Raw genomic sequence first — 72,089 nt, 5'->3', positions numbered from 1 at the left:
GCTCTCAACACTCAATTGAAGGGGACAAATAAGCAGGCTGGTAGCAGGGCCTGAGTGAGGGAAGATATCAGTGTCTTAAGGGCCTAACTAGCTCCTACTACTTCAGTTGACTGCCTGTTCTTCTCAAGTGGATTCAGGGAAGCAGCAGGAAACAGGAAGCTCCCTGAGAAGCTGGTGTTAATCAGTCCAGACTCCTGGGAGTGCTAAAGAGGTACATTAAAGGCTCCTCCTCCTCTCTCTTCCTGCAGCTCCTGCTGCTTTCTGTTATTCCCTCTTACCTTTTCTCCTGCCTGCCTGTTATGTCTCTTGTGCCCTCCTTCCTCCAGCACAGCACTCCACCATCTCTGTGCATCTAGAGTAGAGAGAATACATATGCACCAGCAACAGACACAATTTTCTTCACTCTGGGTCCTAGTGGTGCCTCCTCACAGTCTGGCGCCTGAGGAGGCCACCTGAGTTTGCCCCATGGTAAGGCCAGCCCTGAGCAGTGGCTATAGGGTGTAACACAGATCCAAAGTTACATGGCAAAACTTTTCCTTGCCTACATTTCTACCAATACTAAGAATATATTCGTTCCTAACTTTGCATTATATCACACTCTTCATTATTGGCTTGGTTATTTTTCAGGAACCAATCCCTGTATGGCATGCTCTGTCCATGTGCTGTTCATATTTCAAGTTTATCGTGTTCATTGTCCCTACTACCAGGGAGTTCCCCCTTATCTCAGCTAGTACAGACATTCTGTCTCTAACCTACTGATTCATGTACCTTCCCAAACATGCCCACTAAAACATGAGGCAAGTCACTTATGGCAAGTTACTTATGCCCAGGCCTATATAGCTAACTTTCTAAATCTAAGAAATAAGAAATCTGCACCAATGTGTACAGAGAAGAACATATGATCATCGTGTGCTCTTTGCTTCCTGTTGTCTTGGAAAGGGTCATCAAAAGACTAGCCAGCCACGGGAGGAAAGCATTACCACTCAAGGCCAGATTCTGCTACCCTTCCTTACACTGACCAGTACATTATTCTATTGTCAAATTCCACTGAAATCAATGGGATTACTCATTTAGTAAAGTACTAAGCACATATAGTAAGAAAGACAGAATCTAGTCTTATGAAAGTTGTGATCAGTTAACAAAGGCTTTGTCTTCAGTGACCCAAAGTTGAGGGAAAGGGGTGCATTTTAATAGTGAGATAACTAATTCTAGTTTTAGAAGCAAAGTCTTAGGAGCAGCATATATTAGGCTATCATGAAGCCATCTCAGTAGCCCTAGGGCACCCATTACCATAGTATTTATGGATAAAAAGTGAAAAATTGGTGGTTTTCCTCCTACTCCCAATGAAAAATCTCAGAAAATGACATTTATTACAATGCTATAGTGTAAAAGGGGATTGCCCTTATTGAAAATTATTGCAATTGAAATAGATCACAAATTTTAGGGAGAAAACATCATTTTAAAATGACAACTTAAATTTTAAAGGTCTTTCTGTTGAAGCACCAAGTCTGGTAACCTTAAAAGCCAGGAAGTTTTAAGTTACATTGCTGAACTTTAGGTGTCTGTTACCCATATGTTCATCCAGCACCGTGATACATCCCTAATTGAATTCATAGACTTAAGGTCAGAAGGTACCATTATGGTCATCTAGTCTAACCTCCTGCACAATGCAGACTACAGAATCTCACCCACCCACTCCTGTAACAAATGCCTAACCTGTGTCTGAGTTATTGAAGTCCTCAAATCGTGGTTTAAAGACCTCAAGGTGCAGAGAATCCTCCAGCAAGTGACCTGTGCCCCATGCTGCAGAGGAAGGCGAAAAACCTCCAGGGCCTCTGCCAGTCTTCCCTGGAGGAAAATTCCTTCCTGACCCCAAATATGACAATCAGTTAAACTCTGAGCATGTGGACAAGACTCACTAGCCAGCACCCAGGAAAGAATTCTCTGTAGTAACTCAGATCCCACCCCATCTAACATCCCATCACGGACCATTGTTTAATAGGGCCAAATCCTGGTCACCTGTGCAAAGCTAAAGCGAAAAGGTGGTGGTCATGAGTATAAGAATTCTCCTACCAACCTAAATGTAGGGCATAAGGGCTGGTCTACACTACGGGGGAAAATCGATCTTAGATACTTTGACTTCAGCTACGTGAATAATGTAGCTGAAGTCAAAGTATCTAAGATCGAATTACTCACCGTTCTCACGGCACGAGATCGATGTCCGCGGCTCCCCCTGTCAATTCCACAACTCCATTCGGGTTGGTGGAGTTACGGAATCGATATAAGCGCATTCGGGGATCAATATATCGCATCTAGATGAGACGCGATATAGCGATCCACGAGCAATCGATTGCTACCCGCCGATACGGCGGGTAGTGAAGACGTACCCTAAGACATCATACACTTGGATGTTAGTACTAATAGCTTGTGAGGAAGAATGACCACTATGGGCCTCTTTATCCTTGTCCCATAGACTTGGCTATGCATAGGTTCTGCTGCAGCACACCCACAACACTCACTCTGTAGTCCTTCACAGGGCCATTCTGTCACAGAGGGAGTTTTTATGTGTCCCTCATGCAGAGGAAGCATTGTGCTTCTGTTGCATTTTGGGCCTTGCCTGCCCCCAAGGGAGGAATGAGACCATACTCTACAGATATAGTCTAATGCTGTTTATAATGTTTCCATATCATATTGTTATTTGCTATGAATTGCTTGTATTCATATATTATTAATCCAAATGAATTACATTGTTATCCACCTCATCTGAAACTTCTTAAGTTTAGATAGCTTCCAGCTCTTTAAAATGAAGGCAGTTAATGTGCATATAAGCTTCTGCCTTTGCCTTTAGTCCATTAATTAATTTGTAAATTTGCATGTAATAAAGATAAAATTGGCGGGGCTGTTATTTCTCGAAAATAATGTTAATTATCTCTCTTTTGAAATACTGCTATTATGTTTAAACAAGATAAAATATAACTTTGTCTTACAAATTCCTAATATTATAGGTTTATATCAGTTCTCCTGAGCTGATGGGCTTCTGTAATGCCTGTATACATTTAACTCGGGTCCTTTTCTTTCACCAGAACTGGTCAGTCAGAAATCATACTTCTTATATTTGGTTTAATTGGTTTTGGTTTCTACATTATAATAAATTTAATCACATTATAGTCACTTGACCCGCAGGGGCTCAACTCTAATTTGCTTCTACTGCCTGGTTATTGGTTAACAAGATCTAGACATGAACCATTCCTGGCAGAGTTCCCTACACATTAGTTTAAGAAGCCATCATTTGTTATATCCATCACCTCTATCTTCATTCAGTCACACCTCCAAGGTTTCCTAATTATACAGGAGGTAGAAATTCCCCATATCAAATTCCCCTTATCCATGTGTGCCATCTTTATCCCATCATATATTGCACATCACTCTCCTGTCGCTCATTTCTCCTAGGGGGAAGGGAGATCAGTAACATACTGTACTCAGTATAGTTTGCTTGCTATGTACTGTACATCACCCTAGTTATAAACCTGTTCAATCACTATCTGATATTTATTTACATAAACTCACAAAACTTACACTCAAATAATGTTAAGATGTATAGCAAATAGGCAAATTAAAAAATCAGAGGTGTTTCTGATATGTCTTTTTATTTTTAAATACTGCTGTTCTTCACTATTGCAAAAGAAGATAAATGTAAGATCGATCAGGAGTTCTAGTCCTACTTCTGCCACAGCCATCTTGTGTGATCTAGAGCAAGCTCTTTAATGGTGACTTAAAAAGGAAAGAAATTTGTCTCCCCCAACTTGCATTTAGATCCTTTTTTCTGCTGGAAAACATACTGTACTCCAAGATTGGTCACTCGAGCTCCCAGGATCCTTCCAGGAGATGACTAGCAAAAACAGTTAAGAGATTAAACAAAAGTATTACTAAAGTTAAAAAGCAAATTCATTCAAAACCGAAAAACTCTACATATGAAAAAAACACAGAGGTGGTAATGTGGAAGGCTAGTTGACATAGATATGTTTGAGCAGGATGGAAATGTAGGAATGAGGAGGTCAGCATTCAAGAATATAAATATCAGCAATACCAAAATATTGATTCAGAATGGTGAATGAACAATTTAAGATGAGTGATTTTTCATATGAAGTGATAAAACCTGACTTCTGAATTCTTCACATATTCTATGTGCTTCTCTTCCTCTCACACTGGAAAACACATTTTCTAATGTTAACTGTACTATTGTTTGTTTGTTTTTAGATGTCTCTGCCTTGCTAATTATATACAGTACTAGGCTTTTGTAGATTTCATTCCTACTCCTCAGCTACTTACGATTATCTTTCCTCCGCCACTGAGCACAATTTTTTTTTCCAGGTTTCATTAAATATAATTCCAGACAAACAGTGGTGGTGCTCATCAGCTAGTATTTGTATATGAAATGCTGTATTCTGACCATCATGTATAATTATGAAACTAATTCTGTCTCCTTTCAGTAGATTAAGCATCATAAACGCAGCTACACTAATATATAAAGCAAAGCAAATCTTCACAACAAAATATAGTGCTCCAAATCACTGAATCGCCCCCTGCATGTAGAAGAGCCAGAGCTGCAAGGAAACATGTAATAACGGAAACATGGAATGATTTTAGGACATCCTTCCTCCCTAAAGTCCTTGACAGCCTTGTCTGTGGGTTTAATGGGGAATAACTGAAGCAGAAGGGGCTAAAGGCAGCGAATGGTCATTCTTCATATTATTCTCTTGTGTGCAAACCTGTTGCATGGCAATCTCTTCTTGGGGGATTTGGAAGTGACTGTGGGGATCCCATGACCACACAGTTCATAAGGGAGGAATGCTAAAAGGGAAGGAAGTCAATGGAATATTCTTTCTCTATCCCCTCATCTGTGCCACTCATGGTGTGTGGAAGTTTTCTCTCTAATGTAGAGCACTTCCCTTGTCTTTAACATAGCCTTTTGAGGTGATAGATCTGCTTTGTTCCCTTGTGAGGGAATTCCACTAAATCATTTCTACCCCAGAAAGGATAATTAGTGAGCAGTTCATGAGTTGAAATTCAGGATTTTCAAATGGTCTGTTCCATTTTTTTAATCTATGCAGGGGAGTTAGATGCAACAGAATTCCAACATGAAAAGTTTTATTAAGGTGGAGGTAAAGTTGCAGGCAAACATTGCTGTCTTGCAGGGGACGCTCTAGCTTTTTTGCTGCCCCAAGCACGGCAGGCAGGCTGCCTTCGGCGGCTTGCCTGCGGGAGGTCCACCGGTCCCACAGCTTCGGCATACCCGCCTCCGAATTGCCACCGAATCCGTGGGACTGGTGGGCCTCCCACAGGCAAGCTGCCGAAAGCAGCCTGCCTGCCGCCCTCGCAGGGACCGGCAGTCCGCCCCCCATGGCTTGCCGCCCCAGGCAGATGCTTGGAGCGCTGGTGCCTGGAGCTGCCGCTGCTGTCTTGCCATCGCCATGCTCTTTCTGAATGTGAGTTTCAAATCCCAAACTCAGCAGTTGAGAAACAGTGAAATGCAGAGTTCAGGTGATACTTGTTACACATAAAGACCTTAACTCAATCCAGTTTGGAGCAAATGCAATACAATGATAGCTTCTCTTTGACTTTATATTGTTTGGGACATTTTTGGTTTTTGCATCTGTTTGTAATTTGGTGCAAACCCAGCACTATTTTATGTACAGTTTCCTCTCACTGACAGGTGTAGCTGGATTGGGAGTATTTTAGCAATTTTAATACCCTGCCAAGTTTTAAAAGCTTCATAGTTTCTTTGTGTCCTCATTACTTTCCCATTAAATTATATAATAAAGGCTAAATTTGGTGTTGCAAGTCATGCACCTCAATCTTTACTTCCATTTGTGGCTACACTCTAGGGTGAACAGACAGCAAGTGTGAAAAATCGGGAGGAGGGTGGAGGGTAATAGGTGCCTATATAAGAAAAAGACCCAAAAATCTGGACATCTGGTCATCCTACTACACTCATGCAGACAATGAAGTCATCATCTAATTTAGTTCTTTAAAGAAGCTCTGGCAATCTAACACTCATATATTCCTTTCTTTTTTGTTGTTGTTGGTGGTGGTGATGTTGGACTGAATAACTGAAAGGGAATCCTTGAGGATATCATGGTCTGTTTAAAGTCACAAGACCCAAAATTGCAAACCATCATTTATGCCTCAGTCACTAGACATGCAGGTAGTCCCATTGAGTTTAACATTTTCAGAATCAGGCATAAAACTGTTTCTGAAACACACTTCTGATTTTAACCCTGATTTTTAAAAATTGCATTAAGTGCAGTAAAATTGTGTTGCTCTTCTTTGAGCTTTATCGACCATCATTGTATATTATAGTTTTCAGAAAGTGCTAGAAAAAGTGAAGACAGAACTGACCTCTTCTAGCATTTCTGTAACCATGGGGCTCACACAAGCAGCTTAGCATCTGCCGGCACATCTTTAGCAAGTTGGCAGCGCCAGTGCCCTTTGCAGGTTGCAATCAAACCTGCCTTCTACAGCAGCCTCTTTCTGGCTGATTAACTTTAATGTAATTTTAATTAAAAACCACAGTGTCAAAGGGTTTAGCTGCTCGAGAAATGAGCACAGATTGTGGCACAGTGGCAGCAGTCACTTGGAAAATGGAAATGCATCCTGACAATATTGTGTAGGGGCCAGATAAACAAAGCTGCAGCTACTGTACCTTGCAAAAAGCTGAGAGAGACCATCATAGAAAGGAGTCTTATTTACAAATAAAGTATTCAGCTGTTCTATGACCGCCTGTAAGCATTTTGAAATACTTTTCATCATTGTTTTAGATATCTAAAAGAGAAATAATTGTCAAGAATTGATGTCAACCTTTTCCTTCCCAATTGTATTATTTGTTCAGTGAGATTAAATATATACATGTAAATTATATTTAGCAGCCATTTTTTGTACACAAAGTATTTGCCTCACAGTCTAAACTAATAGAACTTTTCTCCTTAGGCTATAAAGAAAAAAAATCTAAGATGAAGTTTTTCTCAAGTCTGAAAGTAGGTCTCATTTTAGGGAGTGTTTTGCTTTTATTTGCTTCTTGTCCCTTGAAGCAAATCACAGACATATTTCACTACTTTAAGTTCTTCAGATCTTGATGTACATTTTGAGAATGGGAAAAAAAAGTCCTTTCTTTAGCAGCAGGCTGCATGAGATAGAGAATTTCTTCCCACTGATCCCAAGCATAGATATGTTCATAGTGATTTTACGCTGAAGTATCTGTGAAGCATGTTTATTTCCTAGATGTGCTATGCTCTTTGAGTAAACAAAAATGTTCTAGAGTTATTACATATCTCCATCTTGGGAGAAGGTTCCCTGTTCTTAAATCTGTCCTCTGAAAATTTCTCTCCTGCACAGACATAATGAGGGCCTGATGCAAAGTCCATTGAGTCAATGGAAAGATGGAAAGATTCCCACTGACTTACATGGGCTTTAGATCAGGCCCTGAGTGACTATGTTGTGCAAGGGAGCAAACAGGTAAACATTCTGGTAACATTAACAGGAATTGCTTTCAGTGAGATGTCTTTTATTTTCCTTACATGCTACTGATTCTCCAGGAGAATTCCACCTAGTGACGTCAATTCTGTAGACAGAATTTCCTCTGTCCCTTTTTAGGTTTGTGGGATGTTTCATAACAGATGGAGCCTATATAGGTGGGATAGGTTCCATCTGAACAGAAGGGTCACAAATGCACTGACTGAGAGGATAGACAGAGCTATGGGGGAGAGTTTAAAGGAGTGGACAGGGGGATGGGAACTCGATCTATCAAAGAGGAAGAATCAGCTAAAATAAGCGGATGGATATGCATCACACCTACAGAAAAAGAATAATGTTAAGGAAAAAACTCATGAGATAAAGCTAGAGCCACAAACAATTGGAAGGTCACCTGCTTGGATGTTTTTAAAGTGCCAGTTAAAAAGTATGACAAAGAAAATAGGAAAAGGGAATGAACATTATATAATAATATACACAGAGGAGAACTTTAACCTCATGGACTTCACATGATGAATGCAAATATTTGAGTGTATTTAGATGGATTCAAAGTGCTTAGCAATGTGGGATGTAGGAAGGGGGAAGCTCAGTGAAGCTGACCCTCCAAGAGATAAAGAGGATAAATTTAATGACAGATGAGCTGTAATAAAGGTGTCATGAATTCTTTGCCTCTGTGTTTACAAATGAAGATTGTTAGAAACAGACATACATCTTCAGGGAGGAAAAGAGAAGGAAGAAAATCAAAATCCTGTCAAAACAATGGATCTAAAATTGAGACCATCTCAGGACCGACAAATTTGAAGGCCAGACAGAATCTGTCCATTGCTCAGCTATGAAGTGTTAAAAGACAGAAATCTTAACAGATAATTAAAAACTTAATGTAATCTAAGTGCATAGGAAACATCCAGCTAACCACAAACCTGGACACTGGACTTCATCAATGGAAGTATGCTGAATAAGAGAACTTGTGGGGTCTTGAATACATTGGCTAAAGATCAAGACAAGAACAGGGTTTTTAAGCCTGGCTCTATCGCATCTTGGTCTATCTGCTAAAGCTAGTAAGTGTTAGAAACTGGTTTAGCTTGAGCTGGCTCCCTACCCCTTCATTCTGAGCTCAACTAAAATTTAAAAAAATAAATCTGCTTGCATTTCCCTATGTTTAAGACATTCTGTTATGGTCATGACAGGTATGATGATATCCTCTTAACTCAGGGATAGGCAACCTATGGCATGGATGCCGAAGGCGGCACGCAAGCTGATTTTCAGTGGCACTCACACTGCCCAGATCCTAGCCACCGGTCCAGGGGACTCTGCATTTTAATTTAATTTTAAATGAAGCTTCTTAAACATTTTAAAAGCCTTATTTACTTTACATACAACAATAGTTTAGTTATATATTATAGACTTATAGAAGGAGACCTTCTAAAAACGTTAAAATGTATTACTGGCACGCAAAACCTTAAATTAGAGTGAATAAATGAAGACTCGGCACACCACTTCTGAAAGGTTGCTGACCCCTGTCTTAACTAATAGATGTTAGTTGTTGATGACTGATGATAAATAGTTTTGTTGAACACTACATTTCCCGCCCAAAAAACAGCAACAAACTCTATGTTCCAAATTTACAAGCATAGCTATGCATTACACCAGGTATTGCTATTTTTTAAATAAATATAGCCTTTTGTTTTCATAGGTAAATGCATTTGTTTTCCTCAAAAGCACATATAACTCTTAAATAGAGATGAGCCTGAATCAAAGTCCTTGATCTGAAGACACCAACTTTTTGAGGCTTTACAATTCAAACCCAGAGCCATATGTGAATTTTATGGTTGGCCTTAATACTTATTATGGGACACACTGAAACTCGAAATCTGAGCAATGTCTAGCCTTAAAGAGTAGTTAGATGTCCCCCTTTATTTATAACACAGTTCTTTGTATGCAGAGAACATGGCACTCATGATTATTAGTATTATCTCAGAACTCCTTTGGGCACTAGAACCACTCAGCTTTGCTTCTCAGTTCTCTCTGAGCTTTTTGAACAAGGTTTAAGGCTATTCCATATAGAAACATGCAAATAGTGCTTTTATGATCACCAAGGGATGATGTTTTCCTGAAGCCTTTATGTTTTCCGGATAAATTTGAGCATCTGCCTCAAGCCCATTCAAATCATATATGCAATTCACCTCCATAACAAAGTTTCACTATAAATCTAGAGGAAAATGCCCAAGGGTCTATGCCACGCAATTGAGAATACATAGCATTTCATCAGGCCTTAGATTTTTAGCATAATGGTATAAGTATCTAATTGCATACAATAAAACATTGCACTAATATGTCACCAATAAGAGACATTTAAGGACTTATAAAAATCAGCTACATAAAAGTGAAATAAAGTATGACATTTAAAATTTATTTAAGAGAACTACCATTTTTAAATGTGCCCTATATTGCTGAAATTTCTAGATATTCAATAGGTGGATAGCTTAAAGTATATCACTACTCCTTTCTGTCTATCTCTGATGCCTAAACGGATATCATGCAAGTGCAGACAGAAAGACTATTAATATAGATTGACACCAATGGACCAGTGTTGATTAAGCACATAATAAACTGCATATTGTGTTAAATTCCTTATTTTTGTCTGAATTAATACAGATACTTAGCATTTAATTTTGCATTTCTAAAGTAATGTACAAACTGATTGTCCCTTACAATATCCCTGTGGCCTAGGAGAAATTAATTCTCCCCATTTTGCTGTTTGAGTAATTGAAGCAAAGGGATTTTAAGTGAAGTTAGGGGAATGGTTATTTGAACACCCGGAAAGTTATTTAATACCATATTAATTACATGGAGTGGGCTACCCACAGCAAAACCAATTTATGTTGGCAGTCCAGTTCTGCATAAAGGTTGCTTTAAACATATGTGGTAGGATATAAAGTAGTACAAATCTTTTGAGAAGAGTTTTTTAAAAACACAACAATTGTTGTATTTGCCCCTGGGGTTTGGCACAAGTCTCACACTGTACTATTTTTAATACATATGTAGAGTGTATAATTATATAAGCAAAATAATCCATGATGTGAAAACATGACACAACATCTTTCTGTGAAGGAATATTTGCAATTTTGTTCCTAATGTTCTGCAGCCCAAACATTTAGCTTTGGTGCATTGTTGTTGCATAGATGGACACTAAAAGGATTTGTGCCCTCTCAGTGGTGCCAAGTTCAAGCACAGTAGCTACTAAAAATAGTAAAGCTTAGCTGAAACAGCTGGCTTCTTGAAAGCTTCTACATTGATTGGGACTTCTATGGAATCCCAAAATTCTGTACTGTGGTTTTAGTTGTCAAGTGTAATAAAACCACACAAAGTTAGTGAAGAAGATAAATCAGAGATTGTTTTTGTTATTTTCGTTTCCTTTCAGAGGTGTATTGAGAAACAATTTCTGTTTTGGGGTAGGCAAAACAAATATATGGTCAGGGGTCCTTCTCTAAACTTAGGAGATTGTCTGCCTTGTCTGTATTATTATATATTTGTGTGTATGCATTTTATAAAGCTATTGTGCTCAGATTTGCTTAGATCCATTATCCAGTGTCCATTTTGTCTCATTACAATGACAGTAACAAAAACTGGTAGAAAATCTGGAAGAAGCGTATACTCTATACAATTTCATCAGACCTTCTAAATTAAATTCCACCCAATGTAGCAAGAGAGCCCTCAGGCATAATTCTACATAACTACTAATTTGCAGCATTAAATATTCAGTATTTTTCATTCTAAAAGCATAATGTTACAATTTTAATAAATTTTCATGCTATGTCATATTTAGGTCTTCAATTTTACCTCAGCCTAATTTAACCTTGTTTTTTCCAGGCTGTCAACACCAAGCTTTTCGTACTCGTCAGTCTTTCTTGTATATGAAAGGGCAAGTAGATTGATGGAATTTTTCTGGGTACTGATTTCTTTATATATTAAACTTTTACTCAAGAGCCTTTTCAACATAAACCTGCTATGTGAAAAAAAGGAGTAAATGGGTAAATTGGCTCAGGCAGCTGCTATAGCCCCATGTACCCAGGAACCATTAGTCCTTCTACCAAGGGCCACTAGCTGTTTACCTGGTTTTACATTTTATGATCTATGTTGACAGACATTCCTCTCAAGTCTGTGAAATAAAGGTTAGAGATTTATATCAGAGTCAAACACAGATACATAGAAATACAATAAAAATACAATTACATGTTACAATTTGTACTCTTATTTATGAATCAGATTCTGCCCTTATGTAGGAGCATATCTCCTATGAACATCAGTCAGATTGTAAGTACAGAATTTGGACCTAAATTTCTATCTGATATATTTATCTCTGAAGGTACAGTACAAGTGGGATTTTTAGGGGCAGTGTAGTACTATCTGAAATATGCATTTATTACTGTTATCTTTAAAATGAAGGACTAACACACAGAGATATAAACTCAAATGTACTTATTATGTAAGGGCTTGTCTACATGACCCGTTGGATTGACGGGCAGTAATGGATCCAGTGGGGATTGATTTATCGCATCTAGTCTAGACGCAATAAATCGACCACCGAGCACTCTCCCATCAACTCCGGTACTCCACCAGAGCAAGAGGCGCAGACAGAGTCAACGGGAGAGCATCAGCTGTCAACTTACCTCAGTGAAGACACCATGGTAAGTAGATTTAAGTTTGTCGACTTCAAACAAAGTTGCATAACTTAGATCGAGTCCCCCCCCCCCCCCCCGTGTAGACCAGGCCTTAGACTGGAGTATACACTGTGCAGATCGAATGTTCAGAGATTTTGTCTGCAAGCCTCTGACATGATGTGCATGCATTGCTGATGATTCTCAGAGGGTTATAACTGTTCCAAATCTGGGTGGATTTGGTGTGAATCTAGGGTTTATCCCTCTGACAAATTTCAATTTCCAAATCCAAAGCTTGTAGGCAAAATAATTATTTTTTAAAAAGTTGGATTTTTTTAATGTTCGCAAAGCTACCTATTTTTCACTAGTATTGTTCTCGTAAACAGGCAGAGTGTACCAGTCAATATTGCCTGTCGTTTGGAAATGGACCCACTGCATTAGATAAATTGAATTTTCTAATCTCCTAATAAATTTGTTTGACTTTGGCATATATTTTTGAAATTTTTAAGTGATTTGGAATCTGACCCTGCAAGCCAAGATACCTTGATAGTATCAAGATAGTAAAGTTAAGTACATGTTTGCAGGATTGGGGCCTAAATTGAGTTTGGTTGGATCGTGTGATAGGTGAGAAAGGCTATTATAACAATAGGCAACTGACTGGATCCTTTTCTGTTCGTTCCCAGACTTTTAAAATGTTTGGATTTGTAATGGAGCAGGATACTTTTAAAGACAATAATTTTTGAGGTGTCTGCTGGTCTCTGTTGAAACAAACTTTCAGCTCTTAAATACTTTCTTGTTTGGGTAGTTCTGTGTTTCTCCCCGCTCTGTAATCACTAAATGTATAAATTGGGTTGATACATAAGATGCACAGCAGGGAGCCATGTTCCATTGAGTCTTCAGAGGCCCACCAATGCAGGGCTTGCATTGTGCAGACTTTCACAAGGCCATGGAAGATGTGTGTGGGTGTTATATCTTGGAGGGATATGAGTGTAGTATGTCTAGAAGGAGAATGGAATGGGGAACAGTTTCTATCCACACTGAAAATTTTAAGTCCAGAGGCCTGCTCATTGCTCCACTTCTATGCTGGTGCAACTCTTGTATTTCACAGAGAGGGGAATGTTGCTCAGCATATGGAGCTTGTTAGTCTGTTCTTTTTGAAAGGGGCCACGGTATTGCCGCCTTATTCCTTGGCATCAGTTGGCAGTGGAAAGAAGGTATCTTGGCTTGCAGTCTTACTTGAAGGACATGATCTTTAAAAGTGTAATATGCTCCTACCCCCAAAACTGTCAACATTAAATATTAGTCCAGATGTTAGGGGAGGTCTTGAACCAATAATCTTCTACTCCACAAGAAAGAGGTCTATCAACTATCTGCCTTGTCCCATACTAGGAAAAAGCCAAATATAATATATATGTATTCTAAGAAAAGAAAATGCATTGAAATCTAGTTATGGTTGAAAACATGTATCAGTGACTTACTGGTACAAAACATTATAGGGATGTTACAATTATCTCCAAACTAAGAATATTAAACCTAGGAAATTCAGAGTTATTCTTGGAGTGATTTCTTATATGGATTCCACTTTCGGTGCACATGTGGCCTTCGTGGATGAGATCAGATTCTTTTTGGTCTGCAATGTCCATTTGCGCTGTGCCTGTGCCATAGATGTCCTTGCATCCCTTCATCCCTCCCCACTCCTTGGTGGCATAACAGGCAGAGCAGGCCCACCCAACCATCCTTCAATTCCTTCTTCTCGCCAATGTCTGCAAGACAGAACCTCTGCAGTGTCTACTTACTGTGTGTGCACAGTGCAATCTCTTCTATAATAGTTAATTAGTAATAGATAGTTAGTAATAGTATAATTAGTGAGGTTAGTATAGTTAGTCCACTGGCAAACAAACTAACTACCTTTTTAATAGGTTGGGAATATTCCCGCTACAGCACCGAATCTCCTTTGGCTGAATCTATGTCCCCAAGATTTAAAACTTGCTCTTTTTCTGAGTCTGGTAGTCTGCTCAATGATGATCACTCCAGGTGCGTCTTTTGCTTTGATGAGTGAGGGGCACATTCGTGACAGATGCTTGATCTGTTGCTCTGTCTCCAAGAGGACATAGAAAGCTCTTTTTTCTGGAGTGCTCAAAGGGCTTCTTCAGAGCCCAAGACAAAAGATCTTGCCAAGCCTGAACTATCATTTTTGGTTATTGCTCCAGTGAGCAGTGGTCCTATTCCAAGCTCGTTCTTCACTGAAGAGATTGAACCCTTTGACTACTGAGTCAGGCAGAGCGCTCAAGGCTTCTTCCACTCAGTCATCAGAAGGGGGTAGGAAAAAGCATTGTTCCCAGGATGAGCTTATGCATAAGCCACCCTCTCCAGTGTTTAGTAAAATGAGACAAAAGATTCATAATGCCTCTGTATCAGCTTATTTGCCTCAGCTGAGAGGTAGGCTATGGCCCAGATTTGGTCCTTGTGGTGCCTCAGACTGGTCACTGGCCAGTGGTATCGCTTGAAACTAAGTCTGTACTTCCCCTGGTACTGACTTCTTGGTGCTGATGTCAGCACTGGTGCACTTGGTGCAGATAACCTTGGTGCCTATGACTGCGATATTGACATCCATGGTGCAGACATTTGTGGCACCAAGTTTCTTGGTACTCAAGAAGTTCTCAGTACTGAGTGATCTCACAGTGACCGCACAACCAGAGTCACTCTAGCTGTCTTCATCTGTTGCTAGAGGTGCTTCTGCCTCAGTACCAATGAGTTCTTTGCTCAAGTGTATATGGGATTTGACAGTGCCCTAGCTCAGTGGTTCTCAAAGTGGGTTGTGACCCCGTTTTAATGGGGTTGCCAGGGCTGGCGTTAGACTTGCTTGGGCCCAGGGCTAAAGCCAAAGCTTGAGCTTCAGCCCTTGGTAGCGAAGCTCAGGTTACAGGCTCCCCACCTGAGCTGAAGCCCTCGGGCTTTGTCTTTGACTCTCCCCCTGTTCCCCACACCCAGGCTTTGCCTTTGGTCCCCTCTCCTGGGGTTGTGTAGTAATTTTTGTTGTCAGAAGGGGATCGCAGTGTAATGAAGTTTAAGAACCACTGCCCTGGCTCAATAGACAGGGTAGTTCCCATGTTGAATGAAGTATATATATTTTTTCCCTTCTGTGCTGAATATTGTCAAATTTTACCAAAGGAGAATCTACAACTATACTAAGAACAATGTCTCATCTTTGGATAATTTTATATCGCCATTTCATGACACCGATGGCTTATAGGACAAATGGCATGGTCAGAACAGGGCAACATGTTTTCTTGGTTGAACGCTCTAGACAGATTTCAGTTCCCAACTTGCTGAATTATGCTAAGCCAGCCATTTGAGTTTTCTAGTGAAAGACCAAATGTGTCTCTAAATTTTCACCCCAGAAGTCAAAATTAGCAACAGCAAACATTTTGGAAAATTTCTTAAAACATAGGGCAAAAAACACCAATAATACTGCTGGAGTTGAAAAACTGAAAAATGAAATTCCTTTGGAAGCACATTGTTCCTACTGATGGGACCAATGCAGTTGTCAACAAAGATGAAGAAAAGTGAGTAAAACTGCATGCCAGAACACATGATGTGGGTAGTGTTTTATCAAGCTGAGCATGCCATTTGGCTCAAGATGCAGCAACTGGTACAAGTGACTCAAAACCTTATGGAAATTTCTGAGGGCAACTTTATTCTAAACATCTTTGTCTGGTTTCATAAAGACACACACATGGAAAAGAGTAGGTCATCCATTAACTAGTACAGGATGAATGCCAAAGAAAAGGCTCATCAGCATCATGGAAGATAAATCTTAAAGCCCTCCCATCTAAATGTTCAGCTAACTTACATGCGCAAAGAAAAGTCAAATGAATGTTCTTGTAGTGAAGTGGAGTGGTCTCCTGCTGAGTCAGAGGGGGAGGGACAACTCTGTGAACCCTGGTGGGCGGAGCCAGTCTGTGCTTGCCCTTCCCACTGGAAGTCAGGGGCAGAACAGAAAGTATAAAGGGTGGGGCATAGAGTTCAGTTGGGCTACAGCCGCCGAAGGAGAGAGATGCCTCCAGACTGCTCCCAAACTGGGAGACTACAGTGGACTCCCACCAAGCTGAGGACTGGCTAGAGCTGCTGGAGCCAACTGCTGACAAAGGCATCAAGGAGTTCCTGGGCTACTGGCCTACTACCCAGATGAACCAGAAGACCACCTATGGATCCAGGTACAACCCAAATGGAAGGTATGAAGTGGCCCAGGGCAACTGACCCTAGTCTGGCTGTGTCGATGCTGGAGACCTGGTCCGTGTGTTGCGGCTGTATTCTCCACTGACCCACTGGTGGAATATTTCGCCACTGCTAGGACCCTGGGCTGGGACATGGTGAAGTTGGGAGGGCCCACATCTCCCTACCCCGGGGTGGCAGTCCCCCCTCTGTAGGCCAAGGAGCCTGCGTTTGGCTGCCATCCACCAGAGCTAGGATGCCCAACCCTCTTGCTGCTCGGCCCTGAATATAGGCCTGAGCCGTAGGCCCTCTACTGCCCCACCCTGACCAAGGGCTTGGCTTAATAACTGTTTGTTTGCTGCTCGGCTCTGAATTCCAGGCCACATACTCTTTACTTCTCCACCCTGACTGTGGGCTTGGACCCATAACTGTCTGTTCCACTGCCCTGAATGCAGGGTAGAACCCCCAGCCAACTACCCTCTGCCCGGACTGTCGACCAGAGCCACAGGCTGTGTGTTGCTCAGCTAATTCCCTAACTGTGGGCGATGCCCAGTGGCATAGTGAGGCAGAGTGGCCTCCTACTGACCCAGAGGGGGAGGGACCACCTCTAACTCACTACTCTTCTCTTTTGTGGGAACATATGACCAACCTTCACATAATCTAAAGTGCTAGCTGCCAATGTATTTGTTGTGTTTGGCTTGCAGTTACTGCACACACTGTGAGGGAAGGAATAAACTTTTAATTTCTGTCCGAATTTTGTTTTTGGTTGCAAAAACTCTTACACTGGAGGAAAATCCTCTGTGATCATTATATATAATCAGTGACAAATTTTCCCTTTGTCAAGAGAAAACTCTTTCTACATTTATTTATGCTAAAATGTTGCTGTAAACTGATGAGACATGCTCAAGAGAATGGATTTCATTTGGCCTCTAGGGTGCCAAAGTTTTTAACTTCAGAAAAGTTTCCAGTTGTCTTGTACGTTTGGCTGATGCTATAGCTGATTTGCCCCTTGCTTTTTTATTTCCTTTTCCTGATGGCTGAGTATATGCCAACTGAGCTTTCACATTCCACCAACCCAACATACTAGTTGACTATCTGACAAGTTAATGATTTTTTCTTTTGGACCTCATCATGTTAGGCACTGTATAGACATTAGGTTCCAGTTTTTAAATAATCTCATATCAGCAGCTCCAATGGACCTCACTGATAATAGGATTCAGGGTCACTCAGTTAACACTTTTTAGGTTTTCCTTGTCACATTTTATGATATTCCTACTAAGATGTTGTATCTTTTCTTATTCTGCGCTAGCAGTAGAGCTTGTTTCTTATTTTTTAGACCATACTGAATAAGTGTGGTGCTGTATGCTTTTTGGGATCCTCAGCACTTTATCATGCCCAGGTTATTTAGGCCACTTTTGATTTTGGTTCACTTTTTTAGTTGAGCAGTTTAATTCTGCCTTCAATTTTCAACTGCTGGCCTCCAGAATTTGAAGAGGTGCTCCACATTTACCTGTTGATTGAGTGGTGTTTTTCTTTCCTTCAAAACAGTCCCACATTTGTCATGGCAGATCTCCAAAGAGGGCAGTGAACAGATTAAAAGTAACAGGATTTAGCAAAATAAATCCATTCATATTCTACTGATTGGGGAAGACTGGATGGATTTGTTTTGAAGCCAATATAGTTAGTATAAATTACAGCCAGTCTGCCCCATGATAACTTGTGCATGTGACCCTGCACTGTGGTCAAGAAGGAGCCTAAGGTCTATGGCACAGCTCAGGTAGAGAAAGGAGAAATCTCTTGATTCCCAGGCCTGTGGGGTAGCCAGAAGTCCATCTTTCCCCTAACACAAAATAAACGTTTTTGTAAATTCAATGTTCATTTTCACTTTTATTTTTTTCTGTCCTTCCTGTGAAGTAGCATGGGATTGGTGGCCAGAATGGAACCAGGAAGTACTGGAAATCTCAAAGGAAAGCCTTTTCCCATAAGATTTCTTAGCACAATTTCCATACCAAAGAGCTTGAAAAATTCATGTAATCTCTGGAGAAGCACTGAAACTAAAGCAGTTTAGGTCTCTAAAAGGTTCCCACGTTTATTCATCACTGACAGTGGCTCATTTTAGTGGCCAGTTTCTGACAATAACACTCAACTTTGTTCAAGTGCTCTCACTGTTTCATAATAAGGGCTCAGCATATCATCGATTGGATCCTCTGAGTGTAAGGTCATCAGGACAGAGTGCTGTCTTTGTATGCTACTGATCCAGGAAGACCTGAGCAGCACCCTCAACTCCTGAAGGTGCATAGTACCTAGAAGAATCAGGCCTTTTGTTTGTAAAGTGCCATGCAAACCCATGGCACTGCAAAATTAACAATACTAGCTTTATATAGAAGCATAGATGGTTCCTTAAGGAGATTCTTGAATGAACTGTGACGAGTTTTCTATAGATAACAGAATAATGAAATTAATGAAAAGAGTTGGGCCAGATTGTGTGTCATTTTACACCCAGTGCAATCCCAAAGTGCCGCTGAAGATCCAGACCGCTGCCAGGTGAGTAAAAAAAATTTAAAAATTTAAAAGGCGCCTAAGGTGCAGGGTCTTCTTAGGCGTGGGCATGGGACCCGATTCTGGGGAATCGGCCTAAAGCCGGCCCTGGTTGGGATTGTCACTCAAATGCTACAGACCAGTAAGAGGAGATCACCTCACTTAAAAACTACTTCCTTACAAAATCAGACATAAAAATACAAAAGTGTTGAAGCACACTATTACTGAAAAATTGCTTACTTTCTCATTTTTACCATATAATCATAACATTAATCGACTGGAATATAAATATTGTACTTAAATTTCACTTGTGAGCCTTATCTAAGCCCGAGTTCCACCATCCAGGGCTGAAGCATGTAACTTAGCTTTGCTGGGCTCCCTATGACATGGGGCCCCTGGCAGTTGCCCTGCTTGCCACACCCTAATGCCAACCATGCACTTGCGACCCCCCCCCCAAACCCATCCCGCAACCCAGCTGGGGTTGCAACCCCCATGTTGAGAAACACTGATCTAGATGAGTTGATGTACCCCCTGGGAAACTTCCGCAGGCGTACCCCCAGGGGTATGTGTACCTCTGATTGAGGACCACTTTCCTAAAGCATACGATCAGAAGCTGACTCTGGTATCCATCCAGGTGACTTCTAGACACATCATAAGTATAGCATATTCAGTGAAATAGGGAAGATTGCTGTTCTCTTTTTTCCTTCCATATGTTCTGCTACCTGATCTATAATTTTAGGATCACCTTCCAAGAAATCTAACATTGTGGCCTCCCAGATGGATAGTAAAGGCTTTGCTGACAGTGGCCAACTGTTAAAATTGCTGGTCATAGCAGTAACTGATGCTGTTTTACGGATAAATCAGCACACTACTGTTTTGAACTCAAGTCCACACAATAAGGGACGCCTGCTGAAGCTAGATGTGTGGAGGGAAGGAAAGTATATTTTTAAGATGTTCAACCCAGATAATTAATCATGCATATAAAGAAAATCCAGGTTTTTTTAAAGACATCCTAGATTATTGTAGGTAGACCAGAATTAAAACCCTTTCCTTGACTGTTTAATTCTTACAGGCTAAACCTTACCAACTTTACTGCTACCATCCTTGTCAAAGGCTAGGTAGGTATGTTCACCTACAGGGAAAGGACAGTAAGCTGTGCTATTGCTCCAATTGATTCTTGTCACTCAGAAAAATACAAGGATCGGGGAGAGGAAAGGAATAAAATGAAAGTGATAGATTTTTCCAACCTCTCACCAATTCATGCACCTAAAAGCAGATTAAAGGTATTTTCTTTCAGCTATCAAATATATTATGTGGTAGCATTGTATTTAGGCAAACAGAGCAAAAGAACAGGACAAATTTGCATATAAATTTCCATCAGAATTATGGATATTTATACCCATGTTGTCTGTGTCTACAGGCTAAAGAATGCACCATTATAGACAAGGCTGAGCATGTCACTGCACTTGACTTGTTTTGGTTTTGTACTCTGCATATAATATTTTGAGAGCCATTTTTTTTCAAGCATAGAGTAATAGGCTTTAACTTTGCTAAGCTTTTCTGCCAGGCCCCCAGTGCCCTGCTGTTCTATTATATTGAACTTGTAAGCAGGACACTCTGCCAGGCTCACCCAGATTACTGCTGCAATAAGGGCCCTGCTGAGTGACTAGTGTCATGATAAGTGCTAGGGAGGGAGCTCACCATCTTGGCATACTGTTCTCATCTTATTAAATTCAGCTTTGTGGAAGCAGGGAGTCTGCCGCTCAGCCTCACTGGCTCTGGCTCAGTCCAACTGCTACTGTCAGACAATATGAAAATAGGAACCACCACAGCTAATGGCAGGTGCTGCACCACAGCTGAGAAAAAAGAGGGATTTTATGTTTTTGTTTTAGAGGCACTTGACCAGACTGATTCAAAACCTTTGGTTTTTTAATGTTGTTATAGCCTTCATACCCAAAGACACTTCATGAGACTCTGTGCCATTAAAGATGTTTACCTTTTGCAGCAGCATTTATCATGGTTTAGCTATCATTAGAAAGTAGCATGTAGTAAAAAAGACCTTTGAACAAGTCTGACACACTTTGAACTTAAGTAAGGCTGAAACATTGAAGGCCCAGTCATGCAGTCCTTACTGAAGCAAAACTCCCAATGAGATTAACAGGAGTATTTTCAGAGTAAGGATTTTAGTATTTGGCCTGGAGGCTGGGATTTTCAGAGGAGATAAGGGAGTTAGTCACCCAAGTCTCATTGGAATTCAATAGAACTTGGGCACCTAACTCCCTTAGGTGCCTTTAAAAATCTCCTCATTAGTCCCAGAGTGGAGGGATCAGAAAGATGATTTGCCACACAGATGACTAGCTGTATCCGGGACAGAAGTTCCATAGCTGGAGTGCAACATTCACAGAGAGGAGGGAGAATAGGGGATCCACAAGGAACAAAATAGGTGGGCCAGAAAGCAAGAAATTGGGTGAAAGCCAGTTCTAACAGCTTACTGTCTTGGATCGTTAGGGCTGAGAGATGTTGGCCACTTTGTCAGGGTTGCATAAGGCTACAAGGAGTCCCTGTGCAGATAAAGAAAAAAATCACTCCTTTTGTAGTATTAATTTTCAGAATATTAAATAATTGTTTTTGTAAATATCAGTCATCAAAATGGAGTTGTTAGGCAGAAATGTGACCTTTTGAGCATAAGACACTGCCCCCGGGAATGAAAATGTTCTTCAGAAGCTGTTGTAGAAAGATATATAAATGGCTTCCACCTTTACTTGTACCTCAGCACTTTCAGAGCTGCCTTGACATCAGCAAGTGCATCACTTACCATTGTTAGCAATAAAGTTTCAAATAATCCACATATTCTCATGTCAACGTGTCTGTAAATTTTACATGATCGATTCATGATTAACTGTTTGCCAGAAGCTGGGAATGAGGGACAGGGGATGGATCACTTGATGATTACCCATTCTGTTCATTCCCTCTGGGGCACCTGGCACTGGCCACTGTCGGAAGACAGGATACTGGGTTAGATGGATCTTTGGTCTGACCCAGTAGGGCCATTCTTATGTTCATGCAGGATAACCTTTCTGAGTGAAATATTGATGCAGTGCCGCTACAGAAGTTATTGTGTAGCAAAGCCAAGTTGGGATCAATACAAAATCCAGATTTTCAAATGCTTTTATGGTAGGAGTCGCTAAGTCTGATAGGTTGCAATTCAGCAGCACACTTGTTGGCATGTCAGTCTTCATAAGAGTGACAGGCCTGATGAGTCTCTCTTTGAGAGTGACTGATCTAAAAATTCAGACAAAATGTGATCTTTCTGCCAATTTGCGATATCACATTCACAATCCATTCCAGACTCATCGAAGTTACAGAATAAGGATTTAACATTTTAATCCTATATGAGAAAATAAATAAGAAAATTATGTCTTCAGCAAGTGTGACATTTTTATACTTGAAAAATAAGAATGGAGAACTACTGTTGAAGCTGACTGTCATGTAGATTGTGTCACAGCCACATCACATGACAGGCAGTTTGCATGTGAGGGAATGCTTAACAAAATTAGAGGGCAAATAAAAAGGAAAATAAAAACAACAAATCTATCTGGTCAGGCCTCTATTGTGGACAAACACCCTTTGCTTATATATATTCTAAATTTTTTCATGATATTCAAAAATGTCTCACGTTTTATTACTTTTACCTCATTTCCCTCCAAACCTCACCATTTCTCTATTCTTCTGCAAGACCTTTAACTCTTTCATTCTGATTTGTTGAGTTTTTCTCTTTGTTATGAGCTATTTTCTTTCTGAGCTCTTTCTTTCTCTGCTCAGCTCTCATAGTGACATCATTAAAATACTTCTATAATAACCTGGGTCTGCAATTTTCCCTTCTTGCAATTCACTAGTGTTATTTCAAAACAAAACTTCTCACAAAGAATGTTATCCAGCACCACCACTGCTTGCTAACTGTCTTCATCCTTATCTTCTCTCATCCATTTTCTCTCATTCTTTGACTTCCTGATGCATCTTGTTCACATGCTGCACTCTGTTTAGTAGAGGGCAAATTGCTAAGAATTTAGAAAAGGAGAAGTGATGTGGAGATAATTGTTTTAACTCTCTTCTTTTTTTTGAACTACCGCTTTCACCAAATAGTGAACATTTTGTCTGCCCTGGAATATCAGAAGAAACACACAGAGTGAGCAACAGTGTGAGTGGTGGCCAAGAATGTGGGAATCCACTGCTAGGAGCAGTCACCACCAAGAGGTAAGGAAATTTAACAGCCTTGCCTGCAGTTGTTCCTTATTTGATGGATGTTTGCTGGGAGAAGAAATATGGATCTCAGGACTGGAGCTAAAGCATCTTTGTCATTCAGATCTGAAGACTATCAGATTTGTAGATCTAACTTGGAGCCAATAAATAGGTTGCTTATGTTAGTTCTGTCTAAAGCCCTCTAATTAGAGAATTACTTAGGATTTACTCAGACCTGTAGATTACACTGAGCCCTAGCTCAGTTCTTTCTCTAGTATCTACAAATATCCCCTCAATGGAACAAATGAGGTGTCCATTCCGAGGGCTCTGGTAGTGCAAACCAAAGTTTTGTTCTTAATTCTTGGTGTTGAAGCACTAATCTGAGTGTCCCAATATCGAGGATGCCCCTACTGTCAAATACTGAGAGACCAAATCACCTTGGGACATACCCAGCTCCAGAACTCTCTGTTAGGAATAGAAAGCAGTCCCATCTCAAGTTAGAATACTATTTTCATACCTTAAGAACTCCGTTGCTTCAGATCTTTCTTCCTTCTTAATACAGAAGAAAGAAGCATCAAGGATTCCCAGAATTCTAACCAGATTGTGCAGATGGATCTAACATCTTCAAAGGTGAAACTAAATCATACAATCCAACCTCGATGTCGTCTTCAGTTGCTTTGAACTTAAGACATTGATGCTTGTAAATTTAGAGAGTCAAGTGGACAAGATTTTCTACGTGAGGATGACCTATAAAAAATATATACACCTGTCCCTGGCCTACAGCATAAAAGTAGCATGAACTGTATTACCCAGAGTTGAGTGCTCCTTACCAAGGTATTTCAGGCAGCTTTTATGCTAGCTGGTGATAAACATCTTTTTACTGCAAAGTGCACATTTGTCAAACTTAACAGGGTACATCCTCAGCAGAGTAAAGTCCAGGGTATGACAGTGATATGGCCAAGGAAGTAATTAACGTTTGAAATTGTGAGCATGGAATAATTATCCTATAATTTTTATAAGGTCAAGTTATTTAGGTTTTATTTTTTTAAAAAATAAGTAAATTTAAATGATGTTTCAGTGAAAACCCAGTGACTAGGGATGGGAGGGTTGGATGTAAATATTCCCCAGCGATGCTTGCCACAGAAACGCTGCATCATTGGGCTAGAGCGTGAGAACGAAACAAACTCATCTATTTTCACTGTCCAACTTGAGTGAAATGTAAAAAATAAACAAACAGGACAGATGGTGAAACAGTTTACATTTTGATTATTTTTTCAGTGCTAATCATTGCTAATGTTTATAACAACATGATAGCAACCTATATTTTAAAATATGCATAAGTGCATCCTTTTAGGTTCAAATAATATATCAGTAGTTTATAATTTTCAGCTAAGTAATATTTAAGCTCTTTTTTGGAAAAAATCTTTGAGATGTTAATCTTATACAATAAACCAGTGTTTCTCAAACTGGGGTCGCTGCTTGTGTAGGGAAAGTCCCTGACGGGCTGGGCCGGTTTGTTTACGTGCCCCATTCGCAGGTCTGGCCGATCGCAGCTCCCACTGGTCGTGGTTCGCTGCTCTGGGCCAATGGGAGCTGCTGGAAGCGGCGTGGGCCGAGGGACATACTGGCCGCCGCTTCCAGCAGCTCCCATTGGTCTGCGGCTGCGAACTGTGATTAGTGGGAGCTGCGATCGGCCAGACTTGCAGACGGGGCAGGTAAAAAAACCGGCCTGGCCCGCTAGGGGCTTTCCCTACACAAGCAGCGACTCCAGTTTGAGAAACACTGAAATAGACAAATATTGAACATTCTGCTGAAATGCTGTATCTTTGGGGCACTATATCAGTCTAGTTTGGATAATATCTCACAACATTTTACAGTTTGTATGCACTTATTTTGTTGTGTATTCATTTGCAAAGTCCAAAAATGTAAGCATAGATGGGCAAGCCTAGGGATAGGCAAGCCTATTAGGGAGTACATACACAGAAACCATAGATCCAAATATTTACATGCACAGTTATCAGGAGTTCAGCTCCTCCAACTATCTTCCATTCCTCGCTTTCAGCCAGCCAAGCAGTCATCACACCAGCTCTGTTTATAATTTACCACATTATGAAAAGAAGAGAAAATTAGAGAAAAGAAGTTAAACAGTTGAAAATAGTTACTGTTTTAACAGCTGGTCAGATTAGCTTTGTGGTTGAATAGCAGTAGTCAGTGTTCAGTCACTGTCTCTAAAATGGCAGATACTGAGAAACACATAGGTTTCAAAAATTACAGTAGCAGGAGCAACAAAAAATAAAGTGTCCATCTTGGGGCCATGTGTTTGGTATCTCCCTTTAAACTGGAAGCGACATGAACTATTTTAAGGCCTATTGTTCTTCTACTCCACAAAGAGGCCAGATTGAAATTCCTCACACTGTGAGCTGGCTAAATGGGGATGAGGGGAAAAGAAAATTTCTGATAAAACTTGTGTGGAAATTTTTAATTAAAAGCAATTGTTTGTTTTTGAAATGCATGGCATGAAAATTTCTCTGAAATTTTTAATGAAAAGGATTTTCCACTTTTCAACTGTCTCTTGCAGAAAGGGACAGGATCCTGTTTGGTGCACTGCTGCTACCTCTTCCAACAACTGCATCCTTCCAGTACACTGAAAAATTAGCCATCTACTGTGCCAGTTGCAGGTGTAAACTGGAGAGGAGAGGAACATCTTGTTTTGTCAGATTCTTACCACTGTACCCACCTTCTTTCATTATTTCCGAGTTCCTATTGCCAACACCCAAATCTTGTCTGTACCCTGGTGTGGTGAATTTGTCTTGCTCACTGTTAGAGACAGTTTCCAGGGCAGCAACTGGTAAATATGATCCAGGTTTTGCCATTAAGGCAATACTGCAGAGCTGCATTTCCCCAGTGGGAGTTTCAGAAGGCATTAGTGAGGAAGAGTGTCCCTGTAAACTCTGAGGTTGGGCAGCCACTGTGCCACTCCATTATCCTTCATACCCCTTTTGGAAATGCCAGTCCTTGACGGGCTATAATCCTAAGCAACCCTTGTTCTGGGGGAGCACTGTGATTGACTCTTTGACAGGAGGCATAGAGGAGAGAGCTGCTTGTACCTTCCCTAACTTTATGAATATGCACAGAGAGCCAACCGCAAGCTGGCTCCACTGCCAAGATTTTCAAAATTTACTAGTGATTGTGAGCGCCTTGGTTTTTGGGTGCTCAACTTGAGTCACGTTTTAAGGGGCCAGTTTTTCAGAAAGGTGACTCAAGTTTGGGAGCCACACACACGAGTCACTTTTGAAAATACTGGTTATATGTTTGACTGTATCCCTCTTTTATTTGTTTCCATGTATAATAATCCCCACCTTTGATCATTACTACGGACTGAACACAAGACCTCTAGCACTAAAAGCATGAATCTCTACCAGTTAAGTTAAAGGAGTAACTTTACTGTTTAATGGTTGTATTAGACTTACATCCTCTGTGGACCAGCCACTAGAGGGGGATGTGTAATATGCATGGAACAGGTTTCAGAGTGGTAGCCCTTTTAGTCTGTATCAACAAAAACAATGAGGAGTCCTTGTGGCACCTTAGAGACTAACCAATTTATTTGGGCATAAGCTTTCATGGGCTAAAACCCACTTCATCAGATGCATGGAGTGAAAAATACAGTAGGCAGGTATAAATACACAGCACATGAAAAGATGGGAGTTGCCTTACCAAGTGCGGGGGGTCAGTGCTAACGAGCCAATTCAATTAAGGTGGAAGTGGGCTATTCTCAACAGTTGACAAGAAGGGGTGAATACTAAGGGAGGAAAAATCACTTTTGTAGTGCTAATGAGGCCAATGTAATCAAGGTGGCCCATTTCAAAAAGTTGACAAGAAGGTGTGAGTATCAGCAGGGGAAAATTAGTTTTTGTAGTGACCCATCCACTCCCAGCATGGAACAGTATGCTATATGTGCACTATTTCTTATAAATGTCACTGTTATTGGTACACCCTCTGATTTTTATTACAAGACCACATTTAACTTGAGGCCCATGACTTACAGAATTGGGAAGTACCCATACAGTGACCTAGACTCTCTTATTTTCCTGGAGGACATTACTTGCAAGAACCTGAAGAAGAGCTCTGTCTAAGCTCCAAAGCTTGTCTCTCTCACCAACAAAAGTTGGTCCAGTAAAAAATATTACCTCACCTACCTTGTCACTGCTTGCAAGGGTCTATTTTAAAATGTATTGAGGAGGAATCTCTAAAGGTTGATCAGAAGGGAATATTATGTCACCTGAACTTGACCTTCATTACTCACTGAAACATCTGACAAAAGAGTTACAGTTGCTTACCATTTTCACTGAACTATGAATAAGATCTCTTCTCCCCACTCAGAAGGGTTAACAGTATAGTGTGAGTATTTCCAACAAATAATTTCCAATTGATATGTAGGTACTAATCACAGGGAACCCAATTTACAACATTGTGACGGGTTATTTTGGAAGCAGTGCTGTACATACTGTAGAAAATTTGCACAAGAGGGCAAAATGGAATAGACAATTGCTTTTGGGGACTGTGCAGATTAGTACATCATTGCATACTAACAAAGTGCTAATTGCTCCTTTTGACCACGGGCCCAGTTTACAAAGCTTTTGCGCAAATGTGCTCTGTGCACTAAATTACAAAACTAACACTGCATTTTTTCTCAGTACAGCTTGTAAATTCTTGTAGGACAGTATGCATTAGCATTAATTGGATTCAAAGCAAAAGGACGGCACAGAGATATTCACTTATAATTTAGAAAGAACAGCCCTGGTTCTAATTACTCAAGTTACAAATGTTGCACTTGCTTTGAGACAATGCTAGTAAAAGGAAACAAATATATAGGTTTAGGAAACAAGATTTTAGAATTATGCTTTAATATAAACTAGTGTATTTAATAGATAACTACATAAGCAATAATTGGTCTCAGCTTGGTACTAACAAACCAGGTGTGAATTATTTTCAAGAGGATTGTTGGTACAGATTCCAAAGAAATTTAAAAATAACAGCTGTGTTAGAATAGCTTCCAATTAGTTAATGACCAATTTTCCATAAATGAGAAGGTAGAACAGAATAACGTGGAATAATGCCTACTGTTTATTTCCTGATTTTACCATGCTTAGCATCTTAATCAACAGGATGGATATTCCAGTTTGGAAAAGAAGATTTCTTCTCCCTACTGCATCTTAGCCCATTTCTTGAACAGGAGCTTTCTAAAGGTTCAGAATTTGTTTTGTTGATGAGTTCTCTATCCATGTGGAAAAGAAATGATGTGACTACATGTGTGTAATAAGTCAATAAGAAGCTTAGATTGTGAAATGATAAAATGTCCTTTTTTCTCTAGGCTGAATCCACAGGTGTCATTCCCACCCTACTCTGAGCAGAATATATCATAGATCATCCAGACTTGCCCTCTTCTGGATTTTGGATTTACTGGTAAGTTAAATTACAAGCAAACATAAACCTCAGACTAAGCTTTCTTCACAAACTTGAGATTCCTAGATTTATCCCTACAGAAACTCTCTGAGTCTGAATTCTAGTTCTCTTCATTCCTGAGAATGGCTCTGACCATTTTTATATCCAATTTGGTGCTAACTGAATTCACTTGCTAGCATGATTCAGCTATAACTCTACAGTGTTCTCACGCAGGTTTCAAGCACCTCAACAGACGACCTTACATAGGGATTCAGGACTCCAAGGATTGACCACTCTGTTACAATAATATTTTAATTTATGGATGGAGCTCTGGAAAAAGAAACCATGAGGAACAAGTCAGCATTGGCAGAAGATTAGGTTAGAAATTTGATAGACTTTTCTCTCTCTAATTGTATGATACTATGAATATTGAATAACACAAGGTTCACAATCTTGTCTTCTTCTGTTATTAAATAATACTAACAAATGGTGTAAATACAGCTTAAAAAGACATGTCGTTGTCACCACAAAGACACTATGTATCACACAGTAGCAGTGCTTTGACTCCAGCCAAAACAACCTCCCACTCAGGTGCACAGAAGGTTAGGTATGTTGTTATGACTCAGATTTGGGTGATTGGAGTAGGAGTGGGAAAGTAAAAGTGCTAGAGTAACTCAAGCATTGAACTAATTGTGAAGGGAGATTAGTGGACTCTCCTTTCATTCCTGTACTTTCTAAAAAAACCTGTGGAGATGTCTCAGAAAAAATTGATCTTGGCTAGCTAGCAAACTCAACATCATCAAGCTCTTGTGTACCATACTTGAGCAACAATATATGTGCCATTGCTGATTGAGGGATGGATTAGGCTGGACAAAATTTGACCGGACTTGAACATTTGCCCATTGCTGAAACTCGTCTAACCCTTTATAAAGATGGGGAAAGTTTGGTAATTTAAAATATTGATATAGTTCTTTGTTTGAATTTATGTCCATAAAAATGTTACCTGTCCCAGTTTATGGGTGCCACTGACATAACTTTGAAATCCAAATAAAAGTTCAGCCATCAGCAACAGCTTATCTTTGCATAGTAGCCCATGCTAAGGGTCTTTGGAGATTACTGAGGGTGTGCTTCCCATAATGATAAAGGAGTAGAAATTAGTTTCTGTGGATGTCCAGCTGGCTTAGTTCCTGTTAGAATGATTGGTGCTACTGGGATTTCATTATGTTGTATACTTAAGAAAAGTGCACGGTGCCTACAGAGATGCATCTTTTTGTCATTTTAAATCTAATTACGTAAATAATATTTTGTAAATTAAAGCAGGCATTTTACAGTGATTGCTCTTTAGAAAGACTTGCCTATTGCCTTGAATTATTAAGGGATAACGGGTCAATTAGATAAGCCATCTTTATGTTGAACAGCAGTCATGCAAGTAGCCTCTAGCCCTCATTTGGGCTACTCATCTGAGTGGGTACTATTTAGCATGAGTAAGGATTGCAGTGTGAGGCTCTCAGTAAGTGTGTGAAGCTAGGTAACTCCAGAATTTGTTGGAGACATACTATAGGCATTTCCTGTAATAAGTGTAGGGAAATATAGAGGTAGCCATGTACTTAACTTAGTTAAAACTGACAAGATTTTAAGGGATGTATTCTTCCTAGATGGCTTGTCAGTGGGACAGAATGAGAAATTGCCATGTGGCAGCCAGAGGCAAGTCTCAACAGAGGTCCTTAAAAGGACTACAATAGATATTTCTTGCAGAATTTAAATTATTTTCTTACATAACTTGTTTTGTTTGTCAAGTGTCTCATGTAAAGTAGAGTATGTAGGAATTAAAGGTGAGGTGGGAGGGATCATTCATTCTAACCTCCTTCAGGTACTGAATTGCATGCCTTTTTCTAAAGATTTTTCCATTGTTTGAGGTCTAGTTTATTGCCATTTGTGAGGGTTCTTGTCACTGCTTTTTCTCCCACTGACAGAACACAGAATAAACTTTCAATATCTAACTCCCCTATGTCTGATGTCAACATCAGATGTCATCCCTAGCAACAGCAGCAGCCGCCTCTGTGACAGTAAAAGACAAACAATATAAAATCTAGCCAAAATGTTGAGGCCCCTAGTTCCCTCCTCAGGGCTGAGAGGGTATGCAGAGACCTATGTTCTGAGCTTGGGACACAGCTGTTAAAAGCACTTTAGTTTTCTAACATGGATCTCTGGGAAACTTAATGACTGCAAGTGATTCAGACAAGTCAGGCTTTTTGAAGCAAGGCAAAAACTGAGCTCTGAGAGTTCTGAATGGGTAACAATAGAATAAGGATTGTAGAATTTGGCATTTCTTATTTCAGATTTTCGAAGGAGGTGAAGTAATTTGTATATTCCTTTAGTGTCACTTTGTTTTTAATACTGTAACAATATAAAATTATATAAATGAAATTAAAGGGATGCTGTCCAATATTTTACACCCCTAAGCTATTTACTACGAAGCATCCTTCATGTTGTAGGTTAGTCAGGATGTTCTTTTGATCCTTGCAGCAGCTAGATACTTAACCAAATAAAACCTGCAACATCTAGGACACTCCAGGCATAACAACAATTTGTATTTATATAGCACCTTTCATCCTGAAGGATCTTAGGGCATTTTGAAAATTATACACAGTGCACAAAATGAAATGCAGCTACCTCTCATGTGGACCATAGCAGCTGTTAACAGTACACAGCAACACTAGAAAACAGTTTAAAATGACTGTTTCCAAGCATTGAAATGGGTGGGCTTGAGGTGGATTGGCAAACTGGTACTTTTTTTAAGTTTACATCTGTGCTTCAGAATTTAAGCTTTCTTTAAAACAAAAGCCAATCCTCAAGGCCTAATTTTCATTTGCAATAAGGTCCGTTTACACCATAGACGCTGACTCCATGGGTGCTCTGGATCCTCCCTTCCCCACCTCCTCCTCCTCCTCTCCTGAGCGCTCCATGTCCCCACTCCTCTGCCTGCCTCCCAGTGCTTGCCACTGCCGAACAGTTGTTGGCGTAACAAGCTCCAGGAGGGAGGTGAGAGGAGCGGGAATGTGGCATGCTCAGGGGAGGAGACGGGGAAGAGGCAGGGTTGGGGCGGGGATTTGGGAAAGGAGTCAGAATAGGGGCAGGAAGGGGGCGGAGTTGGGGTGAGGACTTTGGGGAAGGGGTTGGAATGGGGGTGGGGCAGGGGCGTGAGGGGGTGGGGCAGGGGTAGATTTGGGGTGGGGCCAGGGTAGAGAGGGGTTGATCACCCACCAGTGCCAGCTAAAATTGGTGCCTATGCTTTACACTTATAGAATAAAGTAAAGGGGCCTTAAATTTATAGCTTTTATGGTTGTGAAAAGAACCTTTGAAATTCTATTCTAAATTGAACAGTAATAAATCACCAGGACCAGATGGTATTCACCCAAGCATTCTGAAGGAACTCAGATATGAAATTGCAGAACTACTAACCGGGGTACGTAAGCTATCACTTAAATCAGCCCCATACAAGGTGACTGACAGATAACTAATGTAATGCTGATTTTTCAAAAACATTCCAGAGGTGATCCTGACAATTACAGGCTGGTAAGCCTAACTTCAGTACTAGGCAAATTGGTTACAAGTATCGTAAAGAACAGAATTATCAGACACATAGATAAACACTATTTGCTGGGGAAGAGTCAACAGAGCTTTTGTAAAGGAAAATCTTGCCTTGCTAATCTGTTAGAATTCTTTGAGAGGATCAACAAACATGTGGACAAGGATGATCCAATGATTATAGTGTACTTGAACTTTCAGAAAGCCTTTGACAAAGTCCTTCATCAGAGGCTCTTAAGCGGAGTAAACTGTCATGGGAAGGTCCTCTTATGGATCAGTAACTGGTTAAAAGGTAGGAAACGATGAGTAGGAATAAATGGTCAGTTTTCAGAGTAAAGAGAGGTAAATAGTGGACCCCCAAGGATTTGTACTGGACTACTGCTGTTCAACATATTCATAAATGATCTGGAAAAAGGGGTAAACAGTGAGATGGGAAAGTTTGGAGATGATACAAAACTACTCAAGATAGTTAAGAGCAAAGTAGACTGTAAAGAGTTACAAAGGGATCTCACAAAACTGGGTGACTAGGCAAGAAAATGACAGATGAAGTTCAGTGTTGATAAATGCAAAGAATACATGTTGGAAAACATAATCCCAACTATACATAGAAAATGATGGGGTCTGAATTAACTGTTACCAACCTAGAAAGAAATCTTGGAGTCATGGATATTTTTCTGGAAACATCTGCTCAGTGTGTAGCAGCAGTCAAAAATGCTAACAATATTAGGAATCATTAGGAAAGAGATAGATAATAAGACAGACAATACCATAATGCCACTATATACATCCATGGTACACCCATACCTTGAATACTGCATGTAGTTCTAGTCTCCCTATCTCAAATAAGATTATATTATAATTGTAAAAAGTGCCTAAAAGAGCAACAGAAATTATTAGGAGTATGGAACAGCTTTCACAAGAGGAGAGATTAAAAAGACTGGAACTGTTCATCTTAGAAAAGAGATTACTAAGGGGTGTGTGATGAGGTGACTATCCCCATTCACACTGCAGGGTTTAATGCAGGCCAGATGGGCCAATTAACCCATTAGGCAGCTGATTAAGGAGGCTCAGCTGGGCAGGAATAGGTGGGGCCTATAAAACCTAGGAGCTGCAAGAAGGGGTGGCTGGGAATAGGCAGACATTCCCAGGAGAAACGGAGAAGTGAGTGGAGACTGCAGGCTTCAGCCACTCCCTGAGAAGAGGCTTTAGGAACTGGTAGGTCCAGGAAAAAAAGGAGAACCAGTGGTAGAAGAAGCCCAGGGATAGAGCAGTGATGCAAGAGAGAGAAGGCCCAGATTGCTGAGCTGAGGTCCCTGGGCTGTAACCCGGAGAAGAGGGTGGATCTGGGTTCCCCTACCAGCTACTGGATGAGTGGCACAGGGACAGTGAGTAGGAAGACTGCCTAGGACTACTGAGGAGTTAAACATCTACTGGAAGAGGGGAACAGAGACAGTGACACAGCTGGAGGACCAAGCCACGAAGAGGATGCTGTGGTTCCTGAGGTTGCAAGAGGGCATGCAGATGGATAGCCGAGACAGAATGATGGTGGGCGTGTGGGCGTTGGCCTCAAGCTAAACCCCAAGAGAAGGCACCAGTCCAATGTGGAGTGGTGCGACCCATGACTGAGGGATATGACAGAGGTCCATAAAATCATGAATGATGTATAGAAAGTGAACAAGGAAGTGTTATTTGTCTATTCACATAACACATGAATCAGGGATCACCCAATGAAATTAATAGGCAACAGGTTTAAAATAAATATAAGGAAGTACTTTCACTCAACGCACAGTCAACCTGTGGAACTCATTGCCAGGGGATACTGTGCAGCATAATTGGGTTAGAAAAATAATTATATAAGTTGATGAGGGATAGGTTCATCAATGGTTATTAGCCAACATGGTCAGGAATATAATCCCATGCTCTGAATGCCCTTAAACCAAATGCTGGGACTGGACAACAGGGGATGGATCACTGAATAAATTGCCCTGTTCTGTTCATTCCCTCTGAAACATCTGGCACTGGCCACTGTTGGAAGACAGGATACTGGGGTAAACGGACCACTGGTCTGACCCAAATGGCTGTTAGTTTGTGTTCTTATTCAGGTTCTTATCTGATCCTTATCAGCATGATTTCTGAGAACTTTCCAGAAGTGTATTGACTACCATCTGTGTATTGACTACACAACTAACATCTGTGAACCAAAATATAAATCAACTATCAGCCATTGCATTGATGTTATCCCGAGTCTGTTGAGAGCCTGAAACATCAGCCCTGAGAAGTGAGAGTCGTTTCTATTAATCTCAGTGTAGTATTAACTCTGAAGTCTAATGACAATAACTTAAATGTCAACATTATTAACTATTTCGTTGTTGATCAAAGCACATATGATCAAGTGGGTATTGATCAACATGTCACTATATGCAGTTACTGCAAGAACTGAAGGATGACCATACTATTAAAATCTGTGAAATTTACTGTGGGTGATATTTTGTTTTGGTGTCATTTAAGCAAGCCTTGTTTTGTGGGCAAACTTTGTGAAAGTATCACTATCTCCAAGTTTAACGTGTGTGTGTGTGTGTGTGTGTGTGTGTGTGTGTGTGTGTGTGTGTGTGTGTGTGTATCTATTTGAAGCTGCAAAGGAATTTAGGTAGGCAAAAGGTACTTGAATCAGTATTACTATTAGCATCAATAATTGCTGTGGGATCCCCAAGTGGTTAGGATGTTGGTTTTGTATCTCATATGAAAGATGATACCCAGATGGAGCCTCCAGCAGCACAGCTCCACTTCATTACTGACTCCAAGGGAATAGTCCTACCTAGAGCTTGTCAAAATATTTTACATTAAAAGTTTTTTTCATTTTTCATTCCAATTGCCTTTTTTGTGCAAAGTAATTTTTCACAAAGATTTTTTGACATTATTGACTTTTCAGTTTTCCTCATTTTGATCAATATTTGTATGAACTTTTTATCAATCATTTTCAAAACAATTATTGAACTGTTTCATGTACTGAAACTCCAGTTTTCAGTATGAAAACATGTATTATTTTGTAAACTAAATATTTCAGTAAAGATTTAAAAAATATAATGGTAAAAATATTGTGAAAAATGGGGAAAATAGGATCCATTTCCAAGCCCTCTATAATGAAAATATCTTTGAAATTTTGAAGTTTTTGAGAGATCATTTCCCCCCTTCCTTTTTTTTAAACCAGTGCCATCTACCGAATCACCAAAATAACATACTGCTGCAATCTGAGTTTTCCTTTGGGTTCTCCCTTCCAAGAACTCACCAGCCATGACCCTGCTTAACTTGTGAAAAACCTGATGATAGTACAGCTCAAATTAATGTTTGCACAGCACTTTCAAAATATTGTATAATTGCTGAGTGCAATGTAATTCTTTATTATGATGCTTTGGATTCAGGCTACATAAAAACAGCAGCGTGCTCACACGCATTATCTGTAGGTACACAAGCTATCACATGATTTAAAAAAAAAATTATTCCATGTTCCCGTTGACACAGGGACACCAAAAAGATCCTGACATCATATCCCTGAAAAAGTGACCCTGCTAAAATAAAGTATTTTTAGGGTTTTAAAATTGTTGTGTCCCATTAAGATAAAATTAATATCAGAAAACTACATATTTGGATTCACCTTGCAAATGGAAAAAGAGCCTCGTATTTCTCTGATTGCATTGCCTTGCTGCCTTGTTGTAGTGCTAGTTCCACAGACATAAATTAAGTGAAAGGGTATAGGGCAAGTTTATATTTAAAAAACAGTGCAGTGAAGATTAATTTTTCTGTTCCTAATGCAATATAGAATGAGGCAGAGGCAGCACATGGGAAAGAGGTCTTTGAATAGCACAACAATGGGCTTGACTTGTTGTTTGTGCAGTTCACACCTTTTCCAAGTAAATTCCTTAGAAATTTATGTAATTGTTGAGCAATGTTTTATTGAATTGATCTCTTTAGTTTATCAGTGGAACGGAGTGAGAAATTGCAGTGTGTGACTGCCAGTAGCATGCCTCTGCTGCAGTTCTTCACAAGACCAGGTCTAAGTTATTGCAGAATGAAAACAAAGTTTCAAGAGAGAGAGTGAGCTTGGGCCTAAAAACCCCTGCTGCACTTGGATTTCAACAAAACTTTCAAGAAAGAAAATATTTTCTGATGCAATGCTGGCTCGTTTGAGGTCAGTAGCAAATTGATTTCATTGGTTGCAGGATTTCATCTCTGAACTGGCCATTAATAAAAGCAGGACTTCATAGCCACATCCAGCCATGTATGTGTAAAAAATGTTTTTGAATTACTTTTCTTTAGTAGTCTCTACAATACAGGTGAAAGCCTGGGTTCTGACACACTCATCTGACCTACCTGTAGCAAGCATGCTTTAGGGTGTTACACATATCACAACCTTGCATCAGCTATGTATGGCTGTTCACGCAGTCTGTGCCAGACAACCCTGTTTTGTATCCATGCATTCTGGGAAAATCTGGTCAAGCTGCGCTAGACTCCCTCAGCTGGCTCATAGAGTTGTGGGTTATCAAGGCCGTCCTGGCTACTGTGCCACATAAGATTAAGGATATTTCATACCAATTCCAGTGTCTCTACAGAGTGGACATTTCCAGAGATGAAGATCTGTTTGGTGGTTCAGGGCTGCATCCTCTGAGTTTATTAATGATCATGCTTAATTTCCTAGAAGTGGAAGAGCTCAGAAATGTTCCTGAGAGGTGGGGAAGTATGAAATGGTGCCCAAAAAGAAGGTGGCTCCTAATGTAAAAGTGTGTATCCCTCTACCTTGCCTCACTGAATCATGCAGCGGTGAGACTCTGGATCTGTTTTAGGCATTGAGCTTTCCTCCTGTCATCCCCGTCATTTGGGAAGGCACGGGAGAAGCTTTTGACTATATGATGTGGGTTGGAGATTTATGACTTTCTTACCAGAAAGGCTGGCACATGGTAAACCCACCTGGTTGGGAAATGTGCATTCGCCATGTGGTGTGGTGGATGTGAACCAAGCGGGGAGTCAGGCTGTGTTACCTCCTGGTCACAAACGTGATAGCATCTTGCATTAGTCAGACGTTAAACTCCTTCTTAGCTGTAATACATGTGTTGTTGAAATTCAGATTCCATTAGTCCTTCATAATTTGTGCTTGGCCTTCTTTTAAATTAGAAGGGGCTCAAAGGAAATGCTTTTCAGTTGGATATGCCGAGAACTTTTTTCTTTGCTTGGTTCCTGATTGCATGCCATTGGTGCTCGATAAGTGAAGAACTGTATGAATGTTCTTTAATATCAATTGTTTCTAAGAGGACATGAACTAGTACAAAACCTGATAGAAAATAAAAGGAATTTTAAAAGACTCATTACAGTTGAAAGACAGTAATATTTTATAAATGTGCTAAAGCACTGTAAAATTACCAGGCTTTATGTTAACTCAGATTTTGTCACATAGACCAATAAACACCAAGGAAAAATTAACTAGTGGGTAGTTGGGGGGGAATGGCACGTACGGCATATTTGTGGTTTCATGTTGTAGACGTTGTGATACTGAAGGTACTTTTGTATGCAAAGCTTCGCCCACAACTTATGACTCAGACAAATGAAAGGACCAGCAACACTGGGGAGAAGGTGCAGAGTGGCAAAGGGTGAGCAATCAGAGATGTAATACTGACTTTATAGAGAAACTGGTTTCATTAGGTTTCATCTTACTATCAGGATGACAGTTATCATTCATAGTCATCTGTATTAAACATATCAGGTGGACAGAGTAAAATCCTTTCTTCTGCAAGAATTTATCTAGGAAACCATGACCAAAAGTTATATCAGTGATAGTACAAGCATAAACAAGGACTTCAGAAAACCAGCAAAGGACAGAAATCTCATGCTGAGTCCAACCAATTGTGACATTCAATTTGTTATGATCATGTGCCATTGTTGTGTTGGAGACAAAGAAGGATTTATTTGTCTCTATCAGAGTTCCTGCAAAGTCTTGCATGGTGGAGGTGCCCTGAGTGGTTGAAATCTTGGGGAATTCTAACTGCCTCCATTTTGCACTAAGGTAAAGAATTTAACAAGGTGAAAGCCAAAGGAGAATCAGCCCCTGAGGCTGTATTTATTATCTGCAGTTTGGCTTTAAACAACTACCTGGGAATAAATTACATCTGCTCGTAATGTGAAAACAAATCAACAAAGAAAACCCTACATCTTTATGTGTTAAAAATTGTTTGTGGTACTTCTCTCTTTATGACAGTAAAAGACTAGAACAATAATAAAAAGCAAAGAAAGCACTTTTAACGTGTGATTGGATTTACAATCTAGTTCAATGTTACTGTTGGGGCATTCCATCTAATATAAATGAAAAACAATTAAATTAAAGTATAGGCTGGTGAACAAATGCTCCACATGATATTGTAACGTAGTGTTTAAATGCTGAAGTGAGGAGATGCAGTGCTATACAGCCACCTGTGGGTAAGGCTGGATCAGAAGCAATGGAATAAAGATGGCTGATGAACAAATCTGAATTCATTTTGTAGATGTAGCAGAGAGATTAAGATCTTTAAGAATGTGTTTGTGCATATGAAGATGATAAAAAAAAAGAGAGGCCCTGAGCCACATTTTCCTTGCTACTGGAAAACTATGGTGAAATATTTAAGGGGAGGAAAAAAGCAATACAGGAACAGAAGTACTCTTGAGAGACTATAAAAAGCAGAGACAATCAAACTCACAACCCAGGTTTAGAACATAGATGTCCATGTGATTTTACTGTAGAAAAATCCACATGGACTGGGGTTCCAATGTGATAAGCAGACAAAGGCCTGTGTCTGCTCCAGGACCAAATAGATGAGATTACATATTTATAAGGAAATGCCCTGGAGACTTTAGAAATGTGATGAAATGCTCTAAATCTCAATGTGCAGAATGGGAAAGATACCAGTAATATCAGTAATCGTAATCACAGCTACTTTTAAAAATTGAAATAAGGAAAAGCTGCTTATTTGTATAAAAGAAAAAGGTGTCAAAGACAGAGGACAGTTCAGAAGACTTCTTTGTTAAACAGTAGGATATAATTTTACTTTTCTAGGTAACTAAGTATATTCAAGTATCAGAAGGGTAGCTATGTTAGCCTGGATCTGTAAAAGCAGCAAAGAGTTCTTCTTCGAGTGCTTGCTCATATCCATTCCAGTTAGGTGTGTGCGCACCGCGTGCACGTTCGTCAGAAGATTTTTACCCTAGCAACACTTGGTGGGCCGGCAGGGCACCCCCTGGCGTGGCGCCGCCATGGTGCCAGATATACACCCCTGCCGACCCAACGACCCTTCAGTTCCTTCTTACCGCCCATGTCGGTCGTTGGAACAGTGGAGTGCGGTTTTACTGACCTCCACCTCCCTAGCTACTCGTAGTTCTCTAGTTATTTTGTTGTATATATAGTTCAAAGTTATATAGTTATAGTCAATTTTTATTGTTCATAGTTAGTGTATAGTTAAGAGGGGTTCAGGGATTAGCCGCTTCCCCTCTCCTGGTGCGGGCCCATGCCCGGTTCACTGGGTTTCAAACTGTGCTCGGCCTGTCATAAGCCGATGCTGACAGGAGATCTGCATGACTCCTGCCTTAAGTGCCTCGGGGAATCTCACCTGAGTGTCGCATTTGCAAGGCTTTTAAGCCGAGAACAAAAAAGGAGCGGGACTTCCGGCTAAAGCAGCTCTTCATAGAGGCGGCTCTTACCCCTCCACCTTCAACACCGAGCCGGTACTGCCAAGGCCTCTCGGCACCGTCCGTCGCTGGCAGCAAAGTCGACTCGGCACCACTCCCTCTCCCCGAGGTCGAGAAAGCCTAAGACTCCTGCTGCTTCCGTGCCACCTGCACCGCAGTCAGAGGGCTCGTCTAAGTCGGATCGTCTGGCACCAACACCTGCCGCGGCACCAACGACGTCGGCACCGTCCATTCCGGTCCCACGAGGGCCGTCGAGTCTGGTGCCTGTCAGCTCCCCAGCGTGAGCCATGGTTGAGCTTACTATTCTATCCACGCCGGAGACATTCTCAACGGCGAGGGGTCTGATTGCCATGACAGAGTCGAAGCTGCCTCAAGCCCCGGCACCGCCGGTGCGGGTAATACAGTCTATTGGGAAGCCTGACTTGATAAGACCATCCTCTGTCGGCACAGCAGAGCGGCACCGTTCACGATCACGGTCCCGCAGACATTCCAGTTCCTGTCGGCGCTCCCGATGCCGCTCACAGTCCCGCTACCATTCTCCTCCTCTGTACCAGTCGCACTTGCGGCACTGGTCGGTATCCTGTTCGCCGGCCCGCTACTCTTGGCACCGTTCCAGCTCCTGGCACTGCTCCAGGCACCGTGACTCCTGTAGCCACTCTCAACATCGAGCCGCGAGATCTCGGTCGACCTCCCGACACCACTCCGGTCTCAGGTCCCGATCTCGTTCCCAGTATCTGTATGCCTCCCGGTACCGATCTCCGGTGCCGAATAGAGCAAGGTCTGCTAGAGACAGAGACTCTGCCCAGGGCTTTTCAGCACCTCCATGGCCATCCAGACACGCATCAGTGTCCTCCCACACGGACAGCTCTTATGCTCAGGGCCACGATTCTGATGTGCCCACCAGAGTCTTCCAAGAGACCCAGGCCCAGGACCAAGGACCCCATCAGTGGTCTTTCTGGACATCTTGGGTGTACCACCAGGCCCAAGGCATACCAGTAGTTCTGTCCCGCTCTGTCTCGTCAGAGCACCGAATGCCAGAGGCGATGGTTAGCCGTCACCCTCCGACTGCTGCGGAGGAAGCCCCAATTTACCCACCAGACTCCCAGGTTCCACTGGAGCAGGAGGTCGCCCAAGAGCAACAGGACACACAGGACCCGCTCGTCGCCGGCATCTCCTCTTCCTCTTCTCCAGATGAGGCGGTGGCAGGAACATCCTCCTTGGGCCCTCCTCCAATCGACCTGAGAGCCCATCGGGACCTCCTAAGGAGGGTGACACTCAATATGAACCTCCAGGTGGAGGAGGTCCCGGAGGTAGAGGACCCGGTAGTGGATATTCTATTGGCGGATGCCCCCACTAAAGTGGCCCTACCGTTTTTTCGGACCATCCAGGCGAATGCCAATACTATATGGCAGTCCCCAGCCTCTATCCCTCCTGCAGCCAGGGGAGTCGAGCATAAATATATGGTGCCCTCTAAAGGGTACGAGTACTTGTATGTCCATCCTCCTCCCTGCTCACTAGTCGTCCAGTCCGTTAATGAGAGGGAACGCCATGGCCAGCAGGCGCCAGCCCCAAAATCGAAGGAGGCTAGGCGAAAGGACCTACTCGGCTGCAAGGTGTACTCAGCAGGGGCCCTACAGCTTCGGGTGGCAAATCAACAGGCCTAGCTTAGCCACTATAATTTTAACACCTGGGTGGCGGTGGGTAAGTTTACGGAGCTTCTCCCTCAAGACTTCCACCAAGAGTTCGCTGCCCTCTTGGAGGAAGGGAAAAAGGTGGCCAGAACTTCCCTCCAGGCCTCATTGGATGCAGCAGACTCAGCAGCCAGGACTCTGGCCTCAGGTGTTGCCATAAGGCACATCTCATGGCTTCAGGTTTCAAACCTCCCACCGGAGCTGCAGTATACCATTCAGGACTTGCCATTTGATGGTAAAAGCCTCTTCTCAGAGAAGACTGATGCCAGGCTGCAAAGCCTGAAGGACAACAGGGTCATAATACGCTCTCTCGGCATGCATATGCCGGTGACCCAATGCAGGCCTTTCCGTCCCCAGCCTCACTGCCCATACTCTGTGCCTAGACAAAGACAGGACTTTGGCAGGCGGCGCAGCCGAGGTGGTCGCAGACGACCGTCAGGACCCCAAGGGGGCAAAATCAAGGTCCCTCGAAACCACCACTGGGACCAAAGACGAACTTTTGAAGGTGCGCCTGAGGGCGGCGTACCAGTTACAGGCCAGGAACCCTCTCCTTCCTTCTCCAACCGTCTCTCCTACTTCCTCCCGGCGTGGTCCCAGTTAACTTCAGATCGCTGGGTCTTACGCACGGTGGAGTATGGGTACCACCTCCAATTTATTTCAACCCCGCCCTCCCACCCTCCAACCCTGTCTTCAGGGACCCCTCTCACGAGCAATTCCTCTTACAAGAGATGCAGACGCTCCTTGCCATAGGAGCTATAGAGGAGGTACCAATGGACGAAAGGGACAAGGGGTTTTACTCCCGTTATTTCTTAATCCCCAAGTCGAAGGGAGGTCTCAGACCTATCCTAGACCTGCGGGGACTCAACCAGTTTGTGATAAAGTTGAAGTTCCGCATGGTATCCCTGGGTACCATTATCCTGTCCTTGGATCCTGGAGACTGGTATGCCGCCCTCGATGTGAAGGACGCGTACTTTCACATTGCCATCTTTCCTCCGCACAGGAGATACCTCCGCTTTGTAGCCAACCGTCAGCACTTCCAATTTATGGTCCTGATGTTCGGCCTTTCTACAGCCCCAATGGTATTTACAAAGTGTATGGCCGTAGTCGCCGCCTACCTCCGCCGACGTTGGATACACGTTTTCCGTATCTGGACGATTGGCTCATTCGAGGGGCCTTCGAGACACATGTCACTCAGCATGTGGGCATCATCAAGGACCTATTCACACGCCTAGGCCTGATGATCAATATAGAAAAATCCACTCTGGTTCCCGCGCAGAGGTTATACTTCATAGGAGCTATCCTGTGAAGCTATACTCCAATCTAGCCAGTAGCCTGCTTACCACAGCCGCGGTTTCAGGCAATAGCAACAATCATCCGAGGTCTACAGAATTTCCCGACGACCTCGGCTCGCACTTGTCTCGGTCTCCTGGGTCACATGGCTGCCTGCATGTTTGTAACCAAACATGCCAGGCTCCTCCTCCATCCTCTCCAAGTTTGGCTCAACCCACATAGACCTGTTCACTTCCCGCGAGAACAGAAAATGCCAGATGTTCTGCTCCTTCCAAGGTCTCTCCCTGGGATCGATTTCAGATGCTTTCCTGATGCCGTGGAAGAGCCAGCTCCTTTATGCCTTCCCACCATTCCCGCTGGTTCACAAGGCCCTGCTGAAACTCCGCAGGGACAGAGTGCGCATCATCATGATCGCTCCAGCGTGGCCCAGGCAGCACTGGTACACCACATTGCTCGACCTGTCGATAGCCAACACAATTACCCTGCCACTCCAGCCAGACCTCATAACTCAGGACCATGGCAGGCTTCGCCACCCGGACCTGCAGGCTCTTCACCTCATGGCATGGCTGCTGCATGGCTAAACCAGTCAGAGTTACATTGCTCTGAATCAGTACGACAAGTTCTCCTTGGTAGCAGGAAGCCTTCCACCCGGTCAACGTACCTGGCCAAGTGGAAGCGTTTCTCCTGCTGGTGCGAAATGCTTAATCTTGCTCCCACTGAGGTCTCGATCCCCTCTATTTTGGACTACCTCTGGTCTCTCAAACAGCAGTGCCTAGCAGTATCATCACTGAGGGTACACTTGGCAGCTATCTCTACCTTTCACCCACGCGTAGGTGGTCGTTCCGTGGTTCCTCAAGGGCTTGGAGCACTTATACCCTCAAGTACGCCGCCCAGCCCCAACCTGGGACCTCAACCTGGTTTTGACCAGACTTATGTCTCCCCCATTCGAGCCGTTAGCAACCTGCTCGCTACTATACCTGTCTTGGAAGACAGCTTTCCTCGTAGCCATTACATCAGCCAGACGAGTCTCCGAGCTTAGGGCTCTTACGATGGATCTGCCGTACACTGTGTTCCACAAGGACAAGGTGCAGTTGCGACCATACCCGGCATTCCTCCCTAAGGTGGTTTCGGCCTTTCATGTTAACCAGGACATCTTTCTCCCGGTCTTCTTCCCGAAGCCACACTCAACGCGATGGGAGCAACAATTGCACTCCCTGGACATCCGTAGAGCGCTCGCATTTTATATTGAGCGGACAAAACCATTTCGTAAAACGCTCCAACTCTTTGTCACGGTAGCAGACTGAAAGAAAGGCCTACCTGCTTCCTCTCAGAGGATCTCATCTTGGGTGACAGCGTGCATCCGCACTTGTTATGATTTGGCTCATATTTCCCCAAACCACATCACTGCGCATTCTATCAGAGCTCAGGCTTCATCCTCCACCTTCCTGGCTCGTGTACCTATCCAGGAGATATGTCGCGCAGCTATCTGGTCCTCGGTCCACACCTTTGCTTCGCATTATACTCTGGTTCAACAGTCAAGAGATGATGCAGCCTTTGGCTCAGCAGTTTTGCATTCTGCCACATCTCACTCCGACCCCACCGCCTAGGTAAGGCTTGGGAATCACCTAACTGGAATGGATGTGAGCAAGCACTCGAAGAAGAAAAGACGGTTACTCACCTTTGTAATGTTGTTCTTCGAGATGTGTTGCTCATATCCATTCCAAACCTGCCCTCCTTCCCCACTGTCAGAGTAGCCGGCAAGAAGGAACTGAAGGGCCTTTGGGTCGGCAGGGGTATATATCCGGCGCCTTGTTGGCGCCACTCCATGGGGCGCCCAGCCGACCCACCGAGTGTTGCTAGGGTAAAAATCTTCCGACGAACGTGCACGCAGCGTGCGCACACCTAACTGGAATGGATATGAGCAACACATCTCGAAGAACAACGGTTACAAAGGTGAGTAACCGTCTTTTAGAAGTTGATGAATGCTTTAAAATACTGTTCTCTTATTATCATGAAATTAGGGGTGGAAGAATGAATTACTTTACCTATGCCATACTGATGATTGGAGAGACAAGGTGAGTGAAGTAATATCTTGCAGTGGACCAACTTCTGCTGTTGGTGAGAGAGACTAGCTCTGTGTGGCTCGAAAGCTTGTCTCTCTCACCAATTGTCAGAAGTTGGTCCATTAAAAGATATTATCTCACCCATCATGTCTCTTTAATATCCTGGGATTGACACAGTTACAACTGTACTGCATGCTGTACCGATGATGGTATTTTTCAGTGGGTTTACATAGTTATATGTGCAGATTTATTCATATATATTCCAGTCATCTTGTTGTAAAGTTATGGACAGCATTTTTGAATAGGTTGTCGTAGGTGGAAAATAAACTCTTTAAGTCAGCAGATATTGCCTTGATTTAAACATATAACGATAAAGGGTCAGATTCTGTGATTTGAGGGTCTGCGTTCAGTGCAGCATTGGTTGGGAGGGGGGAGAGGTGGGTGGGTGGGGAACAGAAGTGACTCCAAGACACCTTTATGCTTTCCTGATCCCAGAGTCAGCTGGAGGCCACAGCTTGAATGTTCTCTTTTATGCTAAGGGGTCATTTGGATAGCTGGGAACTATCTGGCTATACTGATGCCCTGACCACACCCATTGCACCAGTGCCTGGGATGTGGGTGGCATAGGATGCACTGTTCTGAGCTTAGACCATTGTAGGATTCTCACTGCTGATTTCAGTGGAGTTATTCCAGATTTATCCTATTGCAACTGAGGTCCGAATCTGACCTTGATGAATCAGACTCCGTTTCACTCCCAGCCAAAGAATTTTGGCAGATATGTTTGTAATTCTAAGAACAGCATTCTGATCTCATTTACATGGGTCTAAATAATAAATAATTCCACTGAAGCAAATAGATTTATTCCCTCATTTATTGTAATCTGTCTGATACCAGAATCTGTCTACACTGCAATTAAGAAACTCATGGCTGGCCCGTGCCAGCTGACTGGGGCTCATGGGGTTCAGGCTCTCAGGGCTGTTTAATGTGGTGTAGACATTTAGGCTTAGGCTGTAGCCAGAACTCTGGGACCCTTCCACCTTGCAGAGTCCTAGAGCCTGAATCTATACTGCAGTTAAACAGCCCCTTTGCCACAGCTGTATAATTGCAATGTAGATGTACCCTGAGTAACTAACTGCAACCAATGTTCCACTGCAAATTACAAAAAAAAGTTCTGGGGCAGATTCTGATTTCAGTTTCTCTAGATTAAAGTCAATGGAATTGCTCTGGATTTATACCAGTTCAACTGAAATCAGTATCTTGCCTTTTAAAGCCACGTGCATTACATGTAATTTTGTACCTCCCACCCCTACACTACTTTCCTGGTAGTCCTGATCAAATGTGACGTTTTTTCACTCCTTCAATTATGTCCATATTTGACATAATCTGCACTGGAGCTTATTAAAATCTGCAAAGCAAATACATGAGTATATTTCTGTGTTTTGATTTTCTACGTGACCAATGAAAGAAAATACTTAAATGGAAATGGGTGAAGGGTGTTCATTTGAAATGTCTAACAGTTTAGTGCCCTCAGATTGCTGACCACTGTTCATCAGAGATGCTGAGAAAATAATTAACTTTTTTTAAGAAGGTTTGAAACATTTATTTAACAGAATAAAAATACACATTTTACCTAGCTAGGTTAGATTTTTTGCTGTTCTCTTTTCTCAGTTGGTTCTCTTTATTTGCTTTCTAGTATGTATGTCTGGTGCACAGTGGCACCCACTGGTTAAGGCAGCCATTGGTTAAGACAAAATGTGCCCCTCAGGTTTGATTTCTTCTATTTGATTTCTTCCAGTTATTTGCTAGGAATTAAAAGAACAGCAGGGCCATGGTGTTTACAACCCGGGGGAAGGTAGGAAGAGAAGGAAAAGAATCATTTGTATGTATTTGTGTTGCATGGGTGCTGTATGATTTAGCTTCTGACTTTATAGGTCTCATCTCAAATATTATGTAAAAAGATTATTTGGAGACATTAACTGCATTACAGTTGGAGTGAAAGTCTACCACTGTTTATGAGTGTGTATATGTGTGTGTGGAGAGAGCTTTTTCTTCCTTTCAGTTTTCAAGTGCCTTAGGAAAGATTCCATTAGCTAGCCGGATACATGTACATCTTCAGATTTTCACATTGCACAGGAAATCTTATAGGTACAAATTTCTTCTACTGATATTGTGTATCTTTTTTTTTTTTTGGTCACCACTTCAACTTCAACCTCTTTATTGGAATCCTGAGAATGCCTCTGTTTCTGTCTACGTCAAACATTCTTCCTGCCCATGAGTTCTAAATCCCTAGAACGGCACATCCTCATTCCAGATAATAAATACCAAATTAGCACACAGGTCAGAATTTTCAGATCTCTGTTCTGGAACCCAAATGTCAGAGATATTTAGAAGTGCATCCTTTCCTCTTTCCTGTCCCTGCAGCCTCAACAGGTCCATCAGTGTTCCCCTCTACATGACCACAGAAGAACACCTGCCTTCTCTCTCCCATGCAGCCTTAGCTGATCTCTAGTCCTTCCCTGTCAGCAACTTCAGCAGATTCCATCACTCCCTTCTTCACCTGCAAACTTACAGGCCTCTGGTTCTTCCCCACTATCTGTAGATTTCCTAAAAGGGACCCACTAGGTCTTCTTCTGCCTGATGGACCCAGACAATTGCTTCATTGAGTCCTTGCATGCTTTTAGGATTTATATTGCAGGACAGTCCTGGTTTTTTAATATTTGTTTTGGTTCTTTTTCTTCACTCTTGTAGCTTGTGCACAAAAATCCCACAAAAGGGGGAGCTATTAGTGGGTTTAAAGCTATAACATTACATTTGTCTTCACTGGAGTACATGGGTATGTTATAACATTGAACTAGATACATGCTTTGCATAGTTAAGTAGGCAGAGTGAATTTCTGTGGCTATCTGTGGGCTAAGAGAGAGACCTTGGGCCTGATTCTCCATGGCTTCATGTCTTCTGTAGTCATTTACACCTGTGTAAACTGGATGTAAAATTCTACTAAAAGTATAAGTGAGTGGAGAAGGCAGATTTGCTGTTTATGTGCTGTAGTATGGCAATCCTATACTCCTAATGGTTGGAAGGAATTAGAATATTTGGAAATTTAACAAGAGTGGAAGATTCTAAATTAATGAGTTGTTCCTGAATTCCACAAATACTGCAATAAAAAAATCTACTATATAATGTGACAGATATTCCTTAAATGAAGTTGTAGCCACATGGAATGAAAATTGACTTAAAATTGTTTAGTATCCAATGGCCCATAGAAACTCCAATAATTACAGCACTTATAGCACTTCATCAGTGTATATGGACCATATGGGGGTGACAGGAGGCTGGGGAGAATCCCCACAGCCCCAGGCAGCCACAGAGTACAGCCAACAGAAGTGGCTTCTGCTCACCAGCCTAGTATAGGGGCATGCCAGGGTTGGGGCTGGTAGTGGGAAGGGACCAAAGAGGACATGACTTCAATTCTAATTTCTACAGGGATTATAGGCTGCTGCTTCACAGCCCATGGGCAGCCCTAGGGAGACAGCTATAAATTGGAACAGCCTCCAGGCTACTGCAATTCATGCCAGGGTCCCTTTCATCCTCTGCAGTAGCTCAGAATCTGAAGAGCACAAGGACGGCATAAAGCCACATTTTCTCCCTGTCTCCTTGGTCTGTGTTTTCTGGATTGCATCTCTGCAGAGGCACAGCAGATAATTTAGACTATAGGGCCTAATTCAAATTCTGTTAAATCATTGCAAATTGATTTCAATGGGAGTTGGATCAGGTCCATACTGAGCTAACAGTGACTCACATAAGTGTGCTGAATGAGCTGCCAGAGCTAAGCAATGGCATTGCCTGCTGTATAACTCAGCATACATTTTTGGCTCATTTTCTGATGTACAGTGAAAAAAATGGTGCTGCCTAGAGACACAGTCAAATTCAGCCCTGCCAGAGGCAAACACACCTTCAGTGAGGTCAGTGGGATTATCTGCTTATGCCATGGCAGAATTGGGCCCTATGTCTTTAGCTAGCAGTTTGGAAGTCATGTAATTAAGATGTTAATGAGAAATGTTCCTTCTCAGAAATCCTCCTTAATTACTGAAATAAAACAAGTCACACTGGAGAACCAAACTAATGCAGAATTACAGGCTAAAGATATAGCTCTTGGACAGCACCATTCACTCTGTGGGTGGAGCCATCCCTACAAGTTCTGCAGCCAGATGCCTACGGAGAAAGATTACTGCTCTTCTATAGAGCAGCAACAGCAGCATAAAATCTAGTTGTGGGAGCATTTAACACTTGAAATAATTTTTAATATACTTGTCCTACAGTGGAGGAGGAACATGGGAGTGGAGGAGAGAGTTTTATGTCAGCAAATTCCACGTTTTCTGTTTTTAGTAGAAGATGGATATAAACAAGTTGTCTCACAAACTTTTAAAAGAAAGTGTTTCAATAAGTGGCTGATGATGGAGAAAGTTCAATATATATATTGCCACTATGTAAATACTATTGTATTATTTCCAGTGATCGGCGATAGGAAATAGGGATTGTCAAACTGAATCAGACCGGTGGTCCATCTAGTTCAATATCTGGCCTCCAACAGAGGCCAGAATACATAGCTCAGAGAAAGGTCCAAGAAACAGTGCATTAGACAAGTATGGAATGACCTGCCCCTAGAGAAGAGTATACTTCTAAACCCAATAGTTATAGGTTAGCTTAGGCTTCTAAAAAGTCCTCTATTTTTAATATTATAACTCCACACAATCTTATTATCTATATACATGTCTGATCCTTTTTTAATCCTGCTAAGATCTTGGCTATCTTGTGATAGTGAGTTCCACAGGCAAGTTTTGTTTTTTGTGGAAAAAGTATTTCCTCTTATCACTTCTGAATTTACCACTAAATTTTCAGTGTCATCGAATGTCTCCTTGTTCTTGTACTATGAGAGAGGATAAATATGCCATTCATTATTTTGCATCCTTATATCATATTCCCTCTTGTTCAACTCCCCTCTAAGGTAACAGTCCCTATCTCTTGTCATATGAGTCTTTCAATGCACCAATCATTCTTATCATCTGTCTCCAAGTCGTCTCTAATTCTGTTATTCAATTTTGAGATGAGATGAGTAGTATTCCAGGTGAGGGCATGCCATTGATTTGCATAATGGAATTATAATATTTTCTATAATTATTCTCCATCCCATTTCTTAGGCTGTGACGGGATCCCTGGGGTGCAACCTGGGATTGTGCCTCCCTGAACACTCTCTAGCCTGGGCTGTCTCTCACAGTCCCTTTCTAGTGACCAGCAGGAAACCTTTCCAAGTGCTGTTATCACTCAGCACAACAGCATATGGAGCTCCACACCCAGCTATATTGCATGAATGCTCCCAGAGCCACTCTTGAATCACAAAAGGAAAGGCACCAGCCCAATCTCCCAGCTCCCAGCCTTGTACCTCAGAAATACACCATCTTGCATTGCTCAAGATGAGCAGTGCAAATTTATTAGTTGGTTCACCACTGCATTAATGGAACGTGGATATACGCCAGCCTTTGCAAAACCTGAGCCGATTTGCCACACACTTCATACAGACTGACTGGTAAAGATAAACAGTAAAGCAAATTTATTGACTACAAAAGATAGATTTTAAGTGCTAGGCAAAAGTCAGAGTGAGTTATGAAAACAAAATAAGAGCACTCAGTCTAAACTTTCAACCCTATTAGACTGGGTGATATCTAGATTAAGCAGTTTTTTTACCCCATTGGATATTGCAGTTCATAGTACACAGATTTCACCCTTGAAATCTGAGCTAGTCCTCTTAGTTGGAGTCTTCAGAGTGTCCTTGTTGCTTGCAGTGTAGGTGGGTGAAGGAGAAAGGCCCAGCATGGGTCCCTTGTGTTCGGTTTTATACCCTCAGTCCATGTGCTTGAAAAACACAAGTTCAGGCATGTCTGGGTGAGCATTGCTCAGTCTGCAGGCAAGTTTGAGCAATTCCCCTGGTGTGGCCTCGTGCAGGAGAGTCATTGCGTTGTAGCTCCCTTGCTGGACAACGGTTGTTGATGGGTTGATTGACACCCCGCCTGGGTGGTGGGTACTTTCCCTGCTGTTGCCTCTGGGGAGCTAATATCTGGTTGATTCCCCAACTTTACAGCATGTTTTAGAGACAACCATACAACACAATTCTCATAACTTCAAATAATTAATTATATAAATATATAGATAGAGAAATGACTTTCAGCAGATCATAAACTTTCCCCTGATACCTAACAAAGCATGCTTTTATGTAAGATCACTATCATATAAAAAAGAGAAATACGGGGGTTACAGGGTGCTCCCCCAAGGTATAGAATATCATGTAAGCATCCTCACATTTTATTCTTTTTTTCATAATTAATGTTGCACATTGAGTAGAGGTCTTAACTGAGTTGGCCATGGTGAAGTTCAGCTCTTTTTCCTGAATTGACAGTTAAATTGAAACCCATAAAGTGTCTGAATAGTTCAGTTTATTCCCTGCAACATATATTACTTTGCATTTGTCAACATTTAGTTTAATCAGCCATCATGTTGTCCATTCACGTAGCTTGCTTAAGTCTCTCTGAAGTTCTTCACAGTCTTGTCTGGTGTTGATTAGCTCAGATAATTCAGTGTCAGCTGCAGATCTACCTTCCCTCTTTTCCAGATCATTAAGAAAGTTATTAAACAACATACACCCTTGTGGCACTGTGACAGAGTGCTGAGGACCAACAGCTGAGCCAGCACTCTGGTCACTTAAACACCAGTTAATTTCCCCTAGTGTGGATATGATGAGGCCTACTTGGTGGATGAGACTGGGCTAGGGGAGGACTAATGAGCAAATTGGCCCTTTAGCCCAGTTGGTATGAGAAGGCACAGGAAGGAAGTGCAGGGGACAAGATGGCAAGCTAGCAGACCTGGAATCAGGAAGGCTTTCTGGATAGAGAGATCTCTTCCCTCTCCTTTCCTTGGCAGAGAACTGAGGAAAACCTGAAGCTGTAAATAATTATAGTGTATGGGTCAGTAAGATGCGTGGAAGAGGAAATGTAAGTAAATTGCACTGGTGTGTTTAACAACTGAAGGTCTCTGAGTCTGTGTGGGCAGAGCAGAAGATCAGAGCAGGATGGTGCACTGTTACAGGCACACAACTGTTAACCTCGTCATGATGAAAATTGACCATTTCCCCCTGCTGTTTGTGTTGTCTCCTAGCCAGTTTCTGATCTATGTGAATACTTTACTTCTCACCTCATGACTAGTTTCTTTAGTAGCTGCTTGTGAGTATTTTGACAGTCTTTTTGAAAATCAGGATAAATTATGTCAACTGGTTCTGTTATCTACTATTTTATTAACACATTCAGAGAATTCTAACAGATAAGCAAGGCAAAATTGTCCTTTGCAGAAGCTGTGGTGACTAGGCCCCATCATAGTATGATCTTCGAGGTGCTTTATAATTCTATTTTAAACTATAATTTCAAGCAATTTACCAGATACTTGCCTGTAATTGCCTGGATCACTCCTATCACCTTTATTACGCGTAGGTACCACATTTGCCATCCTCCGTCGCTCCACTACAGGGGCTGATTTGGTCATCCTAGTCAAGAAGACGATATATTCCAGTGTTTCTCAAACTGGGGTCGCCGCTTGCACACGGAAAGCCCCTGGCGGGCCAGGTCGGTTTGTTTATCTACCCCGTCTGCAGGTCCGGCCGATCACGGCTCCCACTAGCTGTAGTTTGCTGCTCCGGGCCAACGGGAGCTGCTGGAAGTGGCACGGGCCGAGGGACTTACTGGCCACGGCTTCCAGGAGCTCCCATTGGCCTGCAGCGGTGAACCGTGGCCAGTTGGAGCCGCGGTTGGCCAGACCTACGGACGAGACAGATAAACAAACCGGCCCGGCCCGCCAGGGGCTTTCCCTACCCAAGCAGTGACCCCAGTTTGAGAAACACTGATATATCCTGTCTGAGGGATGTACCATCTACCACTCTTGTATGATTATCTCTAGAAACATGTAGTTCTATCTTTGTATTAGTAGTATCTAAGTAATGTAAAAATGAATGCTTTAGACCTAGTCTCTTCTTACCCATGTGAATGTTGACTTCCTGGTTTACATTGGTGTGAGAGAAAAGTCAGTCCATTTTTATATGTTTCTCTGAACAGTACTCTTTTCTGATGATTCTCAAGTACTCCTCTGTTCCCTATGACACTAGTTTTATAACGGATGGACTTTGCTTAGGCTACTACTAGCAATAGAAACTGAAATTTTAGTGCAAAGTTTTCTGTCGCATAACTTTACTGAAGTCAATAGTTGTGCCCCTAGAGAATTTGTATCCAATGGAATACTTTGAAACGCACAATCATGGAAATTTTTTAGAGGTCTAAGCTATTTTCTACATCTAACCTAACTGCCTACGTTCCCATAATAGCAGGCTTTCTTTCAGTAGAGGTTGATAGCTGTATCTCCTACAGCTTGTCAGTATATGCTTCTTGCATCCAAAAAAGATCACTGGGAGCAACCTAACATGCCCATTTCATCTCTTCCGCACTAGAAGGACTAAGCTTTCTGGGAGAGATCTTCAGATAATGTAAATCAGCAGGGCTCTATTGACTTCAGTGATATTATGCCAGTTTACACCAACAGAGGATCTGACTTTCTGCCTCTGTGGCACTCCCATTTTCACAAAAAGGCAGGTATTATCTTGCTGCTCTTGCATATGGGATAGCGAGGTGTTAATTCATGATGGCTGGGCACTGCCCTCATGACTCCCTCCTTGCCTGCAAGAATTTTTAGACTTAAATAAGATAAGAGGGGCAAATTCTCAGCTGGTGTATATTTGCATAGCTACAAAGTTTAACTCCAGTTGAGAATTTGGTCTGTCATCTCAGCTAGGGTGCAAAATAGAGCTGTAGAGCTCTCTCCTGTAGGAGGTAGGTGGAGGAGAACTGCGGCCATCCCACCATGTCAGTGCACACACTCCTGAATGCAGGACCTCTGAGTGCCAAAATAATGGCAAAAAAGCGTATTAAGCAAAACTGCAAGGAATAAAATGAAAAAAAACAGCCTTATGCAAATACAGTAGTTTGGACCACCATGCAATTGTGAATTCATGGCCTCAAGCCTGGACTATGCTATGGCCATTTTGAACTTCTTCACTGCTGAAAGGCCACCCTAGAACAAACAGATCTCACCCCTGGAGGATCGCAGGTCATCCAACTTGGTCATCCAATATAAGAAAACTCCACTATTGTACGTGGACCTGGGGAGAGATGATGGCTAGAAGGAAGGATGGATGACTCTGAAAAATAGAGACATAACTCACTAGTAGAAACTTATCAAAATATAGAAATCAGAACATGAACTTCAGTTTTCCTAGCAGGCGAGCTCCTGAACTTCTGCACCTTGCCTCTTCCGTGACCCTCAGCAACCTTCCTCATTCCAAAGCAGCCTCACACTTGTGCCTGGTCACCTTTTATCGAACCAAAGTGAGAAAATAAGATGGCATTAGATCTATTAACACATTTTCTGAAGTGAAATGGAGAGATGAGGGGTTGAGGCCTTGTCATGTTTTGCATCAAGCTGATGCAACAGGGTCTGCTGGAGCCCCTGGGCTTCTGGAGTGGAACCTGAGCATGGGCTATTAGAACCGTCAGATCACTTACTCAGCAGCAGCTTTCAGCAGCGGGGCAGAAGCCTGGATTGTCAGCTAAAATCCTAACTTTATTATCTTTTTGGTGCACTGAATCAATGTGGATCATTTTATGGCTTCTTCAGTAAGTGACAAGGAAAATAATTTGCAGGGACCTTCTCTTGTGTATGTGGTCAACATAGATTGTACTTCAGAGCCTGTGACTAGTGCTGTGAAGTGAAGTCCTGGTGCTTCACTAATTCTCTTTGCTTCATTTTTTTTTTCAGCTGTTCTTTTCAGTGTTTACCAGTGAAAACTCCTTGGTGACTTTATGGAGAGATCAGAGATGACGAGCGCAAGAGCCTTGGTCTGAGGACACAATGTGTTAGTGAATGGTTCTCCTACTGAGCATCATCTCCTCTTCACCTGGGACAAAGATTTATGGGAATTATTCTGTAAATACCACCAGAGAAGAGAGTGGTTTCCTGTATTTCTTTTCAGTAACTTAAAGGGTTTGAAAGCAAATAATTACCAGGACTGGTTTGAAAAGTGCAGCCATCATCATGTCTGGGAATTTCAAAAGAGTTAGACAATGAAATCTGGACCCCTAATATCCTAAGGCTCCTCTAAAATCCCAGTCACACACAGCTATGGGCATTAGAACTTTTTTTTTCTCAAAGGAGGGAATTTAGGACAAGACATTAATGGTATTCCCGACTCATTTTGAAAAGAGCTATATGTTCTTTTAGCTGCACCTGGACAGCTACAGATGTAACTTTGCTCTAACTTCAAAGATTTACATTAAGGTTATTCCATTTTTTTTTAATGATCGCAGTGCTGATTCTATAGATAATTTTTTTTTAATAATCAGCAGAAGCAAATTTCAGTAAAACATGGGATTTTTTTCTCCTTCTGATGTGTGGAAAAGGCTCTCTGGACCCCTACAATGACATTGCCTTTGTCAGCATTAGAGAACATACCCAGAATATTTGGCACCAATTTACAATTCTTCAAAGCAAATGATCTTCAAAATTGGAATTAAAAATAGCTCCATGGAGAATAAAACAGACTAGACAGATGCTGCAGCAGTGGAACTATTTACTCACATGGTAACGTCCCAGGTTCCAAAGAAAATTAATCCAAACCCTCACTCTGGGCTTCTGTCTGAGCATCATGTAAGTGAGACTCCCTCTTAAACACATGCAAGTGAATCAAATTTTGGCTGAAGTTAGTTGAAAATCAGAAATTATTTTCCTGAAAAAATATTTCAAGTTTTAATTGAACTCCCCCCCCTTGCAACTTTTATACAGAATTTTTTCCAATCAGTTATAGTGCAGGAGATGAATAGGGTGAAGCCAGCTCTGGGAAAGATATGTATTTGTTTTCTCTGGCTGAAGGTGAGATAGGGCACTAATATTCAGTAGGGAGAAACTGGCTGAGTGAAATTCAGAGGTGAGGGAACTACATGAGACCTAGTAGTCCTGGTTTGCTACAATGGAAATAAGTCTAGTGTAACTGAAGTAGCTCTGAAAATTAGGAAGCTACCAAAAAGAAGGTGAATAAAGATGTTGAAAAGGCTACATTCGGGAAGTGTAGAATAAAGTGTTGGTTTATTTTCTTGCAGTCAGATTTTTTCTAGTAAAGGTTTCACTTGGCTTTGAGGCTTACTAAGCTCTTTGAAGAAAAAAAAAGGATCAAATGCCCCTTTCCTCCTAACTACATGCCTCTTGTTGCTTAGTTAATGAGTATTATTGAGCTGACAGCACTGTGGTGCATGTATCTGCACTGTGTCTACCTGTGAGATTATGGAAACTGTGTTCAATGGCTAACTGGGTGAGTGAGTAGAAGCTGAGCAATAAAGCATCTATGTATGACAGCAGAACACAATACTCAAGTGATAGCATCTCACATGAGCTTTTCTAAGCCGGAAAGTCAATGTAGCTTAGATAAAGCTGAACAGACAGTGTTATTTACTTGCCCATAGCCTCAGTGTAACCTTGCTTGGAACAGGTTATTCTGATTTATTGATTAAAACTAGACATATGCCTGTTCAGATAAAATCTCAGGTCAGTTTGTCAGATAGTGAGCAAATGACGATTAAAAAGTTCAACTTGCCCAATTTTTATCTGAATATCAAATACCAGGTTGGCAGAGTTCCTCTCCTGAGGTTTTTACTTTCCTGAGTGTTCTGATCAGCAAAATCCACAGAAGGACTCTCTGTCGCAGTCCAGGGCAATTGCACCTGTATTGCAAGGGCACCACTCTAAGGCCTCCACCTCTCTAGCAGATGCCTTTCTCATGTGGAGGCCCGCGTCTCACTCCCTTCTGACTGGGCTATTTCCAGGCTGCCCGACACCTTGCCTTCACTGTGTTATTCCTAGCAAAGACATGTTGTCCAAGTACGTTTACTTGCGTTCTCATCAGAGACTGGTAGCAGAGTGATTGTCAACAGTTATAAGTACCACACAGTTCTTTCAGTGCAATGTGCAAGTCTATTTTATTAAGGAAAAAAAGCATAGGTGCTGACTCAGTGGGCGCTTCGGTGCTGGAGCGCTCACAGAAAAAAAATAGTGGGTGCTCAGCACTCACCAGGGGGCCCCACCGATCATCTCCTCCCCCTCCCGCCCGCCACTGATCAGCTGAGGTGAAGTGGGAGTTGAGCACCCCCAGGGAAATCAAAGTCTGCTCCTGTGGTAGGGCAGCAGGGCAGTTGTGCTGATATGGAGGGAAACTAGCAGCTCTTTCATACTCTGGCTGGTGTCTGAGAGCCTGATTCTCCACTTCTGTAGTCATTTCCTTTTGTGTGAGAAAACAGAGCTGGTAAAAAAAAATGGTTTTTTTTAATAGAAAAATAAAATTTCTATGAAAAACTCAGAAAAATCCATTCAGAATGATATAGTTCTAGTAAGCAGTAGTCAGCCGCCTCTTTTTTTACGTCTCTTACATAGTAGGGGAGAGTAATTCCTTCTGTTGCAGGGAGTACTGGGTGACATTCTATGGCCTGTGTTGTTATGAAGGAGATCTGAATTGATGATCATAGAGATCCCTTCTGGCCTCAAAAGCTTTGAATCCATAACATGTGGATTTTTGGTACCTAAAATGAAACTACTTTTAGGGGCTTCTTGCAGAAGATTACTAAAATATTAGGCTGTGGAAAGCATTTTTATTCAGCCAGATATGACACTGGCAGTCCAAGTGCCAACTTATGTCACAGCCCCAGGCCAATTCACTTGTGTATTAGTATAGATCAAACTGTTACTTGGTATTACCTGCCTTGTTTTCACCTATCTGTATTCCCTTATAATGTAGTAGAAAACATGTACATTGTGTATACCCCCCGTAGCAAATTGCCGGCACTATTGTGATGGGTCTCACGCTTTCTCTTCTTTGGGTGGGGAGGTCAGGGCGCCATTTCTTGCCCCTAAATTGGAATATTAATTGCCTCACTAATGTCCTAGAGGAGAGGAGTGGAGAGGGAGGGACCTGGGCCCACTCTCTACTCCAGGTCCCAGCCCACGGGCCCTGAGGATAGTAGTGAACCACCTGCACTGACGGTTCCTTCCCCTGGGCTACTTCCCTCTCCTGCCCTTCAGCTTGTGAGGGGCTTCCTGCCCTCCCTCTGCACAAGTCAGGTGCCCCTTACCTAGGGTCTAGGACTTCTTAGCCCACCACAGCACTTCTCCAAACTGTCCTCTGCTCCAACACCAATCCTTTCTGCTCCTATTCCCACACTGTCTGATTGAAGCATGAGTTTTTATCATGTGACTGACTGCAGGTGGTCTAATTGGCTTCAGGTGCTCTAATTGGCATCAGGTGCTCTAGTTAATCTATAGCAAACTTTCTTCCCCTTACAGGGAATAAGGCTCCCTTCTAACCCTCTCCTGCTGCCCTCTGGCCATGCTGTATCTCACCCTGTTACTAAATAACCCATCAAATGAGAAATGGGCTTGCGGGTGCCCCACAGGAAGGAATTCCCAAGTGTGCCTTCCTGGGTTCCAAGGAGTTTTGCATTTGTGTGGTGGCAGCATCTACCCAGCCAAGGTCAGAGAAAAACTGTAACCTTGGGAGTTTAATACAAGCTTGGAGTGGCCAGTATTAATTTTTAGAATCCTTGTAGGCCCCCACCTTCTGCACTTGAAGTGCCAGAGTGGGGAATCAGCTTTGACAAGTGATCATTGTGTGCAGTGATTGGAGGTCAAAGACTCAAAATGCATTCCTCCTTCTCCATCAAAGGAAAATCCCACATGGGTAGTGACCCTGTCAGCTTATTTTCTTTGAGAAGAAGCTATAAGTAGAGATTTAAGATCCTGGATCTCTGGACTATTTGGACTCTTACAGGGAAGTGTATGAGATGCAAAGTGGAGAACCCCAGAGACAACCTGAGTCCCTGAAAAGACTTTTGGGAAACTGGCAGTTTATTACATTATTGTCACCATTTGGAATTACAAACTGAGACTCACCTGTACATATAGTTTACCTGCTTTAACCTCTCAATAACTTTCACTTCTTTTTCTTAGCTAATAAACCTTTAGTTAGTTTACTATAGAATTGGCTACCAGCATTGTCTTTGGTGTAAGGTCTAGAGTACCAGTTGATCTGAGGTGAGTGACTGGTCTCTTGGGACTTGGAGCAACCTGATGTGTGATTTTTTTATGTACGTGACCTTTTATCACAAAGTCCAGTTTGTCTGGGTGACAAGATACACTGGAGAGTCTAAGGGGTCTGTCTGTGACTCTGTGGTAAGACTGTATAGTGATGCAGTTCTCATTTGTCAGTGGCTTGGTGAAATCTAATTATAGAACACACCACTAGGTTGGAGTGTCTGCCCTGTTTTCTGATACTCTGCCCTGAGGTAGGCACTCACAGTTGTGAGCCACTCCAAACAGTATGACACCAGTAAACAGTATATACTTTCTCCTTCTTTTGCTGGAATTTTAGAAAAGCAGCTGTGTGATCTCTGAAGCTGTGGACGGTGTATTGGTGGTACTTATGAAGAGCCAGAGACCATTAGCTACTGCTGCCATAGTCATGTACCTCATGCTTGTGGATTTACAAGTTCCTTGCAGTACTTGAGTGTGATGTTCCCTGGGTGGAATGTTCCTTGTCTGTTGACTCACAGTGACAGTTCAGTGATTAATATAACAATTACAGTATTTGCCTCCTGAACTTATCTTTCTCCCAGAGGATAGAAGCAACGTTGTTTGTATGAAGTGCAAGCTGGTCTCCATATTGGAAAAGAAGGTTAAAGGACTAGAGACCCAAGTATAAACCCTACATTGCATTAGAGAAAATGAAGACTTTCTGGATAGAAGTCAGTGTTTGGTACTGCAGGCACAGCATGCTGAAGAATCAGAGAGGGCCATACAGAATGGGGAAGAAAATTGGCAGTATGTGACCTCCAGAAGAAGAAAGAGGAGAACCCACGTACCCCCAATGCAGATAGAGGTAAGAAACCATTTTCAGGCTCTCTGCAAGGTACTATAGTGGAGAATGGTTTGGAAGAGTCATCTGAGGGAAGGGATCAGAAGGAGACCCCATCGACCGGAAGACATGGGATGCGTTGTCCTAGGGATGGGGGTTCCACGACCACCGCTCCCAAGAGGAGGAGATGGGTAGTGGTGGTCAGGGACTCCCTCCTAAGGGGGAAGGAGTCATCCATCTGGGAAACTGAAGAAGTGTGCTGTTTGCCTGAAGCTAGAATTCAGGATGTGACAGAGTTTCTGATCAAGCCTTCAGACCACTACCCCTTTCTACTTCTCCACATGGGCAAGAATGACCTTGAGCGGTCACTGCAGATTACATGACTCTGGGAAGAAGGATAAAGGAGTTTGAGGTGCAAGTCATATTCTCGTCCATCCTCCTTGTTGAAGGAAAAGGCCCAGGTAGGGACCATCAAATTGTGGAAGTAAATGCATGGTTGTTCAGGTGGTGTCAGAGAGAGGGCTTTGGATTTTTTGACCATGGGATGTTGTTCCATGAAGGATTGTTAAGAAGAAATGGGATCCACCTAACGAAGAGAGGGAAGAGCATCTTTGCAGGCAGACTTGCTAATCTAGTGAGGAAGGCTTTAAGCTTAGTTTGCTGGGGGATGGAGACCTAAACCCTGAAGTAATTTGGGAAGTGGGATACCGGGAGGAAACTCAAGGAGGGTGCAATAGGGGAGATCTCCTGATTCATAGTGAGAAAGTAGGGCAATCGGCTAGTCATCTTAGGTGCCTGTATACAGGGCCGGCTTTAGGCCAATTCCACCAATTCCCCCGAATCGGGCCCCACGCCTAAGAGGGCCCCGCACCCAGTGAGAATCCCTTCCCTGGCTAGAGGCGCCTTTTTAATTTTTACTCACCTGACGGCTCTTCGGGTCTCCAGCAGCACTTCAGCGGTGGGTCCTTCGCTTGCTCTGGGTCTTCGGTGGTACTTCGGCGGCGGGTCCTTCAGTGCCACCAAAGACCTGGAGCGAGTGAAGGAGCCACCGCAGAAGTGCCGCCGAAGACTAGGAGCACCACACTAAGAGCACGGTGAATACAAGCCCCACGTGTTTTTTTACAGGTGTTTTTTGTTGTTGTTTTGGTTGTTTTTTTTTTCAGTCATCCCTGTCGGGGCCCCGTTGAAACTGTTCGAATTTGGCCCCGCACTTCCTAAAGCCGGCCCTGCCTGTATATGAACACAAGAAGCCTGGGAAACAAGCAGAAAGAATTGGAAGTCCTGGCATAGTCAAGGAACTATGATGTGATTGGAATAACAGAGACTTGGTGGAGTAACTCACATGACTGGAGCAATGTCATGGATGGGCATAAATTGTTCAGGAAGGACAGGTGGGGAGAAAAGGTGGAGAAGTTGCACTGTACGTAAGAAAGCAGTATGATTGCTCAGAGCTCCAGTATGAAACTGGAGAAAAGCCTATTAAGAGTCTTTGGGTTGAGTTTAGAGGCAAGAGCAACAAGGGTGATGTTGCGGTAGGCATCTTCTATAGATCACCAGACCAGGATGAGGTAGACAAGGCTTTCTTCAGACAATTAACAGACGTTTCCAGATCACAGGCCCTGGTTCTCATGGGGGACTTCAATCACCCTGACATCTGCTGGGAAAGCAATACAGCAGTGCACAGAGAATCCAGGAAGTTTTTGGAGTGTGTTGGGGACAACTTCCTGGTGCAAGTACTGGAGGAACCAACTGGGGGCCATGCTCCCCCTGACCTGCTGCTCACAAACAGGGAAGAATTGGTAGGAGAAATAGAAGTGGGTGGCAACCTGAGCAGCAGTGACCATGAGATCAGTTCGAGTTCAGAATCCTGACAAAAGGAGGAAAGGAGAGTAACAGAATATGGACCCTGGACTTCAGAAAAACAGATTTTGACTTCCTCAGGGAACTGATGGGCAGGATCTCCTGGGAGGCTAATATGAGGGAGAAAGGAGTCCAGGATTGCTGGCTGTATTTCAAAGAAGCCTTATTGAGGGTGCAGGAACAAATCATCCTGATGTGCAGAAAGAATAGCAAATATGGCAGGCAACCAGCTTGGCTTAACAGAGAAATCTTTGGTGAGCTTAAACACAAAAACGAAGCTTACAATAAGTGGAAACTTGGACAGATGACTAGGGAGGAGTATAAAATTATTGCTTAAGCATGCAGGGTTGTAATCAGGAAGCCCAAAACACAATTGGAGTTGCAGCTAGCAAAGGATGTGAAGGCTAACAACAAAGGTTTCTACAGGTATGTTAGCAACAAGAAGAAGGTCAGGGAAAGTGTGGGACTCTTACTGAATGGGGAAGGCAACCTAGTGACAAATGATGTGGAAAAAGCTGAAGTACTCAATGCTTTATTTGCCTTCGTCTGCAAGGTCAGCTCCCAGACCGCTGCATTGGGCAGCACAATATGTGGAGTAGGTGAGCAGTCCTCAATGGTTAAAGAACAGGTTAAGGACTATTTAGAAAAGCTGGAAGTGCACAAGTTTATGAGTGCTGAGGGAGTTGGCTGATGTGATTGCAGAGCCATTGGCCATTATCTTTGAAAACTCATGGCAATCGGGGGAGGTCCTAGACAATTGGAAAAAGGCAAATATAGTGCCCATCTTTTAAAAAAAGGGAAGAAGGAGAATCTGGGGAACTATAGACTGGTCAGCCTCACCTCAGTCCCTGGAAAAATCATAGAGCAAGTCCTCAAGGAATCCATTTTGAAGCACTTGGAGGAGAGGAAGGTGATCAGGAACAGTCAACATGGATTCACCAAGGGCAAGTCATGCCTGACTAACCTGATTGCCTTCTGTGATGAGATAACCGGCTCTGTGGATATGGGGAAAATGGTGGACATGATATACCTTGTCTTTAGCAAAGCTTTTGATACGATCTCCCACAGTATTCTTGCCAACAAGTTAAAGAAGTATGGATTGGATGAATGGACTATAAGGTGGATAGAAAGCTGGCTAGATCATCTGGCTCAATGGGTAGTGATCAACAGCTTGATGTCTAATTGGCAGCTGGTATCAAGCAGAGTGGTCCAGGGCATGATCCTGGGGCCAGTTTTGTTCAACACCTTCATTAATGATCTGGTTGATTGGATACATTGCACCCTCAGCAAGTTTGCAGATGACACTAAACTGGGGGGATTGGGCCAAAAGAAATCTGATGAGGTTCAACAAGGACAAGTGCAGAGTCCTGCACTTAGGATGGAAGAATCCCATGTACTGCTACAGCCTAGGGACCAACTGGCTAAGCGGCAGTTCAGCAGAAAAGGACCTGGGGATTACAGTGGATGAGAAGTTGGATATAAGTCAACAGTGTGCCCTTGTTGCCAAGAAGCCTAACAGCATATTGGGCTGCATTAGTAGGAGCATTGCCAGCAGATCAAGGGAGGTTATTATTCCCCACTGTTCAGCACTGGTGAGGCCACATCTGGAGTACTGTGTCCAGTTTTGGGGCCCCCACTACAGAAAGGATGTGGACAAATTGGAGAGAGTCCAGCAGCAGGCAACTAAAATGATTAGGGGGCTGGAGCACATGACTTATGAGGAGAAGCTGAGGGAACTTGGCTTATTTAGCCTGCAGAGGAGAAAAGTGAGGGGGGATCTGATAGCAGCCATCAACTACCTGAAGGGGGGTTCCAAAGAGGATGGAGCTAGGCTGTTCTCAGTGGTGGCAGATGACAGAACAAGGAGCAATGGTCTCAGATTGCAGTGGCGGAAGTCTAGGTTGGATATTAGGAAAAACTCTCTAACTAGGCGGGTGGTGAAGCACTAGAATGGGTTACCTAGGGAGGTGGTGGACTCTTCATCCTTAGAGGTTTTTAAGGCCCAGCTTGAGAAAGCCCTGGCTGGGATGATTTAGTTGGTGTTGGTCCTGCTTTGAGCAGGGCTTTGAACTAGATGACCTCCTGAAGTCTCTTCCAAACCTAATCTTCTATGATTCTATGAATTTTGTATAATCTATGTAAAAGCAAGATGAAGTAATGTGTACACACTTTAAGGCCCCTTTGCATGGACAGAATGGTGTGAAGAGACCTGTAGTGTAAATGATAATCATCCCTTTAATGCAGCAGGACTAGCAGCAACACATGTGTAGACAGACAGACAAGCTGCCACATCCGAGGCTGTTACTTATATTAGCACTTCTGCTCAGTGCAGAAACTCAGAGCACACGTTCCCCTCTGTGCCTGATCCATGGAGGATGCTAGTCTGTTACAGCTGTCAGCTATAAATCCTGGCTCTTAAGTTCAAGCAGTAGAAACTCATGCTACTAGCTCTGAAGGTCTATGCTATTGGCCACGATGGCAGCCATCTCTTTCTCTCACACACACACACACATGAACAATTTCAAACTGACATTGATGAATTGTAGGTGGATCATTGAACTAAATATTGACTTTTTTTCATTAGGGGTTATTTACAGCTGTTTCATGGTGGATTTCTCTTTGTGTTTTATATAACCTTTCATTAATTATCCCATTGTTTTGCTTTGTATAGTTGGCATTTATATGGAGAACTGATTTTTACTTTGTGTTAATAGGGCATAATCAAAGGCACTTAATAAAAGCAACTCCCATTATGTGCTTTTGAAGTGGTAGGATTATATCCTTGATGAATTTATTTGCCTTGTGCTAGATTGATAATGAGGGACTTTATGGAGGAGTGAATTGATGTTGGACCAATATTATTCTATTAATTGATTATTTGTATTACATTTCTGCCTAGAGGCCCCAAATGTCACTGGGGACCCATTGTGCTAGGTACTGTAGAAATACACAGTGTGAGATGTATGTGCTCCTAAGTGCCTGTGAACTAATCAGACAAAACAGATAAAGGGTGGTCGAAGGGGATGCAACATATAAGCAGAGAGATGGTTAATTTTTTGTCTATTAAAAAACAGTGCACACTGGATGTGGCCTTAGTCAGCTGTCAAGAGCCCATTGTGTTAGGCACTGTGTACGCATGTAACAAAAAGGCATCTTTTCCCGAAAGAGATTATATTATTTCTTACTTTATTGCTCCACAAAGCATCTTATGTGTTTCAGGTAAAACATACTCCAAAGAGCTTAGGCTAAATTTTAGTTGTGACACAGCAAATGAGATTATAAACAGCATTGAGGGGAACATAAGCTAAGAGATGGCTGTGGAGGGGGGGGAATTACTGTTTTTGTTGTTGCTACAAGCAAAGTCACAAAATGTTATGGAATAAAATGATTACTTTAAGCTCTTGTGTGACCCTGACATAAATGGACAATGTTGTGCCAATTTTGGTTCATGTGTCAAGCTTCCTTCACAGCCCTAGACAGAGATAGAAGCTTGGATATTTAAATGGGAAAACATAGAGTCTGCCTCAAGGTATTCATTTAATGGAAAAGGCACCTACAGTTAAGAAAAGCAATTAATAACCAAAGTCTCAGCATCAAAGCTACATATGAAGTAGGGAGGAGCCTCGTAGGAAAGGACACACAAACAAGCACAGGCAACTTTTTGATACTTTGACTGAAAAAAGTATCAGTATATGTGCTAGAATCTATAGCACATATAATGTTGCAATCAGATTAGAAAATAATACATCAGTATTTATGAATCTCCACCCTAGAAACTGTTTGTGATAAAATATACCAGTCCAAGTCACCCAGTATATTAAAATGTCTTTTACCTTTATAGGTGTGATCCAAAACCCACTACAGTTAATGGGTATCTGTCTACAATATCACTAATATCAGTATAATTTAGGCCACTTAGGGGTGTGAAAAAACATCCCCCTGAGTGACATAAATTGCATTGCCATAAGTGCCAGTATTGACAGGGGTATGTTGGCAGGAGAGCTTCTCCCACCAAGATAGCTACCGCCATTCATGGGGGGTGGATTTATTATGTGGATGGGAGCTCTCTGTGACACTCTACACCCCTGGGGAATACCTTGTAATCCCCATAGTCATCATTTATATATAATTGTGACATTGCATATAAACCATGCCATGTAAGGTATCATGGGAAAGGTTATGATCTGCTGAAATCCATTGTTCCATCTAAATATGTATATCATTAATGCACATGAAGTTATGAGAATTGTGTTGTATGGTTGTCACTAAAATATGTTATGGGTTTGGGAAGCCCCCAATACTAGCTCCCCCAAAGTCAATAACAATGGAGGTAACCAATGCTCGGGCGGATGTTGAACAACCGTCAACAGCCATTGTCTCTCAAGGGAGTAACAATTCAATGACTCACTTGCACAACGCCACACCAGGAGAATTGCTCAACCTTGCCTGGTGACTCAGCATTGCCCACTAGACATGCCTGGACTTGTGTTCTCCAAGCACATGGACTAAAGGTATAAAACAGACACAGTGGCCCCATGCTTGGCCTTTTCTCCTCCCGCCACCTACGCTGCAAGCAACAAGACTGCTCAGAAGACTGAATATTCCAACAGAAGAAACTGGTCCAGGTTTAAGAGACAAACCTGTATATTAAGGACTGTAAGATCCAATGGGGTAAGAACATTACTTCAGCTAAATACTGTCTAGTGTGATAAGGGTTAAGGTTTAGACTGCATGCTTATATTTTATTTTATTTTGGTAACCACTCTGACTTTTTGCCTATCACTTATAATCACTCCCTGTTTAGCTTTACCAGTGTGTTTGCCTGAAGTGCTTAGTAAATCTGCTCAAGTTTATGAAGGTGGGGTATATCCACTTTCCATTGATGAAGTGGTGAATCAATTAATAAACTTGCATTGCTCAAGAAAGGGTGTTGAGCAGTGCAAGACAGTATATTCCTGAGGTACAAGGCTGGGAGCTCAGAGGATGTGGCTGGTGCCTTCCTCTGTGTGATTCATGAGTGGCTCTGGGAGCATTCATGCCATCTAGCTGGGTGGGGGGCTCCACATGCGGTTGTGCTGAGTGATAACAGCACCTGGAGAGGTTTGCTGCTTGTCACTAGCAAAGCATTGTGAGAGACAGCCCAGGCTGGAGAGTTAAGAGAGGACAGCAGTCCCACAGTCCCAGGCTGCACCCCAGGAATCCCATCACACTCTCCCATTGACAGATAGTGACTACACTAGAGAGCTTATGGTGGCACAGCTGCATCAGTACTGCTGCGCTGCTGTAAGCTGTCTAGCATAGACATGGCCTTAGCCTGAGCTGAGCCTTATTTGGCTCTGGTACCTCTCCGGGATGAGAAATAAATAAATAAATATAAAGGTCAGTCTCCACCAACTCCCACCCTCAAGTTTTTGCTTTTCATACTGCAGTAAGGGTACCTTTAGAGATACGGGAAATAAAAACCACAGTCAAGACAATCTGTGGCATTCAAGAGGGAAGAACTGAAATAGAAACAGCTAAAGAAACCACTTTCTGCCAATCTCTGGGCACAGTATACTATAGAGTAACGGCGTAAGATAACTGTCGGCTTATAACCACCACTATAATGAGAATAACTAAAACAAAGAAAAAATATTCATTTCACGTACTGTCCAGAAAATACTTTTAGTAGTTTCCAAACATAAAAAGAACTTCAAACTCAAACTAGAATAAAATAATCATATAAACCCTTTATTTAGCTACACATGTGATCACAAAGGATATGGCATCCATTCCCATGTATCCATGCCTCAGAAAAACTTTCAGACTAAGATTCGCAAAAATGACCAGTGATTTTTCAGGTACCTCAGGTTTTAGGTGTCCAACCTGAAACACCTTAAAGGGGTCTGATTTTCAGAGAGGGAGCTCAGGGCTTTCTGAAAATCAGGCCTGTTCAAGGTATTTCAGGTTGGGCACCCACAAATTGAGGCATCCAAAATCACTACTTGCTCGTGAAAATTTTGGCCTCATTCTACAGAAGTAAATTGTAATTATTATTAATTTTGTAATTGTGTTATTTATTTTGCTTTAAGTGCACAGAAATGTGTTATGTACTTTACAAAACAAATCAAGGGGTGGTCCTTTCCCTAAGGCCTTATAAAGACTAGGAATTTGCCTCAATTATAGCCATTAATGTCCAGCCACTAGCTGCATTGCTGCAAATGTCCTATGTAGGCAGGTAAAGCCTCTATTTGCATAGGTGAGATTTATCATGGTTTCAAGCCGGGGTGAGGTTAAATGGTACAAATAGCAACTGCTTGTCTACACTAGGGTTTGCAAAACTGCAGCTAAGCCTCTGGCTGGCTGCTGAAGACTGTAATCAAGGCAAATCAGCAGTTTAGTCAAAGTCTAAATTTAACACAACATGACTAAGTAGGATCCTAAACCTAAAAGAGGAAGTAAGGCGGAAGAAAGGAGTAACAATAATAGGATAACATGGTGACTCAGTAAGACACCTACATCTGGACAACTTGTTTTTACATACAATAATGCTGCATAAGGTGCAAGATGTAGGAGCATGGACAGCTTCTAGGGCCTTGGCTACACTTGTCAGTTACAGCACAATAAAGCCGCCCACAGCACTGTACCTCACTCCCCGTCCACACTGGCAAGGCATGTATAGCGCTGTGTCTCCGCCGCTACAGTGCTGCTGATAGTCCACCTCCCCGAGAGGTATAAAGTTTATTGTGCCACTGCTGCTGCACTGCAGTGCCAGTGTGGCCCCCCAATGTGCTCTGATTGGCCTCCATTGTATCCCACAATGCCTGTTCTAGCCACTCTGGTCATCAGTTCGAACTCTACTGCTCTGGCGTCAGGTGACCAGCCATCAGACCTGCCCTTTATACTCCCCAGGAATTTTAAAAATCCCCTTTCTGTTTGCTCAGCCAGGCGTGGAATGCTATCAGCAAATCTTTCCAAGTGACCACGTCTCCATGCACCAAGCAAGCCCCAGTATGGAGCAATGGTGAGTTGCTGGACCTCATCAATGTTTGTGGGGAGGAAGCTGTCCAGTCCCAGCTGCTTCCAGCCGTAGGAATTATGATACCTTCAGGCAGATATCAAGGGACGTGATGGAAAGGGGCCATGACTGGGATGCACTGCAGTGCAGGATTAAAGTGAAGGAGCTGTGGAGTTCCTACCACAAAGCCCGCGAGGCAAACGGCTACTTGGGTGCTCCCCCCGTGACCTGCCAATTCTATAAAGAGCTGTATGCGACTCTTGGGGAAGACTCCACTTCCACTCCAAGCACTACCATGGACACTTCAGAGTGGGAGGAGGAGGAGGAGGAAAGCAGGAGTGAGAGTGCTGAGGTGGGAGGAAACACCCTGGAATCCTGGAGGCATGCAGCCAGGAACTCTTCTCGAGCCAGCAGGAAGGTAGCCAGTTGCAGCAGCCGGTACTTGGTGAAGAACAAACAGAAGAGCAGGTTCCCAGTAAGTGACTTTTTTTTCCAGGAAGGAATTTTTTCGGTGTGGGCTCTTTGGGAGAGGAGGGTTAGGGCTGCATGCATGCCTAGATGCAGAATAGCGCATTGATGTGGTCTATCACATCGCGGTAATCAGCCTCGGTAATCTCTTTGAAAGTTTCATCCAGAATATGGGCAATGCACTTGTGCAGGTTTCTTGAGAGAGCCACTGTGGTCCTTGTCCCAGTCAGGCTAATGTGTCTGCGCCACTGTGCCGCGAGGCACACTGTGCTGCACACAGGCAAGCTACATATGGGCCAGGGCAGAAGTCGCATTGCAGTAGAAGACCCTCCCTTGTTTCCCAGGACACCCTCAGCAGCGAGATATCTTTCAGGACAAACTTGTGTGGAAAATGTTGGGACAGTGTTCAGTGTAGGTGCCCCCTGCAGCTGTTGGCTCTCCCCAAGGCACAGAAACCCAGAGGACAGTACAGCCGTGAAATAATCAGTCCCTCTTACTAACAGTTCTGGGGCTCCCGTGGGTTATGTGTGCTCTCTTTAGGATGGGAAAATTATGCGATTGTGTAGATTGTGTATGCCCTCCTTAAGTGCGGGGGAATCATTACTCTGTCTGGTACAAACAATGCTGCCTCTGTTATGTGTTGCATTTTGCTATTACAAATGCAACCTTGAGATCTCAACTGTCCATGTTATCACCGGCTGAGAGACTGCAAAGATTCAGGAAGAGGCTGCAAAAAAGCAAAGAAGACATGCTGCAAGAAGTGATTCTTAAAGAGAATCAAAAAGCACGGGAGTGGAGACAGAGCGAAAGCAGGATCCGCCAGGAAAACACAGCACACTGGCTGCAAAGCACGGAGCACCAGCAGCAAAGTACGGATTGGCTGATAGCATCATGGAGTGCCAAACGGACTATCCAGGCGCTCGTAGCCATGCAGGCGGAGCACTACCGCACCCACCCACCCAGCAGCCCTTGTTCCAAAACTCTTTTCCTTTATGCCCCCATGTCACCTCCAACCCACTTTCCCCAACATCCAGGTTCTTACCGCCACCAGCTGCCTCCAATACCTGTGTCTTCACCACCCAGCCCTGAAAACTATGATCCTTACCCTCTCAACTCAACCCCCATCACCATGCAGTATAGCCATCCTGAAGTGCAGCATTCATTGCACAGCACTCCAGACAGGACTTACACAAATCTGTGATTGTACTATTCCCCATCCCACCCCCTTGCCCTTTCTGATTCCCAAGCAGTTGTGTTTCTTTTCAATAAATTGATGTTTTGGCTTTGAAAACATCCTTTATTATTGCATAAAGTAAAAGATACCTTAGCCCAGGAAAGAAACAGGCACTGCAAGTCAGCTTAGCAAACACAGATTCCTACTAACACTGCACTTCACTCCCATGCAGGGCACCAGACATTACTGCTGGTTTTCAGCCTCAAATTGCTCCCTCAAGGCATCTTTAATTCTTGCAGCTCTGTGCTGGGCCCCTCTAATAGTCCTGCTCTCTGGCTGTGCAAATTCAGCCTCCAGGTGTTGAACCTCGGAGGTCCATGCCTGAGGGAAGCTTTCATCCTTTCCTTCACAAATGTTATGGAGAGTACAGCACGCAAGGATGCTGTGTTCGGTCAAGTTCAGGTTCCCATACAGAGATCACCAGCAGCCCTTTAAACATCCAAAAGCACACTCCACAGTCATTTGGCACCAGCTCAAGGAGTAGTTGAACCATTCCTTGCAGCTGTCAAGGCTCCCTGTATAGGGTTTCATGAGCCACGGCATTAACAGATAAGCAGGGTCTCCAAGGATCACAATGGGCATTTCGACTTCACCTACTATGATCTTCTGTTCTGGGAAAAAAGTCCCGGCCTGCAGCTTCCTGAACAGGGCAGCGTTCCAAAAGATGCATGCGTCATGCACCTTTCCAGGCTAGCCTCTGTTAATGTCAATGAAATGCCCACGGTGATCTATAAGTGCCTGGAGAACCATAGAGAAATACCTCTTCTGATTAACGTACTCGGATGCTAAGTGGGGTGGTGCCAGAACAGGAATATGCATCCCATCTATCGCCCCTCCACAGTTAGGGAAACCCATTTGTGCAAAGCCAGTCACAATGTCCTGCACATTACCCAGAGTCACAGTTCTTTGGAACAGGATGCAATTAATGGGCTTGCAAACTTGTATCAACATGATTCCAACAGTCAACTTTCCAGTCCAAACTGGTTCGCGACCGATCAGTAGCTGTCTGGAGTTGCCAACTTCCAGATTGCAATAGCCACTCACTTCTCCACTGGCAGGGCAGCTCTCAATCTCGTGTCCTTGTGCCGCAGGGTGGGGGCGAGCTCCTCACACAGTCCCATGAAAGTGGCTTTTCTCATTCGAAAGTTCTGCAGCCACTGCTCATCATCCCAGACTTGCATGACGATGTGATCCCACCACTCAGTGCTTGTTTCCGAGCCCAAAAGCGGTGGTCCACAGTGCTGAGCTTGTCTGTGAATGCCACAAGAAATTTTGTGTCGTATACGTTACTTGACTCGATATCATCGTTGGACTCCTCACTGTCACTTGGGTCTTAAGGAATAGCTCGCCTGCCAAATGTGATGTGCTGGCCTGACTCGTCAGCATACTCGTCAGCAGTTCAGGCTCCATTTCACGCAGACCGACACAGAACACAGATCGTGCTACACAGAAACCGTTGAAAGATGGCACCAAATGTGGACGGAAACACAGGGATTGCTGAGATGTGAAGCAATGCATCACGGGGCTTTGGGACA

The 72,089-nt window shown here is 42.6% G+C and overlaps 1 long non-coding RNA gene across 2 annotated transcripts; it reads left to right on the top strand.

Annotated features, from left to right (window-relative positions):
• Positions 1–23,084: 23,084 nt before the first annotated feature.
• Positions 23,085–55,323, top strand: LOC127044104 (uncharacterized). Of its 2 annotated transcripts, none has more exons than XR_007772406.1 (4): positions 23,085–23,192; positions 23,740–23,807; positions 28,549–28,640; positions 54,862–55,323. It is a non-coding gene; the product is annotated as an uncharacterized LOC127044104 (long non-coding RNA). The 2 variants fall into 2 exon arrangements; XR_007772405.1 differs by lacking the exon at positions 54,862–55,323 and adding an exon at positions 28,854–29,643.
• Positions 55,324–72,089: the final 16,766 nt, after the last annotated feature.

Source organism: Gopherus flavomarginatus, chromosome 2 (genome assembly GCF_025201925.1).
Source record: "Gopherus flavomarginatus isolate rGopFla2 chromosome 2, rGopFla2.mat.asm, whole genome shotgun sequence".
In the NCBI taxonomy this organism is placed as follows: domain Eukaryota; kingdom Metazoa; phylum Chordata; order Testudines; family Testudinidae; genus Gopherus; species Gopherus flavomarginatus.
Note: the sequence above shows the minus strand (reverse complement) of the source record. Positions and strands in the feature narration are given on the sequence as shown.